The following is a 72089-nucleotide window of genomic DNA, read 5'->3' on the forward strand; positions in this document are numbered from 1 at the left end:
TTGTGGACTCGCAGAGTGAGTGAGGTTATGCGCGTCCCAGTTTTTGTTCCAAGTAAGTCATGCAAATAAATCGTTAAGGCTCAAAACCGAGCAGTATTCTCATCTCCCGATGAGTATTTTTAACAGCTCTTATTCTGCAATTCAAGTTGCATTTGATAACTATTTTCCTGTAGTTTCTTATATGTTTTGCATAATATTTTCTTTTGCATAAAGAACATAAAGTGAAACTATGAACGAAGACGGTTGGGAGGGGTCACAGAACCTTCCCTCACTACATCGGATACTTATAGGAGGTATTTGTCTCAATGGACTTTGTGCAGTCGATAGGCATCAATCCAATTTAAATTAATAAATACCAGGTAAAGCACTCCTATGGAGCCTTTTTGGATCCCTCCACACGATGTATTTTATTCTTGATGAGCAAACTTTATATTTGAAGGAGTTAACGAACGTTCGACTATTAAGTTTGGTTTGAAAAATCTCTTCATGTGAGTAAAATCGTCTGGAGATTGAAAGAATAGATTATAAATTACGTAACTGGGCTGAAATGGGTTAAGGAACGAAATACGACACATATGACGCATGTTACCCACCTGACGAGCCAGGCCAACGACCCGGGAAAGCTGAGCCTGCGTCACGTTATCGTCATGCCTGTGTCCACCCACCTCAAGCACAACCACACCCAACGTCGATCGCAACTCGTCCATCTAAATCAGAGTAACCCCTTTTTACCGGCTCAGGTTGCATATGAAATTAAGCTTTGCCATAGGTTATTGTTTTGGTAAGTGTTATTATTTTTCTTTGCACAGTTTTCTTAGATCTTGATATTATACAGGAAGATACCTTAGGGTAATCTAAGTACTTATTCTCAATAATGACCCTGTCCTATTTTTTAAGGCCATATACTAATTTTTGGTGCGAAAACTGCATATTTGAAACTAAAATGTCTCAGAAACTAATTGAGATGCAGCTATTTGGTTGAAAATTCTATGGTAATAAAGCTTGCTGAGAGTTTTGCTCATCATTTTGCCATCCTATGTTCATAAAGCTTGCTGAGAATTTTGGCTGATTATATTGCCATTTAGCGTAGTGGAAAGTACCGAATTCAAATCTGCACAGTGTTTTCTTTGTAACACGTTATAGAGGAAACCACAAAAGATGTGAAGTTGTAACTTTACCGAATTCATAGGTGTGGTCGCTCTCATTATCTGAAAGGAATATGGTTACAGCTAAGCAGCATGCAGTTAGCCAGTTATTCAGACAAATGTAAAATTTACCCATTCTTTATTTCTTTCTTTCTCATCTTTGTCTTCAGATCTTGTTGGCATTACTCAAGATGCTACCTTCTGTTAATCAAAGTAAATATTCCAAATATGAATGACCTTGAACTACTTTTAAGGTCAGCCTTCATATGAAGTTTTTAGGCAGCAAACACAAAAGCAGCATTTACATAACTACAAAGACGATCATACCATAAATAGTTATGGTGAAACTTCCTTACTGTGGTTGCACAATAAGTAAATAGGTAACTAGTTTGAATTGCATGGGTTAGATCTTGCTTTCATATGGTATTACAGTAGATGCAACCTCAGGGAGTCTGGACGGGAACCTCAAGGCGAATATGTCCTCCTCCTTCAGTCCACCATCTTTTTTGGAGGGATAGGGAGGGAGCTTAGGGACGTTTGTATAACCAGGCAGTGGAGTTGATCGCTTATATCAGTGCCATACCACGTAGGCACACCAGAGTTCTTCTCTGAGTTGGGCAGACTTCACTGGAGGCAACATGAAAAATAAAGTGATGTCATTATGCTTAACAGCCTCCGGGACCTAACCTACCCATGCAAAAGCCTGGCTCAAACTGATCTCTCCTAGGGAGTTAAGAAATTATTTAATGGTTCTTCAGACAAAACGAAGGCCCACATGGTTCGTACCTTATCAGAAAAAAGGAAGCTGCAACAGTTGTGACATACAAAATTCAATAAATTGCCATACAAAATTAATTAAACTGCAAGTTTTCCACTCCTAAAGTAGGCTACCTTTAGAAAAGAACGAACATGTAGATTTTGTCAAAGTATATTTTTCGCAACGTTAAAAACACGCCACATACGTTTTTACGTCCCTCATAGTATTAATACCATTAACATCACGACATTAAAACAAGTAATCGAATTCGTCTCTCCTGGTTTCGCTGCCATGAGTTTTTTTTTTTTTTTTTGAGGAAATTCATTTGCTACCCTGAAAAAAAAAAATCATGCAAGTGCAGGTGTGGACAAAAGAAATAGTCACAACCTTAACAAGGGTGTGCAAGAATTGGGTCAATTCTGGCTGATGATTTATAACGAGGTGAGTGGGGGAAAGGTATCAGGAAGACTTCAGTGAAGGGAAGGTGCCACCACTTTCCCAATCCCAAACATTAACTCGTCAGCCAGAAATAACCAAGTTCTTTTGCACTCAATCTGTGGCAGTGTCCGTTTCTTTTGTCCATTCCTGTAGGCCGGTAATCAGGAATGAGCTAACAGGACACATTTTTATTGCTATGATAGTGGAGATTATTGTTAGTATGACATCTCTAGCACTTCAAGCAGCTTCTGTCACAACCCTGTACCGCATTTTCCACTGATTTCTCTCATACTTACATTGAACAGGGTGTAGTGTGATACAGAACCGTCAGAGAGAAGGATGGCATAATACTTGTCATTCAGTAATGTTGACAATACTGAATCAACCATCTGCACTGAGTCCGACAAAACGTCTTTCGTATCTGAGAATAAATCAACAGTGCAGCTTTAATTTCTTAAGTCATATGATCACAGACTTAGAAGTCTTTATGAAAACTCTATCTACACAATGTATTTTGAATTTTACACACTAATACTCCCTCCAATATTAATCAGTAACTTATAATAACCAAAGTCATTTTAAAAGTCTCATCATTCATCATCATCATCATCCAATCCTGTATTGCCCCATGAGGAGCGTAGGAGCCCGGGGCTAGGCAAGTTGGTCCTGACTTTTAAGATCAGAGCGACCAGCCTCACTCATCTTCGAATGACATTTCGTGAGCAATAAACCCAGATCATCCCTTGGATATAAGCCTGCACAGGCTCGGTCCGATTGAAGTGCCTTAATTACCCACTAAACCACCAGGCGCCCTAATTTGGTTGTATGGTTACCACCCAGCGTAGTAAATGGTTTCCTGGCGTACAGGAAACCATTTGGCTTGTCACTCAGTGTAGAGTCACCCGTAGACAGAAGGAAGGAAAGACTGAAGGAAAGAAAGACAGAAGAGGAAGGAAGGAAATAAGGAAGGAAGAGTGGAAAGGGCAATCACCCAAGAGCAGCACTACATCAAGTGAGAATATTGTCTTATACAGAAATAGACATATAGGGAAGAGGCCCTAGAGAGCATCCTTATCCAAGAAGAATCGAGTTCCTGTGGTTACAGTGACTTTTATATTTGTCCGTATTAATTAGCATACGACAAAAAAATGTCAGTTTTGTAATTACTCGTGTCCGAATTAACCACGGCTACCTTAACCATTCCTTATTAATCAGGACTATGTCGAAACATTCGCTGGAAGACAATACAGGTATAAATATAAATCAATGTATATGTTCTAAAAGGGTGAGCATAATTATGATTGGTGTGTGTGTGTGTGTGTGTGTGTGTGTGTGTGTGTGTGTGTGTGTGTGTGTGTGTGTGTGTGTGTGTGTGTGTGTGTGTGTGTAACGTAAGAAATACCTGAATAAGTCCAAAGAGTTGAGGCTTGAGCGTCAGACACATATAATACAACCACAGCCAATAAGAAGGCTCGTGTAGACTTCATTGTTATCTGTTTATGATCACTGCCTTCTGTAAAATAGATTCATAATTACATGTTATAGCGCTGAAGTTTAATCAGTCAGTTATTCATTCATTTATTCTCTCTCTCTCTCTCTCTCTCTCTCTCTCTCTCTCTCTCTCTCTCTCTCTCTCTCTCTCTCTCTCTCTCTCTCTCTCTCTCTCACAAAATATTAGTTGCATGTTGCCACGATAGGTCCTCTTACCATGTGTCATAATTATGATCTCTGCCTTGTGCACAAGATTCCTTGTTATGTGTTGATCCTAGAGTTTGCATTCACTCTGTTAGACTCTGATACTTTCATCGAGATGTAAGTTAATAGTCTGGCATGTAAAAGTTAACTTGCACCTCTTGTCGTCTTTCCATACCTACCTACCTACTTCTCTACCTACGTTTTTACCTTATGTACCTGCCTACCTCACTACTTACCTCGCTATCTGCCCACCATCTACCTGCCCTCCTTCATACCAACGTTTCTACCTGCCCATCTACCTACCTCCCTGCCCTCCTCCTTACCTTCTTCCCTGCCTTTCTCCCTACCTACCTCCCTATCTGCCCACCTACCTTTCTACCCATCTCTCTACCTGACTACCTCCCTTTCTACCTTTCTTCCTACCTGCCCACCTTCCCTTCCATCTCTCTACCTGCTCATCCCCCTTCCTACCTACCTCCATACCTATCCCTTTGCCTTTCTACCTCCCTGCCTGTCCATAACCATGCCTCTCTACCTCCTTACCTGCTTCCTTACCAAAATCCTTACCTCCCTACCTGCCTACCTACGTCCCTATATGTCTCCCTGTCTGCATACCAGCCAACCTACCTCCCTGCCAATCCCTCTTACTAAATAAGGTAGCAACATTGCTGTCTATGTAAAGTCTTTTGCAATTGGCCTGTTTCTAGTGAGTGGTATCAGAATTATGATGAGGGCATAAATTAGTGCATTTTGATCACACTTTTCAATAATATCCATTTGTATGCCTACATTCCTGTGAATAAAGAAGATGGTTGTATGGTCTTAGTCATTGTTTTGGGGGGTGGGGATCACAGTGACTTAGGGGTTTACCTGAGCATGTCAATTACTCCAACGAGAGGACATCGTCAGGTGGAGAGAATTCATTTGACACATCAATCGTCAAAACTGCTTAATTACAGCGGCCTCCAGAGCCCAAATGAACACGCGAACAGATGGAAAATTTTCATCCTGGCTCAGCCGGGCAGAGCCCTTGACTTTGTCTTCGGGAATAAGAAGCATTTAAAGGGGAATAGATTTTGTACTTCTCATCACTGAACGTACGTAAACGAAATAAGAAGCTTGTCATCACCTCTCTATCGTATTCAGCAACAAAAAGACGTTCTTCAGAGGAAAATTACATATTCACTGGTTGGTGCCTCTCCATTGCTAGAAGAAAAAAAAAAAATCTCTACTATTCACTGTAACAAAATAGGGAAAATGGCATCATTATCATATTTCACTCCCTGTTTTCTGTCTGTGAGTAAGGGTATATGTCTGTCTTTTGCACAGCCGTAATTTCCAGTTATAACACTGAATGCCTGTATGAGCATGGATGCAGGCGGGAACGACTATTTGTCCCAAATATTCGCTGTATGTGGGGCTTCCATCCTATCAACCAACCTCGTCTTTTATATACGAGTGTATATAAATACATACATACATACATATATATATATATATATATATATATATATATATATATATATATATATATATATATATATATATATATACCCATCCATCCATCATCCAATCCTACGTTGCCCCATGAGGAGCGTAGGAGCCCGGGGCTAGGCAGGTTGGTCATGACATTTAAGATGAGAGTGACCAGCCTCACTCATCTGTAAGTGCCATTACATGAGCAATAAACCCCACCCACCCCTTGGATATAAACCTTCACCGGCTCAATCCGATTGGAGTGCCGTATTCACCCACTAAACGCCAGGCGCCAAAATTTGGTTATATGGTTACCACCCAGCGTAGTAAATGGCTTCCTGGTATACAAGAAACCATTTGGCTTGCCACTCAGTGTAGATTCACCCACAGGCAAAAGTAGGAGGAAAGAATGAAGGAAAGAAAGACAGAAGAGGGAATGTAAAGTCACCCGTAGGCAGAACAAGGAAAGAATTAAAGAAAGAAAGACAGAAGAGGATGGAAGGAAAGAAGGATGGAGGAGAGGAAATGGCAGATACTCGAGGGCAGCACTACATCGAGTGAGTGGATGGCATCTATATATACATTCTACATTGACAAGGGTTGGGGGCATCGATTCCATAATCCTCACAATCCTCTCTCTCCTTTAATCATCTTTTTCTTCAATTGTCTTCAAACTTTACAAGTAGAATAGAAGCAAGAAGCAGGTTTGAACCACAGGATTGCTTATGCCTGGGTAGTCATTAAGGTTGAAATTAGGGGGAGGGGAGAGGGGTTCAAGCGCCACACTCGTTGCTAAGCACGGCCACAGTATTGGAAACCAAAAACGGCACCAGCTATGCCTGACCAGCGATCTACTGCCACCGCCTACGACCCGTTGAGGGGGGCATCCAGCAGTAGTTCCAAACCGCCGGGAGTCAAGAAGATCACAGGTGTGGTGGTGTGATTCAACGTGAAGTCTGGGTACGGCTTCATCAAGCGCCGGGACACCGGTGCTGATGTTTTCGTGCACAAACTCGGGATCGTTGCACTTAACCCCCCGACACTTTCGGCGCTCTCTTGGCGAGGGTGAGGCTGTGGAGTTTCGGCTCCGTCAGTCACCCAAGGGTCCCGAGGCCACGGATGTCACTGGGCCGGGAGGTGCTGCTGTGCAGGGCTCTGCCCATGCACGGCGGCGCCCCACGGCCCAGAGACGCCAGTCTCGTGGTCCTGGGTGTTCTGGGGAGACTAATCTCCTGGTCTCGATGTGCGTCGCTACGGCACAGGCTTTTTGTGGGGGTGACAAGGCTCTGTTGCACGTTCTCCTCCCTCAGATCTTCGAGGAGAACGGGCTACCAAGCCTTGCCATCCCCCAGAGCTTTGTCGGCGACGTACATTCAGCCCCTCATCCAGATCGTCGTCCCCGGCGGCCTCCTGTACAGCCCAAGTCCCGGCCACCTCCACCTCGGCCTCGCTGTGCACCGCGCAAACGGCTGTGCCTGGAAGGACCCCTCAACAGGGCGACTGGCTCGTCTGTCTCTCCCCCTACCGACCCGGCACCGATCACAGCTATGGAGCTTGACACCATCACCACCGTTGCTGAGATCCACCCCTTGCCGTCTGCAGCCGAGGGGGAAAATGGCTGCCGTCCCCGTTTCGCCCGACCACCACGACGTCGAGGGCCCTTCCCCCACCGTTTCTCCACCTGCTGCTGAGGGAGTGGATCTCACAACTTCCGCCGCCGATCCGCCGCCTGCAAGCCCCTCACCTGCCCTTGTTCTGCCATCCTCTGCTGAGTCCGACGATGCTGCGTGTACTCGTGAGCTCCTCGCCGCCAGGCTCGAACGCGGCATAACTCTAGCTCTAGGCCGGGTCCTTCGAGACTCCCAGTTAGGCGTTCCACCTCGCCTTAGGGACTCGGGAGAGCTAGAGTTGTACGAGGATGTAGATCGCGACTCCGAGTACACTGACATCTCGGACTCGGACTCGGATGGGCAGACTTGAGGGGCTTTTTGCCCAGCAGCCTCTTCTGCTTCCCTCCGCCTGCTGCCCCGTTGTGCCTTGTCGATCATCGGGCAGCCGTTTCACCACCGACCATCGCACCTTCCCCTGCCCCTGCCGCCTTTCCCCTCGTTCTTCAGTCTGCTGTTCCCGCTTTGCTCTGATTCAAGAGCATAATCCTGCCTTTTCCCTGACGGGCTCTCTGTTTGCCCGTGCCCCTACAAGTGCGGGGCGAATATCCACACACACACGGCAGCATTTCATGTGTGCTTATGGATATGGCAGTGATTTCCAAATGATTAGAGAAGTTATCTATTTTCTGTGAGAACTCGAGGAAACAGTATGATATGCTGAATTTCGTTAAAAGTAGTCATACTGAAGTTCAGCAAAACTGAACTATATATCCTAAACTCACCCATGCAAATATCATTACTCAGATACTGAACGAGACAGGTCTATTATATGTTCAGTATGGACGGTGAGTTTTAGCGTCGAAGTGGTGGCGTGTGAGGATGTGTGGGGTTTATGAAGACTGCTGGACCTCATGAAACTGACTATCAAGTATAGGCCTATGCCAGAGATAGGATCTTCCCAGCTTTTTTTAATCGTATCGAGGATTCTGCATGTCGGTTCACTGAACGTGGGAAATTACTTTACTTCAGGTGGTATATAATTTACTTGACTAAAGCCTGACTGCCTCGCTAGTGCTAAATAAATTAGTTTTGGGTTGGCAACGAAAAATTTATAATACATCACCTCATTGAAAGAGTTACAAAGGTCGATAAATACATCGTTTTCATAATTCATTTTATTGGTCACCACAGTTTAAGAAGTACAGTTTTATTGGGGTCTGGAGAACACTTTCCATAATTCCATTCGCTAGGAAAGTCCCTTTATGAAACTGAATTGTAGGACAAGAGAAACAGTATAAGAGTTATCTACTAAAGCGGTCAAAATTCATTATCAATATAAATTCGTCACATGATTAGATTGGTGGGGGCCCTTCACGGGATATTAACCTCTTTGTCTATATGACGTTCCGTCACCTCACACGATATCCTTCAACTTGCAACAGCATCCTATTAATCGAGGGGATAGAGAAGGCGGTATTTATCTACTGTAGTTCGAAATATATGCTCTTACTTCAGTACAACTATCTTGATGTAACAAGAAATGAGCTGTAAATACTTTTTCGAGATAATGCGTCTTGAACAATTATTGTCAAATACATTGCCTGTATATCTGGGCAACACTCTGGGTGAATATCCCAGAGACGTAGTTATTAACAGGGTGAGTGTTGAGGGCACTGCTGTAATACCGTGGGTCATAACTATGGGGAATAAAGTGGGGCTGGTAATGTGAAGGGAAAACCGTTGCTTCTGAAGTGCTGGTCTTCGCCAGAGAGGTAATCTGGCGCTGTCGCTTTTTGCTGCGAGGTTTTGGCTCCACTGTTCCCTCCTTCTGCCAGCGGTGTATCAAGCGGTATACTGTGGAAACACTTGTTCCAGTCTGCTGGACGATGTCTCGCACCGACAAGCCTCCCAGCCACATGTTCACAATCCGCAGGCGATTCGCCGTCATTGGCCGGCCTTTAATAAAACGCTCGAACATTTTTCTTGACCTGTCAGAGAACGTGACTGTATGATAAGGAGTAATGATATCTGCGTGTATGGAATCGTAACATTAACTGCCTAACTTAAATTATAATATGTGATTCTCTTCCTACCATTGAAAGATTTTATTCAGTGTGAGAGAGACAGTCTGAAATCACTAGCTTATATATATAATTTCTTGATCCGTGCGTTATTGAGATGCTAGAGAGGGACACCTTTCTCGGGTAAGACCCAGTATAAAAACATATGGAAAAAGTATCAAGATGAAGAGCTCCAGGGCATTAAAAACCAGTGGAAAACGATATCATAACTCCGTCCCTACATTTTTTAAAGAATATTTTTATGTATCGCATGGTTGAGTAATAGTTATTAACATGGCATTTTTCGTTTTGGGTGTTGTAATGCTAAGGCAATTCTTACAACATCGTGGTACTTAAATCCTTCCACGAATCGAGTAGATAGATAGACAGATAGATAGATAGATAGACAGACAGATAGATAGATAGACAGACAGATAGATAGATAGATATAGATATGTTTATATATATACATGGAGCCTCTGTGGTACAGTGGTAAAGTGTGCGTTTTCGTACACTGAAGAACGAGGGTTCGCGCCCCGCCACGGTAATAAACTTTGGGAGCGTTCTTCTTGCCACATACTGCATGGCGGACATAAGGGGTGCTGTGGTTGAACCAGTGTCGCTTACTATAAAAGTATGCTTGCACCCAGTCGGCTTGCACCCAGTCGGCTTGCACGGGCCGATTACACTTGGTTCACAAACTACACACACATCCAAAGCCATTCCAACACTACAATTACACTTACAATCTCTACCAGACAGACTAAGCCACTTGGTAGAGATACATTGGCTATATCGTCCCCACTTCGGTCGGGATAGGCCGGTCCTGCAGTGAACACTCAAACGGCTGATGAGATAAGATGAGATATATATATACATATGTAGTGAGACAGACAGACAGATAGACAGACAGGCAGACAGACAGACAGACAAATAAATGAATAGATACAGTATAAATAAACAGACATACATAGATAGATAGATAGTAAAAGGGCGGAAATTTAGATCGAGTCCTATGATTTTTACTCTTGAAAGAAGTTCTTAAGTAGAATCTCTCCACCCCATGCAGACATGCAACCTGTTCACTGAGTTTGGCCTAATTCGGATCAAAACTGTAAAAGCTTACCTACTCCCGACCTATGTTCTTTGACCTGGTTTGACCAATAACTATCAGTGATCATATTTTATGAAGCATGAAACCTCTATGAAAACTCTACAAGTTGCTATGAAAAAGAAAGCAAAAAATGTAGCCATCAAGGTTTTAATAAAGTGTATTTTAGCATTATAGAGTTATGTCTTAGCTTTTAGAATTTGTTTTGGGTACAGTAAAGCATCTGAAGGAAACTTAATGTTAATTATGATAACCTTCATGTTTTCTAAACTATGAAGAATTTTGTTTGCAATGGCACGTGGGAGCATCAGACTCATCATTACACAGAGTGTATTCTGACACTGATAACACTGGATACACTAACATCAAGCAACTCGGAATTAATACTTCGCGATGGGACAGGATTGGCAGTGCTACGTCCTCCTTGCATCAAGCTTTGTGTGTGTGTGTGTGTGTGTGTGTGTGTGTGTGTGTGTGTGTGTGTGTGTGTGTGTGTGTGTGTGTGTGTGTGTGTGTGTGTGTGTATGTGTGTGTAAGTTTTTCCTTATATACCTCTAAAATGAGCGTAATAGAGTGCAGGAGAACGACATTAATGGCCTCCAGTCCACCAGGTTCACGTCCAGATGAGTCTGAGGCCTGAACAACAATAACACTGAAAACAACAACTACTAGAATACTCTTGTAGCAGAATCAGTAAACCCATAACCATTTATACCCGATGGACTGCAGGCTAAAGTTGCTCTCGCTCTGGTGTCCACCATCCTCCTTTCGTGGGATAAGGAGAGATCTTGAGGGACGTTTGTATAACCCGACAAAAAAGTTGTCAAGATATATAGGTGCCTTCACGTGAAGGCCTTCTCCAGCACCAGATACACTCGCAAACTTAAGATAATTGTAGTCTTGCGTCAGTCTAGACGATGATATCCTCTGACTAAAGGGTATTGTGGTAAGTACAGCTGGACACAGATAAGCCTGGAAAAGCATCGGTGTCAAGCAGAGACCAGTCAACAAAATTTGATATTCAGACACCACATTAACTCGCCCAATTCTTGTTATATTGGGCAACACTGTTCATTCATGTAACTGCCACTAAAAAACATATGAATGCATAAAGACTGTTGGGTGAATCAATTGCCAAACCTCATCCACACACACACTGATGATGATCCAGCTTCATACGTGGCTAATTGTACCAACCTGTCTGTCTACATCCAAGCACCTTAGTCGCGGAGAGGGTGAGTACAAGCATACCACCTCCATGCTGCATTGCCTTCTTGTCATCAGCCTGTCCTCTCTCAGATTCACCACACTCATTCACATACCTCTCCACCCTGTCCCTCAAACTTATCCTTGGTCACCTCCCCCTCTTCCTCTCCACCTTACTCACGTGCACTTTCATGGTCAGTCTCTTACTCTTCATTCTCTTCACATGGATATACCATCTCAGAGTACTTGTAATACTTTCATATGATTTCAAAACCACTGTCCTGAACTTCCCTCACTCACTCTCTCTCTCATACTCCACACACGCCTCTCTGATGACAAATTTCCACTCCCCTCACACATGGCTCCTCGCTGAGGGGGGGGTCACCTTGTCGTGGTGGAGGGGCTGTAAGTGTGCCTGGCAGTGCCACCTACTCAGGAGGCCTGCCTATCTTAACAGGGCTCGGCATCTGTCGTCCTCGTGGACCAACCAACTCCCCTACATCGCTGGTAGAGGAGGCATGGTGGTGGTGGCATTCATTCCTGCCCATCTTCCATCTGGTGAGAAGTTTTTGCTTCCCAACGTGGGTGCAATGCATGAGGTCCCTTAAAGCTGGGAAACGGGAGTCTTGGGGGTTGAGCGATGCTGCTTGATGCACCCTGCAGCTAGCAACACACTTCTATTCTGACTAGATGGGTGGCCTGATTGGGCCCAGCCAGGTCAGTTGGTTGGTCACTTGTTGGCTAGGGTCAAGTAAACAATGAGGGGCCTGATGACTCCTATTGTCCAGGAGTCACCCTGTTGGGGTCCCCTGGTGGTTACCTGCATATACTCCCTCACAATCTCTGTAGTTGCCAGTGGTGTTATCCTTGGCATATGACCTCCCCTTGGGCTCCATGGTGGGTGGAGAGGTGAAGGAATGAAGTATTTTTTAGCTCTCCATGGCTGTATGCCATAATAATACTGTTGACGACTCACAACTACCCCAAGACTTTCTCAACCAAGATCTCTTATTGCACCTCTGGAGCCTTTTCAGCACCCTGGAGACCATTCTCTTTTGCCCCGGCATTCAGCTGGGACTGTGAGGCGTTCTTGTTGGGTTGGTGGGGCTCTGGGGTTAGGCCCAGATGAAATGGTGCCTGCGACATATGTGAAAAAGTGGTGCTGAAATACTCTGTCATTATTTATTTGCACTGTGCCATAGTTTCTGCTTCTGGCACACACCCTAAAATATCTTATCAGGGAGATGGAAACATCCTTGTTGAGGTGTCCTCCTCAGAAGAGAGCTCCCAATTTCTGGCTCTGACCTCTGTTTCTGGTGCAGATGTTTCATGCGTTCCTCATGACACCTTTAATCGATGTAAGGGAGTAATTATTTCCTGTGATCTCCTCCAATACTCAGAGGCACGGCTGTTGGAGCGGTCGTCTGGTGCGGTGAATCTTGACCACCTGCATAAGAAAATAAATGGTGTCCTGACCTTCAACCTTGTTCCTGACATTTGACAAGTTAACCTTGCCTGCTTCTGTGCGGCTCACTCGGCTGTCACTTCCAATGAAGCCAAACATGCCAACCCCGAAGTGGTGTCTCCACTGTCGGGTTTTGACATGTTAGCTGCCTTTTCCGTCGTGCACAGGCCAGCATTCCTAGTGTCTGTCTCCTGTGGCGGACCAAGCCATACCGATAACTCTCCAAGACCCATTAAATGCTACCACTGTAGGGGTTCCCATGCTGTTTCTTCTCGACTCTGTCCTTGCTACTGTCTGGAGAAGGAGATTTTGTCCATTCGTACACTTGAGAATGTTTCATTTCCTGAAGCAAAGAGAAGAGTCCAAACTCATTTCTTTCAGCCAGGGGTTACTTATGCCTGTCCTTTCTGGAAAACCTGTGAGGCGTTCTGTGTCCCAGAAGCTACCTTGACCCAATCCAGTACCCAGATCTCCGTCTCGTGATTTGGTGGATGCTGTCTCCAAGGTTAGTATTGTTTGTAAGACTGTGTTCACACACCTTTTTCACAAACTGTTTCTGCCCCCTTATCACTGGCTGATGGTTTGCCCACTTCCGTGGTGATGGCGGATGTCCACGTTGACCTGTTTCCTTGTTCTGAATTGTCCATTATGTCCAAAGTTCCATTTGTACCTGTCAAACGTCACCTTGGTTATTCAGAGTCATCTGAGCCTGAAGACCGTCCACCTAAGGTACCTGTTGTGGAACCTTGTGTCAACCTCTCTCTTGTTCTCTCTTCCCTGGAGACACTGGGGTCTAGCCAGGTGGAGGCTGAAGCTGATGGTTCACCTGCAGTCCGGACCCCACTTGGGGATGGTATTGCACAGACCATTGGTGCTTCAGTTCTACTTCATAGGATATCATCCTCATAGGATTCTGGTCCTGTGGACTCTACTTCTATTTTGGGGCTTTTGGTGGTGGCATTGCCGTCCTTCATCACCCAGGGCTGCCTCCAAGCCACCTTTCAAGCAAACTGTTCTTCCATCTCAGAGGAGGAGTGTTGTAAAACTTTCGTCTTCCTCGTCCTCACATTTGCCTACAGATGTTCGGCATAGGGTGTGGGTAGTCTCTTCTTAAGGGCCTTCCTAAGTATCGTTCCAAACCCGTTCACTTGTCATGAGTTGTACAGTCCTGCACCTTATCCTGATCCTCCCTTCACTATGGACTCTATCCTTCATTGGAATTGTCGGGGTTGACGTGCCAGCCAGGAAGAACTGTATCATCTTGTTGCACAATTTTCTTCTGTATGTATGTGCATCCAGGACACCATGGTTGGGACCATGGGTAGTGATGCTGTTCCCTCCGGTTCTTCTGGCTACCATGCATTTTATTCTGATCCTGTGCCAGGTCAAGGCTGTCATGGAGTTGGCGTTGTCTTCCTTTGCCAGGGTATTCCATTCACTTGCCTAGGTATTTCCACTTCCCTGTAGGCTGTTGCTGTCCAGGTGTTTTTACGACATTGATCTATAGTTCGTAATCATATCTTTCTCCTAGTGCTACTGTCGAAAGGGTGGATCTGGAGGACTTTGTTCATTGTCTACCTTCCCCCCTTCTGTTACTGGAAGATATGAATGATCATCATCCACTGTGAGGTGACACTGAGGCCAAGCTTTGAGGTGTTTAAGCTGGCTTCCTTAGTGCAAGAGGATGAGTTGGCTGTTTTAAACTCAAATGAGATGACTTATTCCTATACCCATACTGGAACTTCTAATGCTATTGATTTGTCCTTGTGCTCAGCTGATGCTGCTTTAGATCTTAGTTCGGATGTGTTGCCAGACCTGTATGACAGCGACCATTCCCCATTACTCTTAACTGCTAATGAAGGTGGATCTCAGCCTCATCTTCCTCCATGACATCTGGATAAAGATGACTGGCCACTTTTCATGGAATTAAGTTCCACTGGCCTTTCTGTCAATGAGTTTGGCTGTCTTACTGAGGCGATGTCTTATTTCACTGACGTGTTGCACGCGGCATCCTCGTGCTTACTCTTAACAGCATTCACACATTTGCTATCAGTTCTGTACATCTCAGCACCTCTCGTATTCCTTGTCTATCATCCCTGTCATCAACCTTATCAAGATTCATTACCAACGTCTCTCCTTCTGTAAACAGTTGTCTGTTATACATCTGACAAGGAATATCTGGTCTGCACACGCCGTCTTCTTCCTAAACCTCAAGGTGTACTTCTTCCATCAATTCCTTGTTTCTTTCCGTATTGCGGTAAACAACTATCAAACATATATTATTTTACTTGCTACAAAGACGAAAAAACACATATGACTACCACATACTCTTTTTTCCCTTTCCCCTTACACAAGAAACTTGGTATATCTGACATCATATCTTCTGGCAGTCCGCACATTTTTAATAATCATTCAGTAACTACTGTACTTCTCACCCATAAGTAATCATTCTTTTTCACCTCTTCCCTAACTTCCTCACATACCATTAGTACTTCATTTATTTCTGGCTTACCGAACTCAAAGATTTAATCGTGGCTGCGTCAAATTACATAAGAGTATGCCTTCACTAAATATGGTAAAACTATGGTAAAAAATGAAACAGTACGAGACTATCTTCATAGACCTGCGGCGAAACTATGTATCAGCTGATGCAACAGCTGACATGTCACAGCAATTCAAAGTTTCAAGCTGAGAGACTTTGTATTTCATAATAAAGTCGCCAAAATGCCTCCTTATAGCCGAAATTGAAAATCGCCAAATAGCTAGGCTATGGGTCAGCTGACACAACAGCTGACATGTTAAATCATTTCAAAATCCTAAGCTGAGCAACTTTCCATGTAATACGAAAATCGCTCAGACATTATCAAGCGTAGATGTTCCAGTTTTCTTGAAGGGGAAAATAATCCCCCAAATGTACAACTTATGGACCTGTTGCCTTCATCGCAAGGACAAATGTTTGACGTTATCAGGGGAATTTCTAGTATTACCACGAATAATTACCAATGTGCGCAGATTTTGGCCTCTCTCTCTCTCTCTCTCTCTCTCTCTCTCTCTCTCTCTCTCTCTCTCTCTCTCTCTCTCACACACACACACACACACACACACACACACACACACACACACTAGCGATAGGACATTATTGGAAGTGCTCCTAGTATGTCCTATTCGCATCAAGCTTTGTGTGTGTGTGTGTGTGTGTGTGTGTGTGTGTGTGTATTTTATACCTTCACAAAACTTTTCCTTTCCCACTAATCAGATGAAGCTATGGAATATAATTAGCTGATCATCATATTCTATTCAGTATTCATTGTCGTTATCGCTCCTGGTAAACATTTATTTATGGAACTGAAGAGTCTTTGGGATGTACAGAAGATCTTAGTTTAAGTGAAAAATTTTGGCAGCATACGGGGGAGGAACCTTTGTACAGAGATTAATAAACAAGGGAAAAATGGCAAATGGAAAAGTTGTTATGAAAAATGTTCTCAATATGTATAAAATAAATTATTATTGAAAATGGTGAAAAGCTCTTGACTTTTAATTAGGAAAATAAAGCGTGTATTACCTAAGGTGGGAAGAATGAAAGTAAGAGGAAGATGGGGAGACTAATATGGAAAAAAGATGGCTAATATTAAAGATGTGAACATGGCAATTGTTATTATTTGATACGATGGTGCACATATTAATGAGATAGTTGAAAATATGGCATAGGCAGAAGCAGATGTTTAGAGGATGTGAAGTCAGTAGAAGTTAATGAATCTATGGATAAATGGTAAAATCAAAGTCGATAGGCTGGCATATAATACTGAAATGAAGTAAGACATAAAAAGCTGAATAGGTGTGGCTTTAGTGCCGCGGGAAATGCTGTAAATGTACTCTTGTGTGAAGCAGACATGACGGGAGCGAAGAACAGTACAGAAAAAACCTGGTGAATGTTATGGGTACAGTATATGCGTAAAAACGGTGCGGAAGGTAAGACATACGCTGCAGTGTTATATTCTGATCTGATTCTGCACAAATGACAAGAATAGCTAAATATCTATTAACTATGTGTAGTGGCTAATAACTTTGCCATAATAAAATGAATGGCTAAATAATAACTACGGTGCGTATTCTTGTCGGTTAAGGAAGTTCCCGAACTCGTTTTCCTAGCCGATTTATTTTGATAATTACACTTAACTGTCCTATTCTGTGTTATGTAAATCCTGCAAACATTGCCTTACTCTGCATAACTAAGATATAAAAGGCTATTAACCTGCCATATCCAAAAATAAATCGCTAAGGCAGAGGTGCTGGGGAGCATCCTTTCCGACGCGAACACGGGCCTATGTATTTTGGCTTAATAACTATGGCATGTTAATACATACGTTTTTGGACTGCGAACAGTTAAAGTCATATATATCCATTTTGTTTTGTATTCACATTATTTCATAGTACTGTAACTCAGTTACGTAATACAGATTCCAAAACTTTAATGATAGTTTAACAACGCCAACATTAATTGGAGTCAAAATTCGATATCAATATGCTAAGAGCGCACGCTATATTTACATTATATTCATGTGAAAGTAAGGCAGTGTGAAAGGGGAAATAGTAGGGGAGTGAAAGATAGGAATAATAGATTGTTGGTGGAGAAGAGAGAGAAATTGAGGAGATGGAAGGAGCACTTTGAGGATTTGTTGAATGTAGAGAGTGAGAGCAGTGTGAGTATAAATGGCTGGGGAATGGCTGGGAGAAGAAGAGATGAGAGGAGGGAGGAAGAGATCAGTAGGTCGGAAGTAGTGGAAGCGATGAAGAAGATTAAGCTGGGAAAGGCCCCAGGAATTGATGGAGTGTGTGGTGAAATGCTTAGGTATGGGGGTGAGATTGTTGTGGAGTGGATATGGAAGTTGTGTAGATTGGCTTGGGAAGAGGGAAGGGTTCCAGAGGACTGGAAATCAGGTATAATTGTTCCTCTGTACAAAGGAAAAGGGGAGAGAGAAGTATGTGGTAACCATAGGGGTATTTGCCTTCTTAGTGTGACTGGTAAAATATATGGTAAAATACTCATTGATAGGGTTAGGCATATGACAGAGGAGCTAGTTGGAGAAGAACAAGGGGGATTTAGGAAGGGAAAAGGGTGTGTAGATCAGATATTTGTTCTAAGATGTTTAGTGGAGAAGTATCTAGAGAAGGGAAGGAAAGTGTATGCTGCCTTCATGGACTTGGAGAAAGCTTATGACAGAATAGATAGGCAAGGTATGTGGAAGGTATTAAGAATATATGGGGTGGAGGGGAAATTGTTGAGTGCTGTGAAGAGTATGTACGAGGGAGCTAGGGTTACGGTGCGAGTGGATGGTGAGCTGAGTGAGTTCTTTGATCTCAATGTGGGACTGAAACAGGGGTGTGTGATGTCTCCATGGCTGTTTAATATATATATGGATGGGGTTGTAAAGGAGGTGCAAGGTAGGGCAGTGGATGTGGGGGTGGCCCTAATGAATGAGGGTGAGATTTGGAAGCTTCCGGTGTTGCTGTTTGCTGATGATACAGTATTGTTGAGTGAAGATGAATGGGAGTTGCAAGGTTTGGTGAATGAATTTGGGACAGTGTGTAGGAGGAGGAAGCTGAAAGTTAATGTAAACAAAAGTAAAGTTATGGTGTTTGAGAGGAATGAAGTCACAGAGTGTGCAGTGAGGTTGGATGGTGAGGATATGGAGAATGTGAGTGCATTCAAGTACTTGGGTAGTGTGATGAGTAAGGATGGAACTTTGGGGGATGAAGCACGTGAAAGGGTACAGCAGGGAAGAAAGGTTGTTGGTACACTGAAAGCAGTGATGAGAAATAGGGAGGTGAGTATGGAAGTTAAGAAGGCACTGCATGATGGTATTGTGATCCCTACCCTGACGTATGGAAGCGAGGCGTGGACCTTGCAAGAGGGGAACAAGTCAAGAGTGAGAGCAGTGGAAATGAGTTACTTGAGAGGAGCATGTGGAGTGACGTGGAGGGACAGGTTGACGAATGAAGAAGTGAAGGAACGTTGTGGGGTAGATGTGGATGTGGTTGAAAAGATTAGGAGAAATACACTGAGGTGGTTTGGACATGTGGAGAGAATGGAGAATGAAAGACTGACTAAGAGGGTGTATGTAGGTGAGGTGGAGGGAGGGAGAGGGAGGGGTAGACCGAGGATGAGGTGGAGGGATGGAGTTGAGAGGTATATGAGGGAGGGGGGGGGTGAGTTGGGGGGAGGGGAGTCGAGTGGTGGGTGACAGAGTGACTTGGAGGCGTTTTGTCTGCGACCACCCTTTGCGGGATTGGGGCGTCGGGCTGTAGGTAGGTAGGTAGGTAGGAAAGTATTTCTGAATAACACAGGTATCGCAGTTGTAAGACATATTGCGTAAGTTGGCCTGTAATACTGATCAAGACTAAAACCAATCCTGTAATCTAGCACATCATGCCTCCGCGAGTCTATTACTTGCGTATTACTGGTAACTGTAGTTGAGGTAACACTCCTCCACGACTGTCAGAACTGTGACCTTACCCTTACCTTGTTTGTGGAATCTCGCCAACAGAAACACCACCTACTTCGCACACCCCTTCTCTACTAAAGGAAGCGTTCATCTTTTAACCTTTTTATACCGATGGTCACCACTATGCACAACACACTGGCGCCAATCATTTTGTGTGTGTGTGTGTGTGTGTGTGTGTGTGTGTGTGTGTGTGTGTGTGTGTGTGTGTTCAGCTCACTTTGACATTTATTTTCTGACGACTCCGTCCCTCATGTTCTGGAAAGATAGATAGATAGATAGATAGAGAGAGAGAGAGAGAGAGAGAGAGAGAGAGAGAGAGAGAGAGAGAGAAACCCTGAAGATTGAAAAAAAAAATAATAATAACGTTTCCACACAATCGACCATAAACATTCACAATTTCCTATTCAACATGCACATTATAGAACAGGAAAAAAAAAAAAAAAACTAGCTGGCCACATGCAGCACTTGACAGTCCGAATACCAGTAAAGGACTGTGATATATGCGCTATCGTGTATATGTGCCGATATTTTCTTTGAAGTTTAAGTATTCTAAATTACATGAAACAACAACATATGGGATGCTACTGCTGTCTGAGGCACCAGTTTCATAGATGCATTTGTCTGGCGAATTTGCACATTTTCACACCCTAGCGTCGCGTTATAATTCAGTTCTATCAGCTCTTCAGAGTCATCCATTAATTCGTCATCCAGTCTTATATTGTCCCATCGAGGGCTTAAGAACCCAAGACTATGCTACTCAGGCCGGATTTTCAAGGCCCAACTGACCAGGCAGTCAGCCCTGAGTAACATTATCGAGGCAATGGCTCAATCGGGGAGGCGGTGGCTCAATCGGTAGAGAGGTGGCCTGCAGTCTTACCGGACCCAGGTTCAAATCCCGGCGGGGGCAGGGGTCAGTTTAAGGATTTGAATTTCTTAAAAATCAGACTCTACTGATCTACCAAAGGACCCACCGACATGTCGTAAAAATACCTCCGCTAATACCAATACACCAGTCCTGTGTGAGACAGCCCTAGCATGCTTTCAATATGGACGGTGGGTGTTAGCGCCTAAGTGGTGACATGTGGAGGTGTATGGTATGTAGGAGGACTACTGGGCCTTGAGAGCAGGCTATGAATCCTATGCCCAGAGTCGGACACATAAAAAAAAAAAAAAACTATACTCCGTATTTAACATCTTCATTATGACGATACATTACTTTAGATTACTCTTGCTCTCTTCACATTCTTGACCTGTGACCTAAACCTTTGACTGTTGTTCTCAACAATACAGTATGTTGACTCCTTGGCAACCCCTTAAGCATTCCACTAAGTTTGGTTGAAAGCAGATCAAAGCTGTTATGAGATCACACACACACACACACACACACACACACACACACACACACACACACACACACACACACACACACACACACACAAAGATAAGGAACAATTCCTGGTTTTCGTTTCAAAAGCGCGGGTGTAAATATTATGACAGACCAAGAAATAATGAAATATTGTTAAGTTACCACAAGCATGCCTCAGCATGCTGAGGGAAAAGTCAATGGTTAACTGCAAATACAGTATTCTTTTGGCATTCAGATGTTGATATTGCCATGGATCTGGAGAATTTTAAGTGAGTTAGACTGCCAACATTCTATGTTGAAGGCTGAATTATAACAATAACATTATCTCCAGAATATAATGCTCTTCACGATGAAGTGTTGCCAGAAAGATTAAAAACTATAGTATTGTCATTTCCTGGCAATAAGCTACGAGAAATTAACAACAAAAAGAAAATAATTGGGCCAAGTATAAGTGAATGAGCTATAATAATGTCTCTCCTGATCTATATAAAGTCATTTGGAGACAGTTGGATCAAATATAACGTTAAATATATGTATAGGATAAACTCATAGCTATCAATCTATTGCCAGATGCCTTAATCCCATAAGGGGTGGCCACAAACAAATCACCTCCATGTCGCCCTGTCGCAAGCCAATTCACTGCCCTGCTTCCAGCTCACATCCCCATTTCTCATATACCTCTCCACTCCATCCCTCCATCTCATCCTTGGCTTACCCCTCTCTCTTCCCCCCTCCACCTCACTCACATACACTCTCTTCGTCAGTGTCCACTCTCCTTCCTCTCCACAAGGCCAAATCACGTAAGTGCATTTCTCCTAATGCTTCCTATCACATCCATATCCACACCACAACACTCCTTCACTTCCTCGTTTGTCAGTCTGTCTCACCATGTGACTCCACATGCTACCCTCAAACTCATTTCCACTGCCCTCATTCTTGACTTGAGTCCATCCAACAAGGTCCAAGCTCCACTTGTAAACGTTAGAGCTGGTATCACAATTCTGTCATGCAGTAACTTTTTCACTTCCATGCACATTTCCCAGTTTCTTGTCATTGCTTCCAAAGAACCAGCAACCTTTATTTCTTCTTGTACCCTTTCATGCACATCATCCTCTAAACGTCCATCCTTACTCATCACAATACCCAAGAACTTAAACGCACATTTTCCATTTCCTCCTCATCCAGCCTCATTGTACGTTCAGTGACTTCATTTCTCTCTAAGATCATAACTTTACTATTCCCTATATTCACCTTTAGTTACCGATTCTTACATACTCTCCCGAACTCATTCACCAAGCCTCGCAGCTCCCATTCGTCTTCACTTAACGACACAGTGTCATCTGCAAACAAAAGTAGCCTACAGAGAGTTTCTGCACACTGCCCTGTCTCATTAGGGCCGCTCCAACATCCACTGCCCTACCTTGTATCTCCTTTATAACCCCATCCTAATACAGACTGAACAACCATGGAGACATATCACATCTCTGTTTCAATCTAACCATCAAACAGAAAAATTTACTAAGTTAACTGTCCACACGCACTGCAGCCTTAACACCCTCGTACATACTCTTTACGGCATTCAACAACTTGCCATCTACTCCATATATTCTTAATACTCTCCATAATCCTTGTCTATCCACCCAGTCACATGCTTTCTCCAAATCCATGAAGGCCGCATACAACTTCTTTCCCTTCTCTAGAAACGTTTCCATTAAGGATCAAAAAATGAATATTTGATCTACATAACCTCTTCCCTTCCTAAAACCTCCATGTTCTTCTCCAACTAATCAATCAATCAATCATTTCCTGTGGCACCCTCGGGGATGCATAGGGCCTCGATGAACTCACACCACCACATCCTATCTTGTGCTAACTCCTCAAGATCTCCCCAACACTCATCTCCAGCTTCCCGTCTCATTGTCCTCACCCACGTCTCTTTTGGCCTTCCTCTACCTCTCCTACCAGGTGCCACCCACCCTGGTGTACCTCGTACTATTCCCTGTCTCCTATACACATGTCCTAGCCACTTCCATCGTGAGAATCTAACATATTCATCGATCGGCTGCACTCCCGTTATTTCTCTAATTCTACTATTTGGTATCCTTTCCCACCACTTAACTCCTAATATTCTTCTAAGTGCTTTATTTTCAAACACCAGGAATTTATTTTCCATAGTCACTGTGCTGTACCAAGACTCGTGCCCATAAATTAAGATACTCCTAACCATTACCTTATAAAGTTTGATTTTTGTATGCACAGAGAAATTGTTATTATTCCAAATATTTTTAAGCATTCCCATTGCCTGATTAGCCTTCTTTAACCTTTCCTCGAATTCAAAGTTCAAAGAACCATCCTTGGCTAAATAAGTACCTAAATATTTAAACCTATCAACTTGCTTTACAACCATACCTCCAATTACACATTCCTGCGCATTTTCCATATTCATATTGATTATTTCCAGTTTTTCCACAATTAATAACCAAACCCACCTTGCGACCTTCACTCACCAAACAGTCCAACACTCTCTGCATCTCTTCTGGCCCATCACAAATCAAAACTATATCATCTGCATAATCTAAATCCAAAAGTTTCCTGTTCTCTCCCCAAAGTATACCTGCACCGGTTTCTGTTCCAACACGTTTCATAATGTAATCAATGACCAATATAAATAGTAAAGGCGATAGAACACCACCTTGAATTACTCCGGACTTGACTTCAAACGAATCACTCAGACAACCATCAACCATCACTTTACAAAATGTGTCCTCATGCATGTTCATAATGACCCTCACAAACTCCTCTGGTATTCCATAATGTCTCATGATCTTCCCCATAGACTCTCTCGAAACACTATCAAAAGCCTTTTCAAAATCAACAAAACAAAGACTTAACGGTACTCTCATTTCATTAACTTGCTGCATCAAATGCCTAACTATAAAGATCTGATCATTGCAACCACGTCCCTTTCTAAAACCAGCCTGTTCATCCCTCAGAATACCCTCAACCACCGGCTCCAACCTATTTAACAACACTCTACTGAAAACTTTCAAAGCTATCGGTGACAAAGAGATTCCAACTAATTCCTCTGTTATTTCCCTAACTCTGTCAAGAAGTATCCTACCATATACTTTTCCTATTACACTAAGAAGACAAATGCCCTTATGATTACCACACACTTCTTTTTCCCCTTTTCCTTTTTACAAGTTAATAAATATACCTGACTTCCAATCCCCCGGGACTCTACCTTCCTCCCAGGTCAACTGCACAACTTCCACATCCATTCTACTACTATCTCCCTCCCATGCTTCAGCATTTCATCACACACTCCATCAATTCCTGGGGCTTTCCCCATTTTGAATTACTTCATTGTTTCTACAAGTTCCATCCTACTGATTTTCTCCTCTCTTCTCACATCCCTCCTCATCCCAGCCATTCCGCAGCCACTTATACTCGCATTACTTTCATTCTCTATGTTCAACAGTTCATTAAAGTGTTCTTTCCATTTGCTCACTTCTCCTCTAGTAATCTACCGTTTTTATCTTTCACTCCCCGACTAACTTCATTGCCACCCTGTCTAACTCTCTTTACCTCTTTACAAAACATTTTCTTACAGTCCCTCCACTTTACACTCAAATTCCTTCCAAATTCCTCATCCACTCTTTTCTTACTCTCTTACTAATCTTTCCACATCTCTTTTCCTCTCTACATATAACTCTCTCTTCCATCTCTCAACTTCTTCCACATCCCTATTTCTCATCCACTCACTATATGATTTCTTCTTTTGTGCCACAGCCTGTCTCACCTCTTCATTCCACCATGCTTTTCCTTGCACCCCCTTTCGTCTTCTCTTCACCCCACACACCACCTCACATGCTGCACATATTTCTTCTGTAAATATCTTGCACACACCTTCCACATCCTCCATCGTCTCCAATCCATATTTATCCAATCGCTCCTCCACTTCCCTCGTATATTCTGCTTTTTTCTCATCCTTTTGTAACCTTTCACACTCTCCTTGCGTCTACTCCTCCTTTCCGTCCTTCCCTTCTTCTGTTTCTCCATTTTACTTGGACTTTGATTCTGACAACCACCAAGTGTTCAGAAAGTTCACTCCCCCAACCTCTATATACTCTTGCATCCATTACACACCTTCGCATCCTTTCATCCACACACACATAATCAATCATTGTCTTCGTTTCATTCACTTCACCACCCACCCTTCTCATCACTCGCCATGTATTCGTGTGGATAATTTTTTGCCTGAAGAGGGTATTGGCCATCACCAACCCCCTCCTGGCACAAATGTCCACCAAAGTACTGCCATTATCATCTATCTCTGCAGGCACACCCCATTCACCAACTACTCCATCCACCTTCACATTCCCTGCTTTACCATTCATATCACTAATCAAAAGCACTCTCTCATTCCTTATAAAGTTTTCCATGCACACTTCCACATTTATCCAGAACTCTTCTCTCACTCTGCTTCCACGATCTTGCGTTGGTGCATACACGCACACAATCATCCACATTTGTAGTCCTACTTTCAGTCTTACCTACACAATCCTTGAGCCCACTGATCCATACTCTCTTATATTCTCCTTCCATCACAATACACACTCCTTCTTTTGCCCTCTCATTCTCACCTACTTCAACGCATATACTCCATCCATACTCCCATTCTCTCGCACTTTCACCTCACCATTTAGTTTCACTTAATCCACATACGTCCACTTTCGCACCCTCAAGCACCTGTACAATCTCTCTCTCATCTCATCATTTGCACCCCTTACATTCCACGTCGCCATCCGTATCATCGCCTTTGTTCGGTCCTTAGCCATCATCTTTTGGTCAGTCCTGGTCCGAGGCTTCTTGTTTGTATTTTTAGTTAGTTGTTTGCAGGGAGGAGCACTAACCCTCCGCCAACCCACTTCTTGTCACACACGGAACACGTGTTGGTTGGTTATAAGTTTACCACCCATCATTGTAAATGGTTTCCTGGTTTACAGGAAATCATTTGCCTTGCCACTCAGTGTACAGCTACCCTAAAAAACAAGATACCACTACACTAAGTGGGTGGATGATGGGCACCCCAGGTATAATTATTCCCCCTTGTACAGGGGAATAGTTATACCCTACTTCCCATCCTCCGGGACTTTACCTTCCTCCCAGGCCAATCTGCAGACCTTCGACATCCATTGTACTACTCTCTCCCAACACACACTCCATCAATTCCTGAGGCTTTCCCCATTATGATTTTCTTCATTGGTTCCACGATTTCCATCCTACTGATTTCTTCCTCTCTTCTCACATCCCTCCTTCTCCCAGCCATTCCCCAGCTACGTCTACCAGCATTGCCTTCTCTCTTTATGTTCAACAATTCCTCAGTGTTCTCTCCATCTGCTCACTTTTTCTCCTTTCTCCACTAATAATCTACCATTTTTATTTTTCACTCCCCGATTAACTTCTTTAACACCCTGTCAGACTCACTTTACCTCTTTCCAGAACATTTTCTGACATTCCCTCCACTTTCCACTGAAATTCCTTCCAAATTCCTCATCCACTCTCTTCTTACTCTCTCTTACTAATCTTTTCGCCTCTCTTTTCCTCTCTACATATAACTCTTTCTTCCATCTCCCAACTTCCTCCATGCCCCTGTTTCTCATCCACTCATTATATGCTTTCATCTTTTCTGCCACAGCCTGTCTCACCTCTTCATTCCATCATGCTGTTCCTTGCACCCCCCTTCCGTCTTCTCTTCACCCCACACACGACCTCACATGCTGCACAGACTTCTTCTGCGAATATCTTGCACACACTTTCCACGTCCCCCATCTGCTCCATATCATATTTATCCAGTTGCTCATCCACTTCTCTCTTATATTCTGCCTTTTTTCTATCCTCTTGTGACCTTTCCACCCTCCATGTAAGAACTACTTCCAACTGTCCTTCCCTTCTTCTATTCCTCCGCTGTATGTCAACCTTGACTTTCACCAACACCAAGTGGTGGTCAGAAAGTCCACTCCCCCATCCTCTATACTTTCTTGCATCAATTTCACACCTTCTCATAGCACTGGAATAAATATCGGTTATTCGACCATTCCGTCTCTGAATTTGCCATCGAGATGCTTTATTTCATTAAGGAGAGACCTCTTATATTTTCAGGGATGATAAAGGATTTATGACGACAGAGTTCAAAATATAGTTTGAAGACAACAAAAGCAAGCAACAGGAAAAAATAATCACTGCATAATATTGTAGCAAGAACAAATTAGCCCACATGAAAAAATGATCACTGGGAGGATGTTAATACCAGCAGTTCAAATCCCCGATCATTACCACCATCCTGCTTCGAATCCCTTGAACATCTAGGTCGACGGATACGATACCGTCAGTTGAGGATCGTCGTTCACCTAGGGGAGAAAAAATGCTTAAGTTTCTTGTTGGGTCTCCATTGTGAGAGATGTGTTATGATATCGGTAGATTTTAACTACATTCAGTGTAACTGAATTTATTTGATGCAGTAGAGCAGAGGTTCCCAAAATGGGGAATGCGTACCCCTGGGGGTACGTCAATGGATCCCTGGGGGTACGCCACTTGCTTGCAGTATTTTACCTAATCTATCTATCTATCTATCTATCTATTGCCAGACGCCTCAATCCCGTTTGGGGTGGCCACAAACAAATCGCCTCCACGTCGCCATGTCCCCCACCATTTCACTGCCCTGCTCCCAACTCACATCCCCCTTTCTCATATACCTCTCCACCCCATCCCTCCATCTCATCCTCGGCCTCCCCCTCCCTCTTCCCCCCTCCACCTCACTCACATACATTCTCTTCGTCAGTCTTTCACCCTCCATCCTCTCCACATGGCCAAACCATCTCAGTGTGTTCCTCATAACGCTTCCTATCACATCCACATCCACACCACAATGCTCCTTTATATCCTCATTCGTCAGCCTGTCTCTCCATGTGACTCCACAGGCTCCTCTTAAATAACTTATTTCCACTGCTCTCACTCTTGACTTGTGTCCTTTCAACAACGTCCAAGCTTCACTTCCATACGTTAGAGTTGGTATCACAATACTGTCATGTAGTAACTTTTTCACTTCCATGCACACTTCCCTGTTTCTTATCACTGCTTTCAAAGAACCAGCAACCTTTCTTCCCTGCTGTACCCTTTCAAGCACTTCACCCTCCAAACCTCCATCCTTATTCATCACACTACCCAAGTACTTAAACGTACTCACATATTCCAATTCCTCACCATCCAACCTCGCTGTACATTCACTGACTTCACATCTCTCAAAGACCATCACTTTACTCTTCCCTACATTCACCTTTAGATTCCGTTTCTTACACACTCTTCCAAACTCATCCACCAAACCTTGCAGCTCCCCTTCGTCTTTACTCAACAACACAGTATCAAACACTATTCTCTCTCACCAGGGCCACTCCAACATCCACAACCCTACCTTGTTCATCTTTTATTAACCCATCCATGTACGGATTGAACAACCATGGAGACATGACACATCCCTGTTTCAACCCAACCTCTACGTGCGCTTGTTTACAGTTGGAGGATGAGACAACTCTTGATGATACATAATGAAAAAAATATATAAAATAAAGCAAAATACACTTTATTATATCATTAATATTGTACCATAATATATCTCTTAAAACGGTTCGCTCCATCACGTCACAGAGGATCGGGGAAGGGATAGGGGAGGAGGAGGGAAGGAGTGGGGGGGGAGAGGGAAGGAGGAACGAGGGGAGAGTGGCGGAAAAGACCCGGCAATGTTATGCCAGACTTATGACGAATTGACGACTAACAATACCAGAGAAGAGTGTGAAAAAGTAAAATAATAGCTAAATTTAATCATTTGTTTATATAAGTTTATACTCATAGTACTCGATACTTCATGATTTGTATCGATATTTTTTATACAAAGGTAATATAGAAAGTATCGATTCTTTGGTATCAATACGCCCACCAATGTTCAGTACGATCTTAGCAGCCGATCAGTGTGTTGCCCTCACGTGGTTGCAAACTCTGTTCCTGATTTGCTTCGATTTCGTTCATCGTTTTTTTGTGGGAATGGCTTCGTCATCCAAAAAACGAAGTATGACGAAAGTTATATAATAAAGTATGGTTTTACATCGATTGATAAGGCGGGGCAGGTACAACCTCAGTGCGTGATATGCCTCAAAGTTCTTTCTGCTGACTCCATGAAGCCTAGCTTACTGACGCAGCACCTGACTGGATGTCATCCAACAATGCAAAACAAAAATGTCAATTTCTTCAAGCAGATGGAATCAAGTGCTAAGCATGCACGATTTGATAAATCTGGCCGATTGCACCAGCAGTCTCATGCAGGTCTTGTTGCTTCTTACAAAGTTACCCTTAAAATTGCCAAAGCAAAATAACCACACAATATTCCTGATAATCTGATTCTTCCTCGTTGCAAAGATATTATGGATTGCATGATTGGAGAGGCTGCTGTGAAAAAGATAATGTCTGTTCCTCTCAAATAATTCAGTGCAGTGGAGAATTTCCGAGATATCCAAGGACATCAGGCAACAAGTTGTTGACGAGAAAAAACAATCTCCAAATAAGATGTTTTCGCTGCATATTGATGAAACCACTGATGTTAGCAAGTGTGCACAGCTGCTTGTATTTGCTAGGTATGTATGTGACGGTGATTTTAAGGAAGAGTTTTTATTTTGCCACGCTCTGGAAGGCTCAGCTACAGGAGATGACATTCTCCAGGAAGTTACTACATTTTTGGACAGTGAAGGTTTGTCCGGGACTGATGTGTGTGCATGCACGATCGATGGAGTACCAGCCATGTTGGGAAACCGTTCAGGTTTTGCAGGTCGGACTAAGGAAGCAAACCATGATATAACAACCTTGCATTGTATGCTCCGTCGGTATGCCATAGCATCCAGACACTGCCATCTGAACTTCGAAATGTCCTCAATAATGTTGTTAAAATGTTTAACCCGATCAAGTCCAGTGCCCTCAACAGCTGCCTTTTCAGGTTGCTGTGTCAAGATTTTGATGCTGAACACGAGGCATTGCTTTACCACACGGAGATACGATGGCTCTCTCGGGGGAATGTGACTGCCAGATTTCATTCTGTCATGAAAGAGATAACTGAATTCTTCTCTCGTGACGTTAAGCCGCAGTCCAAAGTATTCCACGAGAAACTCACTGACACCAAATGGCAACTGGAAATGGCCTACCTAAGTGACATATTTTCTCGTCAGAACACACTGAATGTGTTTCTGCAGGGTCAGTCATCCACATTGTTTGACGTTGATAAAGTCAGGGCATTTATTATGAAACTGGAAATGTGGGAAGCTAACATCAAGGTAAGGAAATTTCACATGTTCGAAAACTTGGCTGAATCTCTTCCTAGTGCTGGAGAAATTGATCATAATGTTGTATCTATCTATCTATAGCCCGACACCCTAATCCCTCAAAGGATGGCCGCAGACAAAACGCCACCAAGTCGCACGGTCACCCACCATTTGATTACCTTCCCCCCAACTCACTCCCCCCTCCCTCATATACCTCATCCTCGGTCTACTACTCCATCTCCCTCCCTCCACCTCACCTACATACACCTTCTTAGTCAGTCTTTCATTCTCCATTCTCTCCATATGTCCAGACCACCTCAGTGTATTTCTCTTTATATTCTCAACCACATCCACATCCACCCCACAACGTTCCTTCACTTCTTCATTCGTCAACCTGTCCCTCCATGTCACTCCACATGCTCTCTCATCACACTACCCAAGTACATGAATGCACTCACACTCTCCATATCCTCACCATCCAACCTCACTGTACATTCTGTGACTTAATTCCTCTCAAACACCATAAGTTTACTCTTGTTTACATTAACTTTCAGATTCCTTTTCCTACACACTGTACCAAATTTATTCTCAGTGAGCTTATTCAGCAGCACTTGTCTCTCTTGCGCAGTGAACTCAGATCTTACTTCCCAGAACTAGATGAAAACAATGCCAGATTCATCAGGAGACCATTCACTGCTGATGTTCACTTACTGCCTGACCATATGCAGGAGGAATTTGCTGACTTTGTGAATGATTCGACTGCTCAAGAAGAATATGAGACATCTCCATTGACCAAGTTCTGGTGGCAAATGAGCCAGTCATATCCCCGACTTGCCAGTCAGGTTATTGCGAAGCTCCTGACGTTTCTGACGACATATCTCTGTGAACAAACATTTTCGGTTTTATGCATCATGAAGAACAAGTTTCGAGCCAGGCTTCATGTGGAAGATGATCTCAGGCTAGCAGTGTCAAAGACAGCTCCAAGAATTGAAGCTCTGGCTGCGAGTATGCAAGCCCATCTTTCGCACTGATTCTCCTCATGAATCATGTAAGGAAACTGTATATGAGTCATGTGAATTGTGTGCATACATTATAATTACAGTATATTTGTTTGCTCGCTTTTTCAATTCCATATGCATCATTAAAGTAAAATACTTGCAAAGATCCATCAGTATTTTCAGAGATTTTCTGTCGATTATAATGATTTCACCGAAATACCACTTAGCAAACAGGGGGTACTTGGTAAAATAGTGCATGCCTACTAGGGGTAAGCGAAGGAAGAAAGTTTGGGAACCTCTGCAGTTGAGTTTTTGTAAGGTACCCATAAATATCCTTAGTCCGTTCGCTTTATTTTATTACTGCCACTTGCAGACAATTTTATTCACTAATGGGAGATTTCGAGCTGGATGGGTTAGATATAACTCTCATTAAACAATTCGGTGAGAAAGATCTTTCGTAATTAAGGTTGCCTGGGGTTGGGAAAAAAAAAATGCATTAAACACGCAATATTGGTTTCAAAAGGGTAACTGCTGTCGCTCTTTGAAATATGCAGAAAACGGAACAATGCTTAATTTTAAAGAACTCTACGTAGTTTGCCCTAATACACAGTTCTTTAAGTCTCTGTAACAAAGTCAACGAAGATAAGTATTGAACTAAACCGTGCGATTTTCTTTAGTAATACTGCTAACTCCCATCTTTGACACCCTCTTTTTTAATGTGTTTGTGTTTTTACTTCATTACTGGTAAATCAACCGTAAACGCTGCATTATAGGTAATGGCGTTAATTGAATTTAACACTGTGAAGTTTGATGGCATACTGTACGCGGAGAATACAGTATGTGTAAATGGAGCTCAGCTGATACTCAAGGAGGTGAGTTATCTTATTTCAGCTCGTACTCTACTTTGCAATTGCACTGTGTTTTCTCCCTTGGCTTTTACTGAGGTTGGTGTAATTTTATATTTCATATCCCTGACAAATGGCCACTTATTAAGACCTTCCCAACTCCTAGTGATAATGGGTATCGCGGTGGGAAGGAGGAGTGGGATACTCAGTCTTACGATCGCCTCCCTCTCCTGATTAAGATTTTTATTCGCGGGAAGGACAGAGAAATGTTTGCAGAATGTTTCCAAGTCTCAAATTACCGGTAGGTATTTGCCCTAGGTTGTGAATGTTTATTCGGGAAAGACACGGAAAGGAACAGAGTCATGCGATGTCTTTTCTTCTTCCTGGAAAAAGAAATGAAAATTATGACATTATATTCACTGTAAATATGTTCGAGTATCCCATCTCGGGCTTTTTGGATGGGTCATAACGGGAAAACTGATAATTTCCGACATGACTCCTGCTTGAAATAACATTAAAGGAAAGGAAAAATAATGCATTATAGCCATCCCTCATATTTAGGTCATGGTTATAAAAAAGGTGTATAAAACCACCTTCTTTAGGCATTATCCATACCCTGACCCCACATTAACTAAATCTGAGGCGATCTGCCTAACTGTTTTATCATTATCATAGTTCGGATCACCTTTACCACCCTAGGGCAAGGTACCGAGTAGCAACGTCCAGAAAGGCCAAGTTTGCCGAATGCAATGGGCCACGCCTCTATTCACTCATCATTCAAGCCCACGGAATCCTGGCTCTATCTGATAGGCCAAAAAACTTTCACAACATTCTGTTCCTTAACATAAATGTATCCGATAGAGTCAAAGCGAACGTTGTCACGTTAAAATAGGGTGCCAAATTCCTGATCATTCACTTCTCACAACATTCATCCAGCGAGCTCGATCTCTTGTCATTCCCCTTGCTTCAGCGACTTCCATACCTCTCTTCCTTACACACCCATCCACCATAACCCTCCACCTTCTCCCTGGCCTACCTCGCCTCCTCCCTCTTTCAGATTCACTCAGATATACCTTTTTCAGCATTCTGCTGTTATCCATTCTCTCCACATGACCATACCATCTCAGTATACTCTCTTCGATTCTGGTGTCCACAGACTTCCTCACTCCGCATCTTTCACGAATCACTGTATTTCGTATCCTATCCACTCTCTATACTCCACGCACAGTCAAAGACAAAAGACGTGTCGCGGTTTTGTCTGAAGATTATGTGCAACACTTGAAACATTATGAAAGCTCTACCAGAGTTACATGTTTGTGGTTGGTTAGCCTGACTTCGCCAAGCTTCATATCTGCTGCTGATGGGATGACGGTATGAATGAACCCATGAAATTCCGAAGCCTTAACATTCACTCGCAAGAACTGCACTGCTGATTCCGAACTTCGTATGAGACGAAATGTTAACGGTTAGGCGATGATCACCTGATTTTTCATCTTACATCTTACCACAAAACGTCCAGCAGATCTACTATACCATGGTATGGGGAGGTCAAGCAACATACATCCAACTAATAGGGAATATGAGAGGTGGCATGATCTTCCTTTATTTACGGGAAACGAATCCTGTACAGAAAGCTCAAACATTTGGTATAGGCATAACCACAAAAAATTGAATTAGGATTTCAGGAGGAAGGCACAACGGAGAACCGTCATCATTCAGGTCGTTCTCATCTTACCACAGCATTATAGGACCAGGGAATAATCACAGCGATGGAAGCAGCACCCACAAGCAGTGCTTACACCGTAAGAAATAAAGTGCACCTATAATCAAGGCCAATAAGACTACCAGGTCTCTTCACTCAGTGGTACTATGAAGATGTGGTGACGTCACGGTGTGGAGGACTGTCTACTCCCATGTTTCTCTCCACTCACTCACCTCCAGCCTTTGCTGGAGGGTGAGTTGGGGAAGCTGCTCTTGTGACAGCTATGGGAGAGAGATAGAGGCAGACATACCGTGACTCCATTTTTATTCTATTTTTTTTTTTTTTTATCTGTTCAGTACTGTGTCGGCTCTTATTATTTTGTTCTGGTTATCATCAGATGAATTTACCCAATTTAGAAAGAGACTATGGAGCGAAAAGGGTAGTGGAGTTAGCTAAAGAATACTGAGAATGATGTAATGGTGATGAAGAGTTGAGGTAACTCTTTATAATGCTTTCACAATACTTTAATCTCCCTTCAGTTCCTTGAACAATCATGTATTCCATGTTTTAATATATTAACTGAAGCAGGGAAGCTGAAATTAGGGTATATAATTTGCCTCATTAGACAGAGACCTGAGAGAAAGTGGGAGAGACAGGAGAGAAAAGGGGTAGAGGAAGGAAAAATGGGGGGGAGAGTTGCCAAACATTTCTTGAATACTAAGCACCCCAAATCAATTTAATCCTACTGTATGCAAATACCTATTAGAATGCACATAAGGTTGAACAGTAAAGGCGATTGCTAAGCTTATCATTTAAAATTGCCTTGACATGGGCCGGATGAAACAATTTATATTGTGTAAAAATTTGAACATTAGAAACTCACTTGACCAGTTACTCTTTCTTATCAAATTTTGCTAAACGAATGCATGATTGAGTGGTTATTCATTATATTTTGAATGTTATACTCCACAAATCTATACATGCACAGCAATGCACAATAATGCTGTCACAGAACGTAAGATGAAACAATTTATCACTGTTTATCACTATCTGGCAACCTCTTTTAAGGTGTCCACACCATGACTGTTTTTGCGAGCTGGACACAAATTTGCCCTTGTATGACATGACCTGGCCGTAGTCTTATTGGCCTTGCCCAGAATGAAGCACATGAACAGTTGTCCGTAGACTTCAGTTGTCTGGTTTATGTGTTTGAACTCGTCTGTGGGATTCAGTTTGCCAGCCACTCTAAAAGAAAAAAAAATCAATTATCTTAATAGAATAACTCTGTTCTCATGTGCTGAACTCTATAGTGAATACTGTTTTACATCACAAATAATGTCTCAGGTCATAATTATCAACTTGATTAGCTAATTTACAGTTAATAAAGATGGAGAACTGACCTCCGAACACCTATTACGCTAACCGAATTGTAACGTTGAAATGGTGTTATAAAAATAAAAGATGATAAACGCTTCATTAAAAAAAAAAAAAAAAAACAAAAAAAAAAACAGCACTCAGAAAGATTTAATAATGATGTAGATTAGTTTCGATGTTACAAAAAATTATGGTCCACAGGCTGGTCACCTGGAGCAAATGGCAACTCAAGTCAGTGCTACCAACCGATCGTTCAACACAAAGTAGACAACTCCAAAACTGTAGTCTTTCAGCAGATATTTTCGCCAAATTTCACAGCACGACTTTTGTCTTTGTACATTCCTCAACAGTCCCATCTCCACTTCTCTCTTTCTTGACTTTTCATTCTCATGCCACACCACAATCTTACATCCATATGTTAAAGTTGGCATTAACACTCTTTCATGTGAGCCTCGCTCAGCTGCAACACTGCAGCCTGTTTCTTATCAAGGCCTTCATAGCACCAGCTACTTTCCTTCCTTGTGACACTCTATTTTCCACTTCTTTTGCACATTTTCCTCTCTTTTCTATCACCGTACCCATGTATTTGAACTCTCACCAATTCCAGCCTCTCTCCATTCATTGTAACATCACAGAGGGAGTCACCTTCTCTCTTGATTATTATCACTTCACTCCTTTCTACATTTGCTCTCAAGGCACGACGCTCACAGACATCAGCAAAACTCATCACTAGTCTACCAAGTTCTTGTCTGGTATTTGCAAGTAGCATTGTATCATCAGCATACAACAAATTTGAGATATTTCATCTATCACCATTCATTACCAATGCCATCCCCCTCTCCATCCTCGTTTTCTTACTTGTCTCACCATCCCATATATATATATATATATATATATATATATATATATATATATATATATATATATATATATATATATATATATATATATATATATATATATATAAAATCATTTGTGGTAGGTGGGGGCACTCACCATCCACTCATTCGATGTAGTGCTGCTGTCGGTTGTCTGCCCTTTCCTCTCCTCCGTCCTTCTTTCCTTCCATCCTCTTCTGTCTTCCTTTCCTTCTTTCCTTCTCCTTCTGCCTCTTCTTTCTTTCCTTCATTCCTTCCTCATCCTTCTGCCTGTTGGTGACTCTACACTGAGTGACATGCCAAATGGTTTCCTGTACACCAGGAAACCATTTACTACGCTGGGTGGTAACCATATAACCAAATTTTGGCGCCTGGTGGTTTAGTGGGTAATTATTGCGCTCCAATCGGATTGAGCCGGTGAAGGTTTATATCCAAGGGGTAGTTGGGGTTGATTGCTCATGTAATGCCACTCCGGAATGAATGAGGTTGGTCACCCTCATCTTAAATGTCGGGACCAACTGCCTAGCCCCGGGCTCCTACATTCCTTATTGGGCAATGTAGGATTGGATGATGGATGGATGGATAGATATATATCATCATCCGGACCTCCTTTCCCACTCTAGGGCAGGGTGAGGAGTAGCAACGTCCAGACAGCCTAAATTTGCCCAATCCAATGGGCCACGCTTCCATTCACTCATCTTTCAAGCCCACGGAATCCTTGCTCTACCGCAAACACCAAAAACATTCACCACGGTCTGTAGCTTCACATACACGTATCCGATTGAGTCAATCCGGACGCTGCCACATTAAGAAGGGGTGCCAAATCCCTGATCATGCACTTCTCACAACATTCATCCAGCCAGCTCAATCTTCTGTCAGTTCCCTAGCCTCAACGACTTCCAGACCTCTTTTCCTCACATGCCCATCCACCATACCTCTCCACCGTCTGCTTGGCCTACCTCGCCTCCTCCCTTCATCAAGTTCCCTAGCTTCAACGACTTCCAAACCTCTCCTCCTCACACGCCCATCCACCATAATTATCTCTCCACTTTCTCCTTGGCCTACCTCGCCTTCTTCCTCCTTCAAATTCGTTCAGATATACCTTTTTAACCACTCATTTGTTATCCATTCTCTCCACCTGACCATACCATCTCGGTACACACTCTTCGAGTATGGTGTCCAGACTTCCTCACTTCACAACTTTCACGAGTCACATTATATCGTATTCTCTCTAACCTCTGCAATCCTCACACATTCCTTAACAGTCCCATCTCCACTGCTGCCACTCTTGACTTTTCATTTTCATGCCACACAATATTCTCACATCCATATGTTAAAGCTGGCACTAACACTCCTTCATGTAAGCCTCGTGCAGCTGCAACACTCAAGCCTCTGTCTCATATCAAGGCCTTCATTGCACCAGCTACATTCCTTCCTTGTGTCACTCTGTTACCAATTCTTTTGCACATTTTCCTTTCTTTTCATTCACTGTACCCAGGTATTTGAACTCTCACCAGTTCCAGTCTCTCCATTCACTCTAACATCGCACTGGGAGTCACCTACTCTCTCAGTAACCATTACTTTATTCTCTTTCACATTTACTCTCAAGGCACAACGCTCAAAGACATCAGCAAAACTGTGCACTAGCCTACCAAGTTGAGTCCGGTATTTGCAAGTAGTACTGCATCATCAGCATACAACAAATTTGAGATATTCTATCCATCACTATTCATTACCAACGCTATCCCCCTCTCCATTATTCGTGTTCTTACTTCTCTCATTATCCCATCCATATATATACTGAACAACCATGGGGGCATCACACAACTTATCGCACGCCCACACTGATCGTGAGCCATTCACTTAGCTGCCCATTAACCCTTACACATTCTTCACTATCATCATAAAAACTCTTGACGGCACCTACCAGCTTACCATCCACCGTACATGCACAAAAAGTTCCACAATCATTCTCTGTCCACTTTGTCGTATGCTTTTTCCAGATCCATGGATGCCATAAACACCTAATGGTCCTCCTCACAAACCTTCTCTGCTGTCTCAATGCAATATTAATATTTGATCCACATGCCCTCTGCAACTCGTAAAGCCACCCTGTTCATCACTCACTAGGACTTCTGATATCTCTCTTATTTTCTGTATAATAATTCTTCCATATACCTTTCCTACCACACTCAATAAACTTATGCCACGATAATTCTTGCACTCACTTCGCTTACGTTTATATTTGTACAGGGGTACAATAACAGCCTTTTTTCACCCTGCTGGCAGTTTTACTCATCCATGCCTTCTTACATGTCTCCAATAAGCACTTCATTCCACTTTCTCCACAACACTTAATAATCTCTCCATACACCTCATCAACCCCAGCTACTTTTTCATTTTTCATTCGCTTCACAGCTCTCTTCACCTGTAAGAGTGTCACGTCTCCTGGCACTGCACTCCTCTGCACACAATCAAAACCAATCATGTTTACAGCTGCTCTGTTCTCTCTATTCCCATTCATCAGGCTTTCAAAATATTCTTTCCATCTGGTCCTTACTTTACCACCTACATCTTTCACACCATCACATTTCTTTTTGTTTTCACTTCTACATTTCTGCACCTATATATATATATATATATATATATATATATATATATATATATATATATATATATATATATATATATATATATATATATATATATATATATATATATATACACACACACACACACACATATATATATATATATATATATATATATATATATATATATATATATATATATATATTTACTCGTATATATGTGTGTGTAATTTCCGGTGGCCCCCCACGGGATGCATAGGGCCTCGGTGAACTCTCTTCACCAATATTTGTCTCTTGCCATGTCTTTCAGGTCCCACCAACACTCCTCTCCCGCTTCTCTTTTCATTGTCCTGAACCAGGTTTCCCTCGGCCTACCTCTACCTCTTCTTCCTCTAGCAGTCCACTCTGGCACATCCTGTATTAAACTGCCTTCTTTTCTGTAGAAGTGCCCCAGCCACTTCCAACGAGACAGTCTCACATATTCATTAACTGGTTCCACTCTCGTAATATCCCTTACTCTTTCATTTGTAACTCTGTCTTGCCACTTTACCCCAAGAATCCTTCTCAGTATTTTATTCTCAAATCCTAATACTTTCTGATCTGTTGCAATTGTACTGTACCATGACTCATGGCCATAAATTAAAATTGGTCTAACCATGGACTTATAAATTTTCACTTTAGTAGGTACCGAAAGCATATTATTATTCCAAACAGGTTTCAACATTCCAACAGCTCGCCAAGCCTGTCTAATCCTATCCTCAATTTCATTGTTTAATGATCCATTAGATGATACAATCATTACCAGATATTTAAAGGTTTCTACGTCCTTCACCACATTATTCCCAATTCCACAATCGATTTGGTTCTCCACGTTCATATTAATAATTTCAGTCTTTCCACAATTTATTACTAATCCCACTTTTTCTCCTTCCTCCACCAGACAATCAAGCACCCTCTGGATCTCGTAAATACTTCCGCAAATCAGTACAATATCATCAGCATAATCCAGATCCATCAGCTTCTTATTTTCTTCCTAGTTAATAACTGCACCTGTTCTCCTTACAACCTTTCTCATAACATAATCCATAACCAAAACAAACAGCAATGGGGAAAGAACTCCTCCTTCAATCACTCCTGACCTAATTTGAAATGGATCACTCAAAGAACCACCCACCATTACGTTACAAAAAGTACCTTCATGCAGGCTTCTAATAATATTTACAAACTTTTCTGGTATACCATAAAATCTCATAATTTTCAACATAGCTCCACGTGAAACACTATCAAACGCCTTTTCAAAATCCACAAAACACATAGTAAGTGGCATTTTCATCTCATTAGCTTGTTGCATTAGATGCCTTACAATAAAAATCTGATCATTACAACCTCGACCCGCTTGTTCTTCTTTTAAAATTTTGTCAATTACTGGCTCTATTCTGTTCAACAAGATTTTGGAAAAGACTTTTGCAACTACAGGTGTCAAAATTATTCCCCTCCAATTGCCGCACACAATTAAATCTCCCTTTTTTGGTATTTTTATAATCACTCCATTTTTCCACTCTTCTGGAATTCCTCCATTATCCCAAGCCACATTAAAAAGTTTCAAAAGCGCATTCATCAACTCGTCATTTTCCACCTTAAGCATTTCAGGAAATATTCCATCCTTTCCTGGGGCCTTAAAATTCTTTAATTCCTTTATAGATTTTGCTACCTCTTCCAAGGTTATATCCCCTGTTTCTGTCTGCAAATCTCTCTCGGCTGGCAAAATGTCCTCTTCAGCTGGGATTGGTCCATTTAGAACAGATTCAAAGTGCTCTTTCCACTTTCCTTTTATATCCAAATCTTTAGTCACCAAATTACCATATCTATCTCGTACAGGTATTTCCTTCCTTCTCTTTTCAGTCCCAGTGAACTCCATTATGGCCTGATACGCTGCTCTTGTGCTCTGACCGTCATTTTTACTTAACTTAATTTCTGTCTCTGTTGCCTTTTCATCATATAGCCTCCTCTTATCACGTTTAACGAGTCGTTTTACTTCAGAATGTAAACTCCAGTACTTTGCTCTAAGTACTTCAACTACCTGGCCATCAACATGTTGTTCTTCACTTCTTAACTTCGCCTCTTTCCTTTTCTGAATTGCATTCCATGTTTCATCTGACATCCACTTTTTCTTTCTCGCTTTTCCCTTTTTCTTAATAGTAACCTTAGCACTCTCATGCACAACCTCTTTTACCTCTCTCCACATTTGATTAATATCATTGTCTTCAGATTCCATCAAAGTCTGCAGAACTAGAAACCTGTTCCTACATTCCCACCGAAACTTTTCCTTCGTGTTCTCATCACTCCTCAGCTCATCAAAATCATAATTATTACCTCCTGTACAATTACCATTAACGTTTCTCTTTAGTTTTATTTTAATATTTGACACAACAAGTTGATGATCACTACCTATACTGTATCTGCCTCCCTCCTTACGCAAACATCTTGCAAATAACTCCTATGCCTTCTGCTAATTGCAATGTGGTCAATCTGGTTACAATATTTACCACATGGTGAAATCCAAGTAGTCTTATGTATTTTTCTATGCACAAAGGTAGTTTCACCAATTATAAGGTCATTTGCCAAACAAAAGCTTCCAAATCGCACCCCATTTTCGTTTCTTATACCAACACCCTCCTTACCCATACAATCTTCATAGCCATCCCTACTACTGCCAACAATCGCATTAAAATCACCAATGCAAACTAACACATCATGTCTTTGCAACTCTATTCACTACATACCGCAGCTTCTCATGAAAGTCATCCTTCATTTCACCAGCAGCCTCATTTGTCGGAGCATACCCTACAACCATACTGATATTACCATAGTCAGATTTTAAACGAGCATAAAGCAAGCACTAATTAATTGGTTCAAACTCACATAGTGCCTTACAATCATCTCTACTCAGCAGTAAGGCTACTCCTTGGTAATGATTTCCATCACTCCTACCAGAAACCAATATAGTAATACCATCTTCCATCATCATTATCATCATCATCCGGACCTCCTTTCACACCTAAGGGCAGGATGAGGAGTAGCAATATCCAGACAGCCCAAAATAGCCCAATCCAATGGGCCACGCTTCCATTCACTCATCATTCAAGCCCGCGGAGTCCTGGCTTTATCGGATACGCCAAAAACATTCACCACGTTCTGTAGCTTCACATAATCGTATCCAACAGAGTCAGTCCAGATGCTGCCACGTTATAAAGGGGTGCCAAAAATCCCAAATCATGCACTTCTCACATCCAGCCAGCTCGATCCCTGTCAATTCCCTAACCTCACCGACTTCCAAACCTCTCTTCCTCACATATTCATCCACCATATCTCTCCACCTTCTCCTTGGCCTACCTTGCCTCCTCCCTCCTTCGAATTCGCTCAGATATACCTTCTTCACCACTCTATTGTTATCCATTCTCTCCACATGACCATACCATCTCAGTACACTCTCTTCAATTCTGGTGTCCACCGACTTCCTCACTCCACATATTTCACGAATCACATTATTTCGTATCCTATCCACCCTCTGTACTCCACATACATTCTTCAGCAGTCCCATCTCCACTACTCTTACTCTTGACTTTTCATTTTTATGCCACACCATAGCCTCACATCCATATGTTAAAGCTGGCACTAACACTCCTTCATGTAAGCCTTGTGCAGCTGCATCACTCAAGCCTCTGTTTCTTATCAAGGCCTTCATTGCACCAGCTACTTTTCTTCCTTGTGTCACTCTAACTTCAACTTCTTTTGCACATTTTCCTCTCGTTTCTATCACTGTACCCAGGTATTTGAACTCTCTCACCAACTCCAGTCTCTCTCCATTCACTATTACATTCCACTGGGAGTCACCTTCTCTCTCAATAACCATCACTTTACTTTTTTCTACATTTACTCTCAAGGAACGACGCTTACAGACATCAGCAAAACTCTGCACTAGCCTACCAAGTTCTTGTCCGGTACTTGCAAGCAGTACTGCATCATCAGTATACAACAAATTTGAGATAATCCATCCCTCACCATTCATTACCAATCCCATCCCTCTCTCCATTACTCGTGTTTTCACTTATCTCATCACCCCATCCATATATACATTGAACAAACATGGGGACATCACACAACCTTGTTGCACGCCCACACTGATTGTGAACCATTCACTTAGATGCCCATTAACCCTGACACATGCTTCACAACCATCATAAAAACTCTTGACGGCACCTAACAGCTTACCATCCACACCGTACTTGTGCAAAACTTTCCACAATCCTTCTCTGTCCACTTTGTCATATGCTTTTTCCAGATCCATGAATGCCATAAACACCTTATGGTCCTTCTCACAAGCCTTCTCTACTATCTGTCTCACTGCAAATATTTGGTCCACACATCCTCTGCCACTCCTAAAGCCACCCTGTTCATCACTACCTAGGACTTCTGATATCTCTCTTACTTTCTCTATAATAATTCTTCCATATACCTTCCTTACGACACTCAGTAAGCTTATGCCACGATAATTCTTGCAATCACTTCGTTCACCTTTATTTTTGTACAGGGGTACAATCACAGCCTTTTTCCACTCTGCAGGCACAGTTTCACTCATCCATGCCTTCTTACATATCTCCAACAAGCACTTCATTCCATTCTCTCCACTACATTTAAGCATCTCTGCATACACCTCATCAACTCCAGCTGTTTTCCCATTTTTCAGCCGCTTCACAGCACTCTTCACCTGTGCGAGTGTCACGTCTCCTGGCACTGCACTCCTTCTCTGCACACCCCCAAAACCAATCATGTTTACAGCTGTTCTGCTCTCTCTATCCCCATTCATCAGGCTTTCAAAATATTCTTTCCATCTGGTCCTTACTTCATCTCCATGGGTTAAAAATCTACCACCTGCATCCTTCACACCATCCCATTTCATACCGCTTTCACTTCTACATTTCCGCACCTATTTCCACAATAACTTTCTATTTTCAGAGTAGTTCGCATTCATTTTTCTTCCTAGATCCTCATTTACCTCCTCCTTTTTCCTCTTTACTAGTCTCTTTAAGTGCTTCTTCCTCTCAACATATTCAGTTCTTATTTCAACTGAACCCCTATCCTGTAACCATTTTAGCCACTTCCCCTTTTCCTTCACCGGTTCCTTTACCTCCTCATCCCACCATGCCGTACCTTTCTTCTTTGTTGTTACTCTTGCCACACCACACACTGCTTTAGCATTCCTAACTAAGCAATCCCTTTATGGATTCCACAGTCTGTCCAGATCCATTTCATTCCAGTTCAGTAATTCTAACTCGTCCTCTACTTTGGTCCTGTATTCATCTGCCATTTCTTTGATCCTCAGCTTATCAACTTTCAGTCTTTCTCCCTGACTGCTTCTCTCTCTCCTGATCCACCTAACTCTTCTCAGCTTGATCTTGCATACCACAATCATATGATATGACAGACCTCCACATCGTCCTCTCACAACCCTCGTATCAGCAACCATTCCCAACATCGACCTCTCTACTAGCACGTAATCAATCAGGCTTCTTTCAACACGTTCCCCGTTCCCTCTATACTATGTATATTTATGTGCATCTCTGTATTTGAAATACGAGTTACAAATGCACAACCTCCTCTCCTGACATATCCTTTAGTCTCTTCCCATTATCATTTTCTCCTGGTACTCCATAGCAAACCATTATGTCATCCTCAGGACCAGTGCCTACTCTTCCATTCATATCCCCCATCACAATCACTTTATAGCTCCTGGGCATTTCTCCCACTACTTCACCCAGCTCATCCCAAAACCTGTCTTTCTCTCACTCCTGTCCTCACATGGTGCATACGCTACAATCACTGCCACTTTCACCTTCTCAAACTTCAACTTGACATACATACTCCTCGAGCTGATACATTTGTAGTCTCTCACTCCACTCTGCCACACCTCATTCATCATCAAGGCAACTCCTTCCTTGCATCTTCCTCGCCCATTCATTCCCGATCTTACACATTTCACACCCTCCCACTCCTCCACTTCGCACCCTTTCATCTTCGTTTCACACGATGCCATCACGGCATATCTCGCACTCTTAAACACTTTCACCACTTCCACCCTCTTGCTCTCCTCATTCACACCTCTCACATTCCACATGGCTACGTGAGTCTGCCCAATTGGTTGGGGTCCTGGGCAGGTATTGGGCCCTCTGAGGCTCTCTGAAACAATTGCCATGGTTAAATGATTTTGGATAGGGGAATCTGGGGGACACTTAATCCTGCCAGAAACCCCGGTTATATGGTTACCACCCAGCGTAGTAAATGGTTTCCTGGGTACTGGAAATTATTTGGGTTGTCCTCAGTGTAGAGATCATATGGCACCTCTACAATGAGTGAGTGTATGATGGGTGCCCCCATCCACCATCAAATTCATTTTATCAACTCCAAGCAACCTCGTTTCTGTAAGAGCACAAATATCCATCTTGTATTCCTTGAACACTGAAATAAGTTCTTCCATTTTACCAGCCTGACTGAGAGTTCGAACATTCCAGTTTCCTATTCTTAAGGTTCTTTTTGGATGTATAAACTTATTTATACACCGTGGGATTCTTAGCACCCCCTGCCCACTTAAGGGCTGCACGGAACTGAGGGCCATTGCTTCGTAACCAGAGTTCATCAAGATTTCTTAGGCAAAAACATATTTTACCCTGGAGCCAAAGCCAGTGGCTTGCAGAAACCAGGCAGTGGAGAGAGGAAATGAACTATATGAAAGTAAGATGCAGAGGGTTTGGACAGACAAAGTAAAAGGGAAAGAAAGAAAGCAAAAGGAATGTAGATAAAAGTGTCCCTTTTAGTCGCCTCTTACGACAAGCAGGGAATACTGGGGAAGTATGCTATCCCCTCTTCCACAGGGGGGATATATATATATATAATATATATATATAATCAGAAGTCCCTCACTAATCTGATTATCGCTTTTCTTTGCAGGTTATCGACCAACGACGTTCATCTTGTGCTAAACTTTTACTCAGTTGTTGAGAATTTTTTTGAGTCTACATTTGAAGTTTTGCACCGATTTCTTCTGCTACAACTCTGACTCTAGAGCAGAGGTGTAAAATCGCCGCATGGCAGGAGGCTTTTCAATCTGTGGTTGAAGTGCAGCATTATGCACTGGATAGGAATGTCATCATTGCCACCCACCAGAAATTTACAGACCGGATCAGTTAAGGACAAACCCCGATCAGGAAGACCTCGAAGTGGGGGAAGAGAGGAGAATGTCAAAGCTGTCCGTGAGGCTTATGCTTAGAGTCAAGGAACATCCATTTGGCGAGTAGCTGCGAAACTGAACATCAGCGTGACATCTATCCAACAAATTTTATGGCGCGATCTCAAGCTGTATCTGTACAAGATTCAGGTGGTTCAGAAGATGGAACCTCAAGACTACGATTGCCCGGTAGAGATGTGTGAGACATTGCTGCATCACTACAAAAGAGACCCATCGATCCTGGAGCACATGTGGTTCAGTGACGAAGCTCTCTTCCACCTTTCTGATTGCATCAATCGGCACAACACCCACATCTGGGGAACTCACAATCCTGTGGAAGTCCGTGAACATGAAAAGGACACGCCGAAATTGGTTCGTCTGGTGTGCCATCTCCTCAGCTGAGCTGATTGGTCCGTTCTTCTTCCGGGATAAAGATGGATAGTCTGTGAACATCAAAGGAGACAATTACCTTCGTATACTTCAGGAGTTCTGCAACCCCCAACTGTCAGCTGTAGGCGACATGCAAGAAGTCATTTTCCAGCAAGACGGTGCCCCTCCTCATTACTCACGTGAGGTTCGCTCATTTCTGAATGAGCAGTTCCCAGATCGGTGGACTGGTTGTCATGGTCCCATCGTATGAGCTGCTCACTTACAAGGTCTTATACCATGCGACTGCTTTTTGTGGGGCTACATTAAGAGCAAAGTGTACATCACCAAGCCACGAGACCTCCCCACACTAGAAGAATGGATCAGGAATGTGTGTTCTTCTGTTACTCCCGATATGTTGTCCGATGTCAGCCACGAATGTGTAAAACAGCGGCTTGCTTGTTTCGAGAAAGGCGGTGCACATGTTGGGGTGTACCAGTGCCTTTCCAGTAGACTTATGAAGCCAAGTTTGATGCCACCAAAATTCTCATCAATTATACACTCAGCAACCAAATTGTCATTTGGTTCCTCTTGTAATTGCAGTTTTACTAAATATAAAAAAATAATGAGGGACTTGAAACACCCAGTATACATTTGCACCGAATTCGTTAGATAAAAATATAACCGAATGGTCTGAATTCGGCAACACACATGCAGACCGGCAATGAGTATGTGCACCCATGCCAGACGTATGATGGTATTTCAGCCGATACAAGCCAAGTTAGTTAATTTCAGTGTAACAATGATATGTATTCCTTTCTGCATACAATAAATGTTGAGTAGAAGGAATATTATAATACATGTTCAGTCTCATTGCTTTAATATCTTGTATACCCACCCCCTGCGTCCAAAACAGCCTCTAGACGTCCGAAGCATCCATCTGAAGCATGTAACCACCCATCTAAAGCAAACAAATGAACTCGTGCACCCCTGCTAGACTATCATTAAAAAAAAAAAAAAAAAAAAAGCCGATGCCTATAGATTTAATATCCTCCAAATTAATTTATTTGTCGTATTCTATAGATAATAATTGTTGAATAGTAGGAAAATAATAAACCTGCTGAGTTTCATTATTAATCCACGGCGGGGAGCTCAGGGTAACGCAAACACGTCCTATATATTTCCCCGCCATATGTCTCATTCTTGCTCGTTATTCTAACTCTTATAATGGGATTGTGAAAAGGTAACACTAGATAGAGGAAGGGGGAACAGCAAGGACCCGCTCACATAGCCCAGCTAACGTTCGTTTAGCATCGAACATTCATGGGGTAACGATACTTTTTCTTATGACTTTACACATACCTACTTCAATTATCTGCATAATTCAATCACTAAATACTTGGACCAACAATAAATATTCTACACTGTATATATCATTCATTTATTGTAGCATTTATTTACTACCAACGAGTGTTACGATTTATACCTACATAAAATACGTGTTTCATACATACAACTAGCCATTATTACGTCTACAAAGTAATAAAGAAAATATACTCTCACAGTTACGCAGTGAGCGATTAAATGAACTGTATTAAACATTTATTACTAAAAGCTACCTAGTGGGAACAGACAAATTAAGTTACAAGAAAATAAAAATGGCCAACACAACTGACATTAGGAAGAATGAACATATTCCACATAATCGTGAAGACAAAGATTTCCACACAGTGCTGACACATATATTGCCCACGATAGGTACAAGTGAACAACAAGTCAATGTACTGTATATAGTTAATACTGTATATAGTGTATATATATTTTTTATATAAAAACACAAAATATGGAGCTATATAATATCATTTTCAATAATATCTGTGCAATATAAACTAGGCCTAAGAAAAGGGTCCCAAGGGAATTAACCAGCAATTATGAAATCACGGACAACACCGAAAAAGCGTAGACAAACGAAGAAAAACAAGCTATAGAAAATCAATACATACAAAAAAAAAACTCAAAGATCGCATAACAAACAAATGAAAATAGGTGTGTTACTACAAATGCCAAAATACCACATAAACTCCTTCTCCCTCGCTCTCTCTGTACAACCTTTCGCTACGATCGTTCTCCTCTGTCGACCATATATATATATATATATATATATATATATATATATATATATATATATATATATATATATATATATATATATATCCATCATCTAATCCTACGTTGCCCCATGAGGAGCGTAGGAGCCCGGGGCTAGGAAAGTTGGTCCTGGCATTTAAGATGAGTGACCAGCCTCACTCATCCATCAATGGCATTACGTGAGCAATAAAACCCAGCCACTCCTTGGATATAAACCTTCACCGCTCAATCCGATTGGAGCACCTTTATTACCCACTAAACCACCAGGAGCTAAAATTTGATTATATGGTTACCACCCAGCTTAGTAAATGGTTTCTGGTGCTCAGGAAACCATTTGGCTTGTCACTCAGTGTATAGTCACCCACAGGCAGAAGGAAGAGGAAAGAATGAAGGAAAGAAAGACACAAGTGCATGGAAGTCATCCACGTCAAAGCCTAGGAAATTGTGCTCCACATCCATTCCGAGAAGCAGACGAGACCAACCATTTTCTAGAGTCTTGACAGGGACTTCCTTCCATGCACTGGCCCAGTTGTAGATTGCAGACTTGATGTTGTAGTAGCAAAGGTTTTCCAAAGTCCGCCAGCCTTGCATGTCCCGTCCCGCCCTGCGCTCGTCCTCGTCCTCGAGAAGAACCATCACCTCGTCCAGGAACTTCCGTCGGTACAGCTTCTTCATTGCCACGATCACTCCTTGGTCCATTGGTTGGATGAGAGCGGTCGTATTAGGTGGCAGAAAAATGCACCTAATGCGCTCATTCTCAGCCACCAAGTCCTTGTCACACAGTTGAGCATGTGCATTGTCGAGGAGAAGGAGGGCCTTTACCTGGATGCACGGGATTTCCAGTTACTCCGTCTGGTAATGGATGACCTCCTTGACGAAATGGCAGTGGAACCAGTCTTTGAAGATGTGGGCAGTGAACCATGCCTTCAAAGAATGATACCAAACGACAGGAAGGACGTCCATCACCCCACAAAGACACCAGGACTGCTTTGCATGGCCAGCAATAACAGGCTTAAGCCGGTGCATGCTGTTAGCATTGGCACAGCATAAAGCAGATATCCATTGCTTGCAGAGCTTGCAGCCAGTTACACGCTTCTCCGTCTCCTCAGCTAGAGTGTTCGTTGGCAAAGAGCGATAGAATAAACCAGTTTCATCAGCGTTGTAGACTTGACCGAGAGTGAGGCCCTCCCTGTCGATCAAGCACTTCACCTTGTGCCGAAACTCCTCTACTCCATCCTCATTGGCATCCAAAGCTTCGCCATGGGCCTTACTTTTGGTAAGGCCATGTCATAACTTGAACGCGAAGAGCCTACCCTCGGATGCCTTGAAGTCTGAGGCATCATGAAGCCTTGCGAACTTCTCAGCAGCAGCCTTCAGCTCCGTGCCACGCACCAGCACACCAGCAGCATGTTGCTGTCAATACCAAATCAACGTGGAGCGGTCGACTTCTGCATACTGGGGAGTAAACATCATTTTCCTCTCCACATCGCGTTTGCTCTTTGACGAGAAGTCAGCCATGTACTGCATGAGTTTGTCGCGGGATCTCTTGATATCAAACAAAGTAGATCAGGCCAGGTTGAATTCACGAAGGATGCGTGAGTTTGACCATCCCGCGTCCACCTTGTCCAATATCTCTCTCTTCTCCAGAGTCAAAACCACTCTCTTCCTCTTCCCAGGAGGCAGGGCCATCATCACACACACGAAGAAGATGCAGGAGAGCAGCAGCAGAGCCTGCAGCAGGTAGGGCACAACCATAAATGCAAGCAAGTGGGCGGCCATGATCACGAGCGTCACTCACAACAAGAGACGAGTTGTAAGTGGGAAGGATGCATGGGCGCTCTAGCAGACGGCAGTGGAACTACGCACCAATACACAGCTGGTCCGCGCCGCTAGTACCAACTTCAAATTATGGGGTGAAAAAAGTCGATTTTATTTCTTTTTTTTTTTTTTTTGCGATTTTTGGTCCATATATATATATATATATATATATATATATATATATATACAATTATATATACACACACACACACACACACACATATATATATATATATGCTGTCCGCAACAAGGAGAGGGCCTACAAAAGGTACCGGAGCCAACCCACCCCTGAATCACATCATCTTTACGTTTCTGCCCGGAATCTTGCTAAGTCTGTTCTTTGCCCTGCTAAAAATAATTTTTTCCATACTAAATGGTCTCAACCCTCCAACTCGAATTCTTTCCGCTCCTTCTGGCACCTTGCCAAAAACCTTTCTAACAACTTTCCCTCATCATCCTTCCCTCCTCTTTTCTTCTCTGATGGTTCTGTAGCTATTTCTTCTACTGATATAGCAGATCTCTTTGCACAGACTTGCTCCTCCAATTCCACCTTAGACGATTCCGGTGCTGTTCCTCCATCACTTCCCCCCTCTGACTTCCTCATGGCTGACATTAAAATTTCTTCAGCTGACATTTTCTGCCATCACTGGCCTCAATACTAACAAGGCATATGGGCCTGATGGAGTCCCTCCTGTTGTTCTCAAGAACTGTGCTTCTGTGCTTACACCCTGCCTAGGCAAACTCTTTTGCCTTTGACTGTCAACTTGTACCTTTCCTTCTTGCTGGAAGTTTGTTCTCATCCAGCCAGTCCCAAAGAAGGGTGAACACTCCCAACCCTCCAACTTTCGTCCAATTGCTTTAACGTCCTGTATTTCAAAAGCTTTTGAGTCAATTCTCAATGGAAAAATTTTAATGCATCTTTCCTATCACAGCCTTCTTTCTGATCGTCAGTGCGGGTTCTGTCAGGGATGCTCCACTAGTGATCTTCTCACCTACCTTTCAGACTCCTGGTCATCCTCCTTTCGGGACTTTGGCGAAAGCTTTGCCATTGCACTTTCGATCGAGTCTGGCATAAATTTTTAATTTCCAAACTGCCCTCTTACGTTTTTTATCCTTCTATCCGTGCCTTCATCGCTAGCTTCCGTTCTGGTCGTTCTATAGCCGCTGTTGTAGATGGCTATTGTTCTTCTCCTAGATTTATCAATAGTGGTGTTCCTCAGGGCTCTGTCCTATTACCAACTCTCTTCCTTTTATTCATCAATGACCTTCTAAGTTGTACCTCTAACCCTATCCACTCATACGCTGATGACTCCACCCTTCACCTTTCCATTCGGTTCCCGCAACACCCATCTCAGCAGTTACTTCAACAAACAAGGGATGAGGCTATGGCACACCTACAGTAATGTCTGACTTGGCTCGTATCTCTGACTGGGGTAAAAATAATCTTGTTGTTTTTAATGCATCTGAGACTCAGTTCTTACACCTATCAACCTGTCAGAATCTTCCACAGGTATACCCACTAATGTTTAATAATGATTAGCTTAATCCTGCATCATCCTTGAACATGCTTGGGGTTTCATTTACTCGGGACTTATCTTGGAAAGATCATATTACATCTCTTGTAAAATCTGCTTCCAAGAGATTAGGTGTCCTAAGCCGACTCCATTCTTTCTTTATCCCTGCACAATTGTTGACTCTATACAAGGGTTTTATCCGCCCCTGTGTGGAGTACAACTCTTATGTGTGGGGAGACTCCCGACATACAGCTTTTCTCAATAGGGTGGAGTCACAGGCGTTTCATCCCATTAATTCTCCTCCTCTTACTGACTCCCTTCAACCTCTGTCTCTTCACCGCACTGTTGCATCTTTATCTTTTTTCTATCGCTACTTTAACCCGCCCCATCCCGACGTTTTCTGGGCAGTGGTACGCCCAAGTCCCGACATTTTTGGACCTTTTTTTTTTTTAGTTCAAACATCCGCTTTTGGTGGTTCCCCTCATCTGTACTTGGGCAATAAACCTACAAACGGGCAAGCGGCCTTTTCATTGCTACCTATATGTAGACTGACAACACCATTTCCTACAAAAACTGGCAGCAGCAGTGTTTTCTACATAACGATTCTACAGTACGTAATAGTCGACATGACGCCCAGGCAGCATACCCAGACACCAGCCAATGAGCTAACGACAGCTCTTCCAGCACAACAGCCAGCTACTGCACCCACATCCATTATTTTGCTGTTGTCACTATTCTTCAGTGTTACTGGTTTGACCCCTGCACGTCAAGTTGCCCTGGAGGTCTGCCCCTGCCAGATTCGAACCGCCAGCCAGCCTCAGCTTCATTTTCGCTAAGGTCTACAGTAAGTTAGCCAACCCCTGTAAGATCTGCCCCTGCCATGAAGGTCTACCCCAACCAGATTCAAACCGCCAGCCAGCCCCTGCTTCATTTTTGCTAAGGTCTACAGTAAATTACTCAACCCCTGTAAGATCTGCCCCTGCGAGGACCCAACTGCCATCCCTGTTTCAGAGTCAACGGTCGTCATCACTGCCATCTATCGGCTTACCCAGCATTCCTTGCCGCCATGTTGAATCAGCTGATGTAAACAAACGCCGCCAGCAGCTGACTCCTCCATACCATAGCAGCTGCTACCAGCGACTTCAAACGGTCAGCTAAGCAACTCTACATAATTATTTGTATTATTTCTGGTTCATATTAATGATCTCTTATCTGTCACTCACAGTCCCATTCACTCATATGCAGATGACTCAACACTACATAGTTCATTCACATTCAGACATCCATTTACAAAGTCTAATATCTCTACCTCTCAACTCAGTACAGCCATCTCCATAAATCAAGATCTATCTACAATCAGTGAATGGGGACAAAACAACCTTGTCTCTTTTAATGCTAGTAAAACTAAATATATACAGTTTACTAATAGACAGATATTGCCAGATTCGTACATTACCTTTAGTGCTACTAATATTCCCATCTCCAAAAGTATTGAAATTCTTGGTGTCTCACTTAACAGTGCCCTCAGCTGGACCTCTCATGTCAGATCACTTGCTAAAACCGCCTCAAAGAAACTTGGATTATTGTACAGAGTCCGTAACTTCTTCGCCGATGAGCAGTTGGCTATAATTTATAAGAGTCATGTGCGCTCTCAGCTTGAATATTGCTCACCCTTGTGGAATGGTTGTGGAGAGGTTGCATTAAGACAACTAGACAAAATTCAGAATAAAGCTGTTAGAATCATTAACAACCCTGCCATTACATATAAACTACCTCCCCTGCAAGTAAGAAGGAATGTTGCCTCCCTTGCATTATTTTACAGATATTTTTTTGGCAAATGCTCAGACGAAGTAGCGTCCATGATGCCACCTCTCCATGCCTTCCCTCATACTACACGGGCATCTGGTAGCGCTCATGACTGGAATGTCACTCAACCATATTGCAGAACTTCTGCCTATCAGAATTCTTTCATTCCCCGAACTGCATCTCTCTGGAACTCGCTTCCCCAGAGTTGTTTTCCTTCAAATTTCAACCCACAACTGTTCAAGTCTAACTGTTACAGATATTTTATGAACAGAGGACACCAGTAATCTGGTGTATGGATTATTTTTTTTTACCCATTTGTTTTTCCTTCCTCCTTTCTGTTATTTATAAAAAAAAATATATATATATATTATCATCACCATAACCATTGTGACTGTATATTTTACATCAGTGATACATAGTATTATACAAGTACACATTTTATTGCCACTAAGGTACCACTGATGCACAGTGGTACGTGAACTCAAACAACCACACCAATTTTTCTACTGCACAAGTTCGGTGCCAGCATTCATAATTATCTTTTTCATTTAACCCACTAGCCCTGACAGTTATATTCGTGCATGTGTATTATTCAGTGTCTAGTCTGGCTGAACTCATTATTTTTCAGTACTAAATGAAAGTGTCTTTCGGACCCTGCCCTCCCTAGAGCGTTTACTAAAGAATTTTCACCTTCATTGCTTGTATACAGGTACCTCCCTTGGGACGCCCAGTCATATCAGGGTAGTCGTGAGTGAAAGACTGATTTTTTGTGTCATTGTTAGGTCCAGTAATTATTTATTTCTATCAATATAATTGATAATTTGACAGGCATATGTACTATATTTGTTGGTATGATTTTTGTGTGCATTAATTAGGTCTTCAGTGATTACATTTCTATTACTGAGTTACATGCATATTTACTATTTCCAGTGCAATTTTAATTTTCATGTGTATATGTTCCAGTGCCAGTGTGGCTTGCAGGCAAAGTTACATTTCCTATTGCTATTGTGATAACCATATTCATCATTGCCATAGTAACTTAATTGCACTCCTACTACTGTATCCCTGCTGCTGTCTTGAATTGTTATTGTTACTATTGCCATTGGTACAGTGATTTACCTGTTTTCAGTTACTGTGTAGTTCCATTGGCATTTAAAAGTGTTACTGATCATTATAGCACACTGTATTTTCCTTCTGTATTGCACCTTATTATTCATATATTTGATCAGTATCTTTTCCTTGTCCCACTACTCTGATTTGTGCATGTATATTTGCATTATTATCTTTCCTGTTTACAACTGTCTCTGTGCATATACTGTATATTTTCTTGCTGCTGTGTACATTTTCTTTACTGTGTCAAGGTCCCGTGACTAACTAACCATCATCATGACTGACAAACACGAGTCCTCACAGACTATACACACCTTTGTTCATGAATCACCAGCTCTTCCCAGATTCACAGGTGACAATATCCCTGTGCATAACTTTCTCTCAGAGGTGGAAGATGAGATTACTCGTCTGCGTATCAATGATGACAAACAGAAAATTGCCCTATGCAAGTCTCGCATCGATATAGGTGACTGTCCAGCAGGTGACATCATATAGGGAGACCTTTTCCAATCCATAACCACATTTGATTCCTTCAAGACTCAGTTCATCAAACAGTTTGCAGGCTCCCATACAGTTGGTCCTGTAGCCCCTCTGTGTAACTTAGCAAAAACTTATCAGCAAGGCATTCAGCCACTGTCTTTAGGTAAAGCCTTAAAGGTTGCCTCAGGTTTTAAAATGGACCTTCACCAACAATTAAAAGTATCCCCTTGGGTTGACAAAACAGGAAAAATCACCTTAGATAACTGTGTCTCACTGTTTGGGTATTTTCATTTCCTCACAATAATCCATCCTAAAACTTTACAGGAAGTTGAACAACATGCTTTTATTCCAGGAATCACTCTCACAGAATTTTCACGACAGCTCCATGAACACCTGAACTCATCCACTGTCAACCCTATTGCGGCTGTCTCCACCACCACACCACATCTAACAACCCACACCTCAGGGACTCCGCACAACACCACACCTCTCGTCCTACGTACAGGCACCCATCTCGCTCACCTTCAAGGCACCCAACAATTACTCACCACCCTTCTGTTCCTAGTGTAAATGCACAGGACACGTAGCACACAAATGCTTTAAGTGACAGTGTGATCACTCTCAACCACGTTCTCGTGCCTACTGTGATTATCATGGGGAGTGTTTCTACAACACAAGCGATTGCCATGTTCTAACATCTGATCCCACACACAATTCTCCTTCACAATGATTAGGAAGAAGTAGGTGTAGGTACGTGTACTCATGTTCACGCACTAGCCCAAGTGCCACACAGACATTGGCACATAACATCTTGCCACAAGATTCACGTCACCAGTCTTCAACTGAGCATACATATCAGACACGCTCCTCATCCAGGCACTCATTGCCTCAATCAGCGCACCTTTGAATATGTCCCAGGAAGATTTACTCCCTTTGTGCAAGATCACAGCTAACACACAGGATGCCATGGTGTTTAAAGTGGAAGTGAATGATGTGTACTTCTCTCTTCTCATTCATACGGGCTCACCCGTTAATATCATGACCAAGAACTGCTTTGACAGAATCCATTCACGCTCACGTCATGTTTTCATCCTAGAACCTTCCGACTTACGCCTATGCGGCATCGATGGCACAATTCTTCCAACTCTAGGTAAAATTCCCTTTGACGTGTATTTGGCCATAAACTTGGCTCCAATTAATGTCACCTTCTATATTGCACGGACAATAAATATTCCAGCAGATGCTCTGTTAGGCAAACTGTCACTCACTGCCAATGAAATTGATCTGTATCCACGCATCAATACATCCGCTACAAGCAACATCTCATCCGTGAGATATTGCAGGCACCTTAACAGCACATATCTTCTACAAGTTGGGCTTCATGATCAGACCAAAGTCCATCTCAAGAAGAAAACACCTCATGCACTAGTGAGCCTGATATTTCCTCTGTTTCACTCCAGCCAGCTCAGTACAATATCAGTCCTCTAAGTGAACAAGGCGCCGCACAGTCGGTCGGCCCTCACGTTCCAAGAAGCGTCAGACTTTCAGAGCCAATACCAGTCCCTCTGAGGACTTATCTAGCATTTTTCATGTATCTGCATCAACAGAAGTGCCCCTACAACACGTGCTTCACAGTGCAACACAGACATGTCATGCCATTGTATGCTCTACAGTTGAGCTTCTGCCTTTCTCATGCTCTCTAGTCAACATTCGCATTCCAGGTGTAACCAGTACAGATGCTATAACACTACCTGAAACAGTCACACACAGAGCTCATGCTGTGCCATCAGCACTGTGCAAAGTGTCCACTCAAGGTTGTTCACACCTCTATGTCATTATCATCACAAACTCTCCAACAACACTAAAGGCTGGCACACGCCTTTGTTCATTTCTTATTTATACAGCACAGATCCAACCTATTGCACAAGATGGTACCTCATTATTTTCTGTCAGCACAATACAGGGTACAAGCACATGATTCCAATGACTTTCTCATATACAAGCTACAAACTATCCAGAGTCACAACATGATCTCATTGAGCTCCTTTCACGATACAGACATGTCATTGCTCTACCAGGTGAGCCACTTGGCAAAAATGATGTGGTCCAGCACCACCTTCAACTAGCTGATGGAGCACAGCCTGTCTCCATACCAGCTGATCGCATGCCACACTTGCAGACACTATATCAGAAATGATGGAACAAGGCATCACTGAGGCATCAACAAGCCCATTTAATAATCCAATGTTTCTCGTGCATAAAAAAGACAATGAATGGCTCACAGGAGTTGACTTAAGAGCTCTGAACAAGATCACCTTACCACCTCCACGGTACCCAATGCCCGTCCTGGAAGAAATTCTAAATTCACTAGGGGAAAGTAACACGGTTTTCACAACACTTGACCTTTGCTCAGGCTTCTGGCAAGCTGAACTTACACCACAGAGTAGAGAGTACACAGCATTCAGTACACCCTCTGGTCACTAAGTACAAACGGATACCGATGGGTTTAGTCGGATCGCCATCTACTTTCCAGCGACTCATCAACTCAGTTTCCTCTGGTCAAATAGGCAATGCACTCTTCTCATACCTAGATGATATAATTATCTTCTCAAAATCAGTACCCGAGCACCTTCAGAAACTCCAGCTAGTCCTTAACCATCTCAGTGATGCAGGCCTCAAGCTTAAAATCTCAAAATGTAAATTTTTTCGCAAAGAAATAACTTTTCTAGGCCATGTTATCAACAGCCAGGGTATCCACACATCAGACGACAAAGTAAATGCTGTTACCAACTATCCCACACCTACAAATGTTGACCAAGTTCGCAGTTCCCTCGGTCTCAGTGGCTACTATAGGCGTTTTATAAAGGGTTATGCAACAATTGCCTCGCCCCTCTCTGCTCTTTTGAAAAGAGATGCAGCATTCGTCTGCTCACGTGGTCAAGAAAGGGCATTCCTCACTCTGAAACAAGCACTCACCTCAGCAGCAGTCCTTGCGTACCCTGATTTCACTAAACCTTTTATTCTCAACACAGATGCATCTTACACTGGCCTTGTTGCCATTCTTATGGAAGATTATAACGGTCAGAATTGCCCTGTTGTCTTTGCCTTTTGCCTTTTCAACAAGGCTGAAAAAAATTATTCAGTCACACAACTAGACTCATTAGCAGTAGTTTGGGCACTTCAGAAATTCCGCTACCTCATTCATGGGTACCAAGTAAATGTTCTCACTGACCACTAAGCTCTGCTTTCCTTGTTCAAAGGTAAAAATCTGACGGGTAGATTAGCTCGATGGTTCCTCACCATTCAAGATTTCATGCCTACTTTCATCTATGTGAAGAGAAAAAGCAACACTGCAGCTGATGCACTGTCAAGAAACATTGCCTCTACCTGTCCTGTCAACATAGTACCTGAAACACTTGACAGCTTCACAAATAAAGACATCCGCCAAGCACAACATTTCGATCCCTTCTGGTCAAAACTCTTATACTTCCTCTAATCTGGCGATGACTCTGACGTACCTGACATCCCTTCTCTCTCAAGCTATGTCTTTCACATGGTATCCTATACAAGAACACCACACTCATTGCCAGACATGAACCCGAGCGTCCCATACATCAGCTCATTATACCTCAGTCTTTGGTGCCCACTGTTCTCAAGATCGTACATGATTCACCACATGCTGCTCACCCAGCCAAAGATAAATGTCTCTCTCAAGCAAGGCTGAAATAGTTTTGGCTAACCATTCACCAGGATATAGACTCACACATTGATTTATGTTCCACCTGTGCCAGCCACAAAGGAAAACTTGCTAACCCTGTCCCTATGCTTAACTACCCAGTTGCTGCTGAACCATGGGACACAGTTGCCATTGATCTTTTAAGACTTCTTTTAAATGATAATGGAAATCAGTATTTTTTTGTTGCAATTGATCACTTTTTTGGATTCTCCATTCTTGTCCCTCTTCGCAACAAATCAGCTGATGCTGTAGCCTCTGTACTACTCAGCAATGTCATCTGCCCCTTCACCATTCCCAAAGTGCTACTTTTAGATAATGGTGCAGAGTTTGTTAGTGAGATTCTCAGTGCCCTTTGCCAAAAGTTTATCATCAAGAAATGTAATGTTCTCCCATACAGGCCTTCTGCCAATGGACTTGTGGAACGGCAGAATCGTAAAATCTTGAATGTTCTTCGGTCAATCGTAGCATCCACTGACACTGGGACACGTACATACCTCAAGTAATGGCATCTTCGAATGCCTCGATCATTAAATTCGTTACAGAGCCACCACATTTTGTCATCTTTGGGATGGACAAATGTCCGCATATGATCTTTTGTCAGAACCCTCTCAACCATTGTATACTTTAGATGACTTTGTTAAACTGAACATTGTGACATTCCAAAACATTCACAAAAGGGTTCAGAATTCACTCTTTCTCTCTCTCTCTTTCTCTCTCTCTAAAGAGGAAATGCTTACCTTATCAACATTGGTGACACTGTACACACCAGAAACAGCACACCCACATCAAAACTGTCTAGTAAATTTATTGGCCCCTTCAGAGTCATATCAAGTAACAGTGGCAAGAAGGTCACGCTCCTGGACCTCTCAGACTTATCAGAGAGGGTTGCTCACCTTGACTCATTAAAGAAAGTCTCCCGTGGCTTCGACTGCGAGGAAGCACAACCTATTCCTCACCCTGATGTTCCAGTTCCCTCACCACCTGCCTGTCCAACACAAGGCTACCATCTCCTCAGTCGAGGCCTCCCATTAGAGTGAATGGTACCTGGAGTTACTCGTCACCCCTCGGGTTGTTCTCTTATCAGTTATTATTGTTTACTTGTTATTGCATGCGATTTGGGGACAATTCGTGGTGGTGGCCGAGCATTTGCAGGAATATTTATAATATGTATAGTGTATGATACGTATGGAGTATATTGTATTGTTTTATTGTATTGTTTGGCAACCCATGAACCGTTGGGCCTCACCCAGCCAGACGCCGAAAGAGCTCCGATACCCTGGCTACCAGGCAGACGTGCAGCTCTGTTCCCCTCATCTGTACTTGGGCAATAAACCTACATACGGGCAAGCGGCCTTTCCATCGCTACCTATATGTAGACTGACAAGACCAATTCCTAAACATCTACTGTACTTACGGATTGTATTATTCAGCATGAGATTGATTTTTCGAATTGCAAACGTTAGTTACAAGTTTCATTAACCCCCCTCTCCATTAATGGGTTCTTTGAAATAAAATACAGTAATAATAATAATAATAATAATAATAATAATAATAATAATAATAATGCTTATCTATTGCTAGACGCCTTACTCCGGTAAGGGGTGGCCATAAACAAATCGCCTCCATATCGCTCTGTCCCCCGCCAGTAGTAGTAATAGTAATCATCATAATCATCATCATCTATCTATCTCTATCTATTGCCAGACGCCTCAATCCCGTTTGGGGTGGCCACAAACAAATCGCCTCCAAGTCGCCCTGTCCCCCGCCATTTCACTGCCCTGCTCCCAACTCACACCCCTTTCTCTCATATACCTCTCCACCCCATCCCTCCATCTCATCCTCGGCCTCCCCCTCCCTCTTCCCCCCTCCACCTCCCTCACATACACTCTCTTCGTCAGTCTTTCACCCTCCATCCTCTCCACATGGCCAAACCACCTCAGTGTGTTCCTTATAACGATTCCTATCACATCCACACCACAACGCTCCTTTATATCCTCATTCGTCAGCTGTCTCTCCATGTGACTCCACAGGCTCCTCTTAAATAACTCATTTCCACTGCTCTCACTCTTGACTTGTGTCCTTCCAACAATGTCCAAGCTTCACTTCCATACGTTAGAGTTGGTAGCACAATACTGTCATGTAGTAACTTTTTCACTTCCATGTTCACTTCCCTGTTTCTTATCACTGCTTTCAAAGAACCAGCAACCTTTCTTCCCTGCTGTACCCTTTCAAGCACTTCACCCCCCAAACCTCCATCCTTACTCATCACACTACCCAAGTACTTAAACGTACTCACATTTTCCAATTCCTCACCATCCAACCTTGCTGTACATTCACTGACTTCACCTCTCTCAAAAACCATCACTTTACTCTTCCCTACATTCACCTTTAGATTCCGTTTCTTACACACTCTCCCATACTCATCCACCAAGCCTTGCAGCTCCCCTTCGTCTTCACTTAACAACACAGTATCATCTGCAAACAACAGTACAGAGAGCTTCCAAGCACTATCCTCTCTCACCAGGGCCACTCCAACATCCACTACCCTACCTTGTACCTCTTTTATTACCCCATCCATGTACAGATTGAACAACCATGGAGACATGACACATCCCTGTTTCAACCCAACTTTCAAAGAGAAAAATTCACAGTTCACCATCCACACGCACTGCAGCCTTAGCACCATCATACATACTCTTCACAGCATTCAACAACTTCCCATCTACTCCATATATTCTTAACACTTTCTACAATCCCTGTCTATCCACCCTGTCATATGCGCTCTCCAAATCCAATAAAAATAATTAATAATAATAATTATAATAATAATAATCAGTATGAAAATAGCCAGACCATACTGGAAAAAGATATCAACGGAGCGAAGTAGTTAATTACGAGATGTCTGGGATGGTTGCCACGTCACCTACAATTTCCCCCTCAGTAGCACCACACACGTCATCAAGAGGCGGTGGAGGCGATGCTGTGAGGGGATAATGGCGGAGTGTGGGGGTAAGCTGTGATAGGCTGGCCAGGCACGTCCGCAGAGCCACTGTGGCCAATCCTGAGCCTGTGTGACACCGTATCCCGCAAGGTGGCGTCAGTGCAAAGGACTAAACATTTGTGTCCTAACATTGCTCTTGTCTTCGTTGCTGATTTCTTGGTCATGTTTTGCTTCCATTTGATACTGTGATTTATTTATTTCCAATGTTTTAGTTCAAAAACTAATTACTTAACAATTATTTCATATTGGTTTTGTTTCTTAACACTGACACTTGCTGCTGTTATCACACGAGAGGTGTATATACGGGTACATTCATATATATATACATATATACATCTATCTATCTATCTATCTATCTATATGTATCTCTCTCTCTATCTACCTATATGTATCTAACTATCTATCTATCTGTCTGTATATATATATATATATATATATATATATAATTTCGTTTATTGGCACAAACATTTTACTTCCCTGACACGTGGGTGGGGACAAGGGAAAAGTTGTGGGAAGGGGGCGGGGAGAAGGGACAGTGGGATGGAATGAAGGGTGTATGTGACGCACAGAAGTCCGGCAGAAAAGAAAATCGGGATGACTGAAAATAGTGAGAATTGTTTCTAATTTTTGCCAGGAAGAAGGGGAAGACTGTGGAAAGGGGCAGGAAAAAAGGTGGTAAATATGAGAGAGACACGAATACAAAAATCGGACAGACAACGGGAATTTAGTAGAAAGGTGTGGGTGATGGCTGACAGAAAGTAGTGAGACAGTTTCCATTTCTTGACAGGAGGAAAGGGAAGTTGTAGCAAAGAGAATGGGGAAGGGGGAAAGGGAGAGGGAGAGAAGAGCTAATTAGATGAACAGACAAAGGGAAGATCGGGTAGAGAACCACGTGAGTGACTGGAGTGAGAATTGTTATTGTTTCCATCCCCTGACAGGTAGAATGGGAGAGAGGAAATGTTGTGGAGAGGGGACAGAGATGGAGTGGGTAAGTACATGTAGGAGGGAGATGACAGGAGAGAACTGGGTGATTTTTAAATGTGGAAATAGGAGATAGTTTGGGGGAACATGAACCGATACTCATGCCATCATAATTACAAGGCTAAAAAAAATAATGTGTGTGTGTGTGTGTGTGTGTGTGTGTGTGTGTGTGTGTGTGTGTGTGTGTGTGTGTGAGAGAGAGAGAGAGAGAGAGGGGTGACTGATAAATGATAATTGAGACGGCTTAGGATAACATATACCGAAACTTGTCGCTAAAACAACAAAGCTGGGAAGAAAAGTTGGTTATAAAATAAGGGAATATAGGAATGAAGGTGAGAGAACAAGGGTATGAGGTGACTGGAGAGAGTGGTTATCAAAGCAGAATCGAAGAACACATAGTCTCCCGACCCTGTAACTTCAAGATTTACAGAAAGCGAAAATAAGACAAGATGGATGACAGGAAAAGAACAGAGCGTCAGGACCAGATTGATAAATATAACTGAGAGACATTGATTTGAGAAACAGTCGATACTCGTTTGCATGACATTTTTTTTTTTTTTTAACTGATAAAGAACACTCACTTCAATGTTCTGCCTGGGAGTTTGCTTGGTGGCCCTGCTTTCTTGGCTGTGCTCGGATCAACGCCAAAACAAATAATATTTGCCTGCTTAATGCTCCAAAAGTACTGATATTCTGCTTTCATTGCGCCATTTTACGTACTTCAACATTTAATTTAACTACGAAAATTATTGTGTTAGTTAGAATAATGATGATATGCAAGCATGACGTTGTCTTATACTACAACGCTGCAAATGAAAATGCCATCCAAGACGACAGCAACGAATGCACATGGCAGGTCAGCAATTAACGATAAAAATTTTAGGCAGATGATGAGGCTATGTACATGTACTATACCTGAGAGATCTTTTGGAAGAAAAAAAAGAAAGAAAAAAAAAAACGGCACGATGTGTGAGAATTGTGCCATTGAAAACTAAAGCCTAGTAAGATAGTTGGGTCATCTTGTAGCTGAACACAGCATAAACTGTATCTCCCATATCGTTGGGGCAGGACCAGACAGGAATTTATTCAAGTAATTAGCTGGAAATATATGAAGATCAGTTTTGTGTTCGCTTTGATGCTACAGTGCTCAACGCAGCGCGCGGATTAGTCAGCATTATTGTACGAAACCCAAGTGAAGAAAGTAAACATGACACCCACCCAAATTTTGCCCATTGTTGATAAAGCACTCGTACGTTTGATTTTCTCTTTGTATACTTTTTTTTTTTTTTTTTTCAGAAATTAATGTTAAGATAATAATATGGTAATAACAGGATGTATGATTTCTGTACATTGTGATGCGCCAAACTTCGCTTCAGTATCAACATTTCGTTTTTTTTCGTAAAAAATTGTACATGTCATATTGATTTTCCCAACCAAATCCCAGTTAAGTGGATGGTATCAGGCTCTGTAACTTTGTCAAATAAGAACCTTGCGCAGACCTTCAGACAGATTATGATTATTCTCACAAATATTTATTTTAATTAGCTGCAGTGATTATCGTTCAAGTGATGAGAAAAAATGATAAAAAGTCTAATTTCTCCTTGTGTTTTAAGCAGATAAATATATTTAGCATGACCTCATTAATTTCTGTTTTCTTAACATAAGTTTTAGCTGTATATATATATATATATATATATATATATATATATATATATATATATATATATATTTTGGGGGGGGGGAGGAAGTGCATCCAGAAGGTAGCCTATCCCATTCTAGAAGCTAGCATTGATATTGTAGGAATACTGAGAGTCCTGTGTAAGACCCCTCACCTTGGCAGTTTATGAAAACACCAACTGAGTGGTTATCAGTGTTCAACAGGTATTTTATTAAAACGGGTGTTTGGGGTAAGAGAGACTTTTAAAGATCATTGTAAGCCTGTCGTTACTAGATTTAATTCAGATAACAATGAAGCAAAAAAAATATTGGGCTCTTGGGCGGACGAGAGAGAGAGAGAGAGAGAGAGACGGCGGGGCAAAGTGACTGAAAAGAGTGAGAATTAAGGACAGTTCTAAGAAGATTCTTTCTTCCCCCTTTCTACTATTATAGGGTGGGGACAAAACTTGGTGTACACAGGGAAATACAAAGTGAAAGTTGCTTCCCACAAAGAGAGAAACACATTTAATATTTAACGGCCTGAGTAAGTCATTTTGTACTTTCCTGTTCCTATGACTATACTTCACACCCCATTTACGATAGTGATGATGATCAGTATATATCCCTTAAAAAGTGTCAAACGTGAAGTTTTTCTCTGCATAGTTTACATGTATAAATGCCACAGACTTCAGTTCTCAGCTATCATGAAGCAATACTTACTGCTGATATGGCACTGGGCTACGAGGTGGCCCAGCCCCCCCCCACCATCTCTAAGAGGGGGGGGGGAAATCAATTACTCACTTACTCACTGCTGATATGGATGAATAAGAGACCCATTATATCGTCGGTAACTGTACTTTCGTAATGGCTGAGAACTGGGTTGATGTTGATAAAGCATCTGTTGTTCAAAATTTTACCTCCATGTAAGATTTACTCTAATCTTTGGCACAGTAGTCACTGATACTCTAAAATTACACTTAATGGAATTGTATGACAATATTATAAATACAGCAGCACTTGAAGAACTAAAAAGATTAGTATAACAACGATATAGATAGATAGATAGATATAGTGTATATGTCCATTTGTTTAAATAATCCTTTACCAAATGTAATGAACTGGTATATACTTCAGTCTTTGTATGTAATTTCATTATTCATATCCGACATATTCACCTTTCCACCTCCCTTACGAGGCTTATTTATATCATTTCTATTTTCACATTTGATTTTCCTCAACTGTACTTATATTATTACTTAGTGATTCATCAAAATACACATTTCCATATGGCACATTCTCTCAACTTGGATCAACTGCAGCTTATTTTTATTTTCGTTTGTTTATACATTCATATTTCATAAGTTTTCTGGATACTGACATTTTTCTATATCTTTATTTTGTGATTTTTATGTAATGTTTCTTTCGTTGCTTTACATAATCAAGGAACACATGTCGTTTCTGATATTTTTATACCTTTTTTAATACCCCCTCATAATTAGATACATAAGATTATATATATATGTAGATTGATAGTTTTTTGTGTCTGATGATGATGCTGGTTCATAATAACAGTTAGCTCATGCATAAATTTTTAATGTCCCTTCCACTTTTCCACTTATTCGGCACTTTTAAATAATGTTTTTATTCATTTTTTTTTTTCTGTTTCATGTTGTTTATGTCACATTGTTGAATCTAAATCTAGCAAAAGCAATTTTTCTTTCCCCTTTCATTATGCGGGGTCTCACGTTCTGTAAATTTGTGTGACCGTAGTTGAAATATACTAGCAAAAAAATAATACGGAAGAAATTAAATTATCCTTAATTATGCTTCCGGCATGGGTGAATTTTTAAAAGTAAAAGAACGTCCTGAGATTAATAGGCGACATGGCACTGATAAACATGAACAGACGTCAGTGTTTCTAAGTAATCTTGGAGTCATTTATTGCAATCAGTAGCACACATTCAGTAATTAATAATAATTATAATATTAATAATAATAATTTTAAACCGGGTGCCATGAAGAATACATAGAAAGAAAATATCGTACATATGTGTTTATCAGAAGATGTTATTACTGTTTTTGTACTGGTACCCTTTCTTTTGGTAAAAATGAAGTATAACGTCATTGGAACAAAATGGTAACTGATTTTTCAAGCGAACTATTTCCAAAGAACGCTTCATTACCCTTGCTTCTGATCCTCGGAAAACTAGCGTAACTAAAACTAACAAATCATTGTAATGGATAAACTATTCCCTCGTATATTAAAAATATTTGTTTTTACTTTGTTTTAAATAAGATTAATAATGTTTTTTTTCATTTTAAGAAAGTTTTTAATTCGTACACCATACCAGTTAAAATTCTCAATGTAAAACATAGGTAATCGGATATTTATACTTCACATACTGTACAGGAAGATGGGAATAAAAATCGCTTTCTTTTTTTTTCAGTCTAGAAGCCTAAAGTGTTGAGATTTTTAATTTCATAGACCCTATAAACAAATAAGGATGAAAATTCAATTACACGTATAAGGAAAAATTAAAGCTAGTTTAGGAGTTCGTAAGAGGAGCAGCGGGAGTTAATTACCACAAAATGACATCTGAACTGATTTTTTTTTTCTTCTGTTAACAGAGTAAAAACAAGGTACAAAGAAAATAAGATTATTATGATAAAAGGAGCAGATATACGGACAAATAAAGATAGACAGACAAACGGATAGATAGACAATCTGATAGATAAAACAGACCAACATGGTAGACAAGTGCAGATAGATAATTTTAAGTAGGGTAAACCGTAATTGCGACAGTTACACTCAAACTGTCAAAACTTTCTCAAATGTCAACCGTATCGACTGGGTGAGTTTGTGTGTGTGTGGGGGGGGGGGGATCAAGAGGAAGCGATACCCTTAATTCCACATGTCGCCTCAGGATGAAAACAAAGAAATGTCAACACCTCCCTCTAAGAGTGAGGTGTTTCTTTCTTTTTTCCTCGACAATTACGTGAGAAGAGACATTTTTGACCATTGGTTTATGTGTGAGGATGCGGGAAGCGGATCAGCCTATCACAGCCACCCGCTAAGAGATGCCAGTTAACATTCTAACGATTACAGTTCTGAGTGGCAGAATTTTTACATCTGTCAAAAGGAAACCTTGTTAAAGTCAGCCTATAAGACCCGCCTAAAGTTTAGCTTTCCACGTAGTAACGACTAACTGCAAGCGAGAACTGCTAAATATATGAAGAACATTTTGCACAATAATTGTTAACACTTCAGCTAGGGGAACAACCTATCAGAGTCTGCGTAGAGAGTTGCCAGTTTAGTTGCAAGTGACGTTATCTTACATGTAGTGAAAAGAGCAGTAGTATGATATTCCTTGGGTAATGATTAAGCTTAACCGATAATTTGATGTTAATTATGAAACCAATGAGAGTTAACCTACAGTAAATAGATTTCTAGTTTAGCAGAGATGGAGTGGAGATATATATTATGGGGTGAGTTGGAGGAAGGGCAGCCAAAGTGCAGAGGACAGCGACGTGGAGGCGATTTTATGTGGCCACCCCTTATGGGACTGAGGGATCTGGCAATAGATAGACAGATAATTAAGCAACTAGAGGCACTGATTTCCATTTATTGATAGCTTTTAACATGCGGGCGATTGGAGTAAAATGGTGGCTTTTTCCTGAGGTAATTATAACAGCTTTAATGATGAACTGGACTTATCGGTGAAGTCTGTGGTCTGTATTCTTACCTGTTTTCTAAGCTCCATAGCACCTCTTCCTTAGCGATTTATTTTTGGATTCGGCTGGTTAATATCATTTTGTAAGTTATTTTATGCAGAGCATGCCGATGTTTAAAAAACTTACATAACGCACAGTGGGACAGGAAAATGTAATAAAGAAAATACCTGTAAATCGCTTAGGAAAAGGTGTTAGGGAGAACCGATGAGAATACGAGCCTATGAGTCTCGGTCGCCTGCTCAAACCTGATTCCTCGAAGTGGGATGCAGGCTCCAAATTTTATGATTTTTGAAGTACCTGACAACGATGGAACGTATCTGGCCTTCCTATGAGGTTTCTGATTGCATTCTATAGCATGGGATGCAGGCTGACCATGCGTAATAACCACAGGCTTTCAGTTCCATAATGTCCATCAAAAATTGTGGGTTTGTACTCCAGTTTACGATAAAAGATTTAAGTATACAGCCTTAACTTTTCCATTTCGAAGCCAACCCTAAAGTGAAGACAATCAGTTGGGGAGTGCAAGAATAAAGATTTACAAATATTATTCCTCCCGTACCCACGAATTGTTTTTTGATGATTGAAAGCAAGACAAGGAAATTTTCTATTGTTGACCATCCTGGAAAAAAAAAAAAAGATACAACAGATCACATTGTAAATACTTATGAGAAATCAACACCAGGTTAAAATGTATGGTGGTAACAAGAATAAATATTTACGGCCTCGGAATAAAGCAAGTTAATGGCTGAACTTTTAAAACATTGTCGCCAAGTGGATATGTGAATTTTCAGACGGTAATATGGTTCCACAAAATAATGTTACAAACTAATGAAATTTGTACAAAATAAGAAGACCAAGTTGAAGAAGAGGAACACAATAGACAAAAAGTAATGAAATTTGTAAATCATCATCATCATCCGGGTCTCCTTTCCAGGATGAGGAGTAGCAACGTCCAGACATCCCAAGTTTGCCCAATCCAGTGGGCCACGCTTCCATTCACTCATCGTTCAAGCCCCCAGAATCCTGGCTCTATCTGATACATCAAAAATACTTACCATTTTCTGTAACTTACATAAACGTATCCGATAGAGTCAATCCGAACGCGATCACGTTAAAAGGGGGTGCCAAGTCCCTTATCATGCGCTTTATCTCCCAACATTCAACCAGCCAGCTCGATCTTTTGTCAGTCCCCAAGCTTCACCGACTTCCATACCTCTCTTCCTCAAACACTTATCCACCATATCCCTCTACCTACTTTTTCCTTGGCCTACCTCGCCTCCTCCCTCCTTCAAATTCGCTCAGAAATACCTTTGTCACCACTCTGTTGTTATCCATTTTCTCCACAGGGTCATATCACCTCAGTACACTCTCTTCGATTCTGGTGTCCATAGACTTCCTCACTCCGCATCTTTCTCGAATCACGTTATTTCGTATCTTATCCACTCTCTGTACTCCACATACATTCCTCAGCAGTCCCATCTCCACTGCTCTCACTCTTAACCTTCCAGTTTCACGCCACACCATAGTCTAACATTCATATGTTAAGGTTAGCACTAACACTCTTTCATGTAAGCCTAGCACAGCTACAACACTCAAGCCTTTGTTTCTTACCTAGGCTTCATAGCACCAGCTACTTTCCTTCCTTGTGTTATTTTACTTTCCACTTATTTCTCAAATTTTCCTCTCTTTTCTATCACTGTACCCACATATTTGAACTCTCTCACCAATTTCAGTCTCTCTCCATTCACTGTAACATCACACTGGGAGTCACCTTCTCTCTCGATTACCTTCACTTTACTCTTTTCTGCATTTACTCTCAAGGCACGACGCTCATAGACATCAGTAAAACTATGCACTAGTCAACTAAGTTCTTGTCCGGTATTTGCAAGTATTACTCCATCATCAGCATACAACAAATCTGAGATATTCCATCCATCACTATTCATTACCAACGCCATCCCTTTCTCCATTACTCATGATTTTTCTTCTCTCATCACCCCATCCATGTATATACTGGACAACCATGGGGACATCACATAGCCTTGTCGCACACCTACGCTGATAATCAGTTAATCACTTAGATGTCCATTTACCCTTACACATGTCTCACTACCATCATAAAAACTCTTGACGGCACCTAGCGGCTTACCATCTACACTGTATAAATCTTCCACAATTCTTTTCTGTTTACTTTGTTGTATGCTTTTCTCAGATCCATAAATGCCATAAACACCTTGTAGTCCTTCTCTGTCTACTTTGTCGAATCCTTTTTCAGGTTCCATAAATGCCATAAACGCCTTATAGTCCTTCTCACAAGCCGTCACCACTATCTGTCTCACTGCAAATAGCTGATCATGGGCACACCCTCTGCTACTTCTAAACTAACCCTGTTCATCACTCTCTAGGACTTCTGATATCTCTTACTTTCTTTGTTATAAATCTTCCATATACCTTCCCTACAACACTCAATAAACTTATGCCAGGATGATTCTTGCACTCACTTTGCTCACCTTTATGTTTGTACAGGGGTACAATCACAGCTTTTTTCCACTGCTGGCATACTTTCACTCATCCATGCCTTCTTACGCACCTCCAACAAGCACTTCATTCCGCTCTCTCCACTACTCTTTATCATCTCTGCATACACGTCATAAACCCCAGCTGCTTTTCCATTTTTCAGGCGATTCACAGCGTTTTTTACCTGTGCAGGTGTCATGTTTCTTGGCACTGCATTCCTTCTCTCCACAATCCCCCAACCTATCATGTTTACAGCCGCTCTGCTCTATCCATTCCCATTCATCAGGCTTTCCAAATATTCTTTCCATCTGGTCCTCACTTCATCCCCATGGGTTAATAATCTACCACTTACATCCTTCATACTTTCACTTTTCTTTCCGCTGTCACTTCTACATTTCTGCACCTCTTTCCAGAATAACTTCCCATTTTAAGAGTAATTTGCATTAATTTTTTCTTGCAAGATCATCATTTACCTCCTTCTTTTTCCTCTTCACTAGTCTCTTTACGTGTTTCTTCCTCTCAGTGTATTCAATTCTGATTTCAACTGAACCCCTGTTCTGTAACTACTCTAGCCATTTCTTTCTCTTTTCCTCCACTGCTCTCCTAACCTCATCCCACTATGCAGTACCTTTCTTCTTTGTTGTTACTCTTGTCACACCACACATCGCTTTAGCATTCCTAACTAAGCAATCCCTGTATGCATTCCACAGGCTGTCCAGATCCATTTAATTCCAATTCACTGATTCCAGCTCCTCCCCTACTTTGGTCCTGTATTCATCTGCTGTTTCTTTGATCCTCAGCTTCACGACTTTCTGACTTTCTCCCTGACTGCTCCTCTCTCTCCTGGGAAGTGAACATAGAAATAAAAAAAGTCACTACGTGACAGTATTGTGATATCATCTCTAACTTATGGAAGTGAAGATTGGACCTTGTTGGAAGGACACAAGTCAAGAGTGAGAGCAGTTGAAATGAGTTATTTGAGAGAAGCATGTAGAGTTACATGGAGTGACAGACTGACAAAACTGAGGAAGAGAAGGAATGCTGTGGTGTTGATGTGGATGGGATAGAAAGCATTAGGAGAAAGACACTGAGGTGGTTTGGCCATGTGGAAAGGATTGAGAGCGAGAGACTAACGAGGAGAGTGTATGCGGGAGAAGTGGAGGGAGGGGAGAAGGAGGGAGATGAGATGGAGAGATGGAGTGGAGAGGTATGTGAGAAAGGGGTATGTGAGCTGGGAGCAAGGCAGTGGAGTGGCATTGTACAAGAAGACATGGAGGCGATTTGTTTATGGCCACTCCTTACGGGACTAAGGCGTCTGGCAATAGATAGATAGATAGATAAATTACTATTATCATTA

At 42.1% G+C, this 72089-nt stretch overlaps 1 protein-coding gene across 1 annotated transcript; it reads left to right on the plus strand.

Annotated features, from left to right (window-relative positions):
* Positions 1-27375: 27375 nt before the first annotated feature.
* LOC145399724 (zinc finger BED domain-containing protein 5-like) lies at positions 27376-31228 on the plus strand. The gene is made up of 4 exons (XM_080272272.1): positions 27376-27420; positions 29380-29519; positions 29777-30209; positions 30752-31228. Exons 1-4 carry the CDS (start codon positions 27376-27378, stop codon positions 31226-31228), a joined length of 1095 nt encoding a protein of 364 aa, XP_080128398.1.
* Positions 31229-72089: the final 40861 nt, after the last annotated feature.

The sequence above is a fragment of the Coenobita brevimanus genome, chromosome 50, assembly GCF_032717465.1.
Source record: "Coenobita brevimanus isolate Jiangsu-jjx chromosome 50, ASM3271746v2, whole genome shotgun sequence".
Taxonomy (NCBI): domain Eukaryota; kingdom Metazoa; phylum Arthropoda; class Malacostraca; order Decapoda; family Coenobitidae; genus Coenobita; species Coenobita brevimanus.

Coding starts and splice junctions, on each gene's coding strand:
- LOC145399724 (XM_080272272.1), top strand. CDS start 27,376: ATGGGGAATGCGTACCCCTGGGGGTACGTCAATGGATCCCTGGGG. Junction 29,520..29,776: donor CAGCTGCTTGTATTTGCTAG/GTATGTATGTGA, acceptor GGTATGCCATAG/CATCCAGACACTGCCATCTG. Junction 30,210..30,751: donor TGTGGGAAGCTAACATCAAG/GTAAGGAAATTT, acceptor ATTAACTTTCAG/ATTCCTTTTCCTACACACTG.